The sequence below is a fragment of the Stigmatopora nigra genome, chromosome 2 (assembly GCF_051989575.1).
Source record: "Stigmatopora nigra isolate UIUO_SnigA chromosome 2, RoL_Snig_1.1, whole genome shotgun sequence".
Lineage (NCBI taxonomy): Eukaryota > Metazoa > Chordata > Actinopteri > Syngnathiformes > Syngnathidae > Stigmatopora > Stigmatopora nigra.
The window spans coordinates 3,885,478-3,957,566 of NC_135509.1; the positions used below are offsets into that span (position 1 = coordinate 3,885,478).

The following is a 72,089-nucleotide window of genomic DNA, read 5'->3' on the forward strand; positions in this document are numbered from 1 at the left end:
CATTGACTTTAAAAATTTGACAGATGGGCTGGGTAAGCACAAGATATGATACAAATAAAAAAGTGCATCCGTTAACAGTACATATGAAACATAAACAGAAAAAGGACTAAAGTATTAACATACTCATCACTCATCATTAAAGTAAAAAGGAATGTATTAAGTAATATTCAAATGTAATTAAAAAAACTGTAAAACACACAAAAAAACAAAATAAATAGATAAAAACATTATTTGGACAACGTTGGCGGGCTGGTTTAATAAGCCTTGCGGGCTGTAGTTTGCCCATAGCTGTTCTACACTAATTAATTTATATGTTTGGATCAGTAATTTAGAGAAATGAAGGTGTCTATTTACTTTGTGTATATCACTAATAAAATCAGAAGTTAGTTAAATGTAACTTTTGTTCATTTTTTTTTCAAAACAGACTTTTGTTACCGGACCAAAAATGCTTGCTGCATCAGAGATAGACAAGATTATTTGGAATTCTGCTACACATGTAAGTTTTTACTTAGCAAGAACTCAGATGCACCTAATTTGATTGCACTAGCCTGCAGATCTGTAGTCTTACAGCTGTGCTTGTACTGTGTAAACTTTTAATTCAGGTTTACAGGCCAACATTTCTCAGTATAAACGACAATCTGAAGTGTTAGCTAGGAATGTTTGCACAAAGGGTATGAACATCTGTTTTTACTTAAATCTCTACGTCAATGTCAACACCCTGACAAACTGCACAAGTTTCTGGACCAGGTTGAGCTGCATGCCAAATTTGGATCCCTTCTCAGCCGAGCACTAAGCTCAAAACATCTACTATACTTCAGTCCTGATTGGTTGTATGTACAAATCTGACTGGGGAACAATTACCGATATCAAATGTTGTATGTACTTTAGTTTTTTTAACATACTATATTGCTGCATACTCAAAAATATAATCGCAGTAGTGGGTCTGTGATTTTGGTGTGTGCAGGAAATGCGATACTTGCGATACTTTTAATAAAATTGGCAACTTTGACCTCTTATATGAGAACAGACACATCTATATCAACATTAATGCAGCCAGAGAATAAAAGTATTTTGATTTATCCCATAAATGCTAACCCAGTGTTTGCCAACCACTGTACCGAGGCACACTGGGAGTGCCGTGAGCAATGGTCTGTTTCTAGTTATTTGTTACTTTGTTAATAGATGGCAAATTAGAACAAATTTTTTAAAAAATCCAATCCAATAACCTGTTTTGAGTGTTTTTCCAGAAGGTTGGAACAAATTAATTAGTTTTTAGTTCATTTCTATGGGAAATGTTCATTTGAGTTACAAGTAAATCGACATATGAGGCCAGTCCCGGAACTAATTAACCTCCTATCTCGAGGTACCACTGTACATATTGCATAAAATCGGTGACACTCTTTGCTAATGGACACCAATACCAAGAAAAAGTGAGAGGGGGCTGATGGAAAAGACTATGAATCATTGTCAAGAAACAGTGTTTTTTCTCTACTCTTTATCAAACGTGGAAATGGAAAGTACACGAAAAGAGATGAAAGTTCCATGTTTGACACAAGTTTAGCGGTTTTGTGAGCTCAACCCAAGCTATCCAAATACAAAAGAACAAAAATGGAATACTTGAGTCACTTATTAAATCCACATGTGCTTTCCAAAAATTATGAGGAAACCTTATTAAATTAATACATTGAGAAATTATGAAGTTTATCCCAACAGAAAGCAGTTAACACGCGATGTTGTTAGAAACCAGCTGTTGTCAATTTAAATATGACTGAACATCTTTGTTGGAGCTCTGAAGGTAAAGACAGATTTATTTCATCATCATGTACGACACATGCTTTCATAAATCATACCAAAGAATAACACAGAATATATTGAGATGACGTTATAGAGAGGGTGTTTAAACGGAATTTAATTTAATAACAGCCGTTTCTCCATCCGATTCCGTTGAATTATTCTCGAAGCATGAATTTACATATCACACTTAAAACTGATACTTTTTTTATAGCATTCCTTTGCCAACAGACGTGCATATTGTAGTACGTAATTCCATTTTTTTTCTTCTCTGCTGTACTCTGATACTAAGACAGGTCGTGAACTACATAAAGATATGAAAGGTTAAATAATTCATCTATTATGGTGGCAATTTGAAAAATGTTTCCAAAAAATGACTTTTTGAAATTGTAGGATATTTAGATTGAAATGTCACAATGGCTCGGAGTTAAATTAAATTTGTATTTTGACAAATTCCATTTGACACATACTAAGTATATGGTTCTATATATATATATGTATATGGCTCTATTTAAAGGTTCAAAAAATGTTTTATACAGGAGTATACATTTCCTAATATAACCACTGACTACAAATGAATTCAATAGGATAACAGCAAATATGGCTGTTTAAATCAATAAGAGTGAAATGTTAAAGGGAGAAATAAAGTGAAAAAAACGTTTTGGTAACGATTTTAGACAAGCTAATTTCTCCCAGGGCCATGCCATCAATATAAAAAAAACTAGTCACAATATATATTTTTTTTACAGATTTGTGTTTTCTACCAGAGTGTTTTCATAACTCCTTGTTAATGTTGCAAATAACTCAATGCACTTTTTGCTGGCAGAAGTAGATCCCCTCGTGCTCCTCAGCAATGATAATTGAGTTACTACACTTATGTCATGTGATAGAGGCTCATGCAGAGAAGACCTTGCATAAAGCTGTTATGTAATTGTGCTTTCTGACCTCTTTGGTTGCCATTTAAAAAAAAACTTGGAAAAAATGAGGAGAATTCCACAACTTTGTTTTACTTAGTTAGGATTTCATGCAAAAATCTTTACCTGAGTCTCTAGTAAATGATAGTGTGAGAATTGGTGTCTTTGTTTGAAATGAGAATGAATATGACATTAGATTTACATAAACATAATGGTGTTAATATTGTGTTGCGATAATTATGGGAGATCATTCTTTTTGTTATTTGAATTTAACTTACTGATATACTGACTATTTTTTCTCAAATGTAGGGGAATCTGAATGTATTTGAGTGTTATATGTCTTTTATATGTAAAAATGTGAAAAAGGAAACCATGACATTATTAAATTCACAGTAGTCTATACATTCTCATGGCTTGTGGAGTTTAATTGCCCACGAGAACATTTTTTTGTTTAGACGAAACAAGGTCATCCTCAGTTGTTGTTTTTTAACTTCAACACACATCCAGTTGTTTTCCAATTGAGTCTATTTCTATGGAAATCAAGGAGTGTAATCATTCTGGGATTAAAGGAAGTATGTACTTCAGGGTGTTTACTTTCTTGTTCTTGTTGGCATAATTCCAAAAACAAGTTTGTTTAGAGCAGTTGTGGGAAGCTTTTGGCATGAAATTGGAAGAAATCCATGTTATAAACCTTTCTTGCAAAACTTAATTAAATTAAAAAAAAGATTATTTAATGAAACATTTGAGTAAAAATTTTGTGCTTCTATATAAGTATGTTATTCTTCATAAGGCTTCTTGTACATATTTACATAAATATGTTCATTGACATGAATATGAATATTTTCATTAGTATGTACTTAATAAATATATCAAACTAAAGTGATTTTTTTTCCCTGCTGCTCACCAGATATGTAGTTGATACATTGCACCTTACCCCCCCTCCTCCCCATTAATATGTCAGTTGTAAAACAGAAATACACACAAAACACACCGAATACACAGAAAAATATGTTTCTTGAAACAGACAACTTGGTTTTGTTGTAATAACAAATTCCAAAATGTGTTAAGAAATTCTATTCATTCATAAGCATCATTTTATTCATTCAGCCATTCATTTTCTGAACTGCTTTCCCTCGGGTACTGGTATGGGAGACGTGTACTAATAATCAATACAGCATTATATACAAATAAAGACAATTTACAGTGAACAACCTTCTTAAATGGGATTACAAAATTGATCATTGCTACCATCTAGCGGATAGAAATGAGCTCTTGTTAGAGTGACAGTTTCAAACACAGTTCAATTAAATCTTTGTATTTGAGCTTCGAAATGTATACCCAATTTTCATAGCTTATATTTTACATTTTATATTTATTATCAGGCACGTGCTTAAATTTTTTGGAAGGCAGGCACACAGGGCATGGAGAGAAATATTGAATAAATACGCAATAAATTCAAAATCCAGGTCGGTTCACCTGTGAGGAGTTTGCATATTTACCCCGGGCCTGCGTGGGATTTCTCCGGGTACTCTGGTTTCTTCCTACATTACAAAGACATGCACGCAGGTTGTTTCTCTCCTCATGCCCTGCGATTGGCTAGCCACCAATTCAGGGTTTCTTTCACCTCTGGCTCGGAGTCAGCTGGGATAGGCTCCAGCACCCCCCGCGAACCAAGTGAGGATAAAGCCGTTCAAATGAATGAATGAAGTGGTGTTATCAAAGCATTACTAGTATACTTCCGCACTTTTTCAAAGTATCAAAGCAAAAAATAAATAAAAAAGATAATATGCGGCAGTGACGCAACCAGCTCCATATACGAGCCCCATTTGCTCGTATAACAAACCTGAATTAACACGCGTCTAACTGCTGACGTGTACAACATGACTAAACGTCAGAGGCGTGAGTTTATATCATACTTCATCTGCCCTCCCTTTCAAAGGCTTTCAAGGAAAACAACGTTTGTGGCAATCTGCGCTGTGTTAAAAGGAACAGAAAGAGGACTTTCGGGAAGTTATTGAAACCAGAACACACGACGCGAGAGAAGAGGAATGTCCGGATAATGTGAGCTGCAGTTGGAAAGTCCAAAGGTTTGCTGTTCTAAACCTATTCAAAATGAGGTTTAGGTTGGCTAAAAAGAATCTGCTCGTGCTTTTGGGTGTTTCTTTCATCGTTTGGACTGTTTTGGTTTCAACCAGTGTGCTGTCAGTTTCAGAGAACCAAGTTGATAAAGGCATAATCTCAAGTGACTTATTCAAGTTTGACTTCTCTGGATCGCTGTCAAAACTGACAACATCTGTCTACAGATCTAATTTTAAGCAGCATGTTTTAAATGTTGAGTCCTTCCCAGGTGAGCCAGAGCTGGTGCTGGTTGTGCAAGTCCACAACAGACCAGAATACCTCCAACTTCTCATCAAGTCTCTGGAGAAAGTAACCGAAGTTCATCGCTTCTTTATCATCTTCAGCCACGACTATTTTTCAGAGGAAATCAACACCATTGTTCAAGGGATCACTTTCTGCAAGGTACTGCAAATTTATTTCCCATTCAGCACTCAGCTTTATCCTAAAGAGTTTCCTGGACAAAATCCACTAGACTGCCCAAGGGATATAACCAAAGACGATGCTGTTAAATTAGGATGTCTCAACGCAGAGTACTCGGATACTTATGGACACTATAGAGAAGCCACTGTTACTCAAAGTAAACACCACTGGTGGTGGAAGTTGCACTTTGTATGGGAGCGAGTGCAAGCCATGCAGGGCTACAGTGGATTTGCAATATTTCTGGACGAGGACAACTACCTTTTACCAGACTTTTTAAATTTCTATAAATCAATGGTTGCATTCAAGGAGAAAAGCTGCCTGGATTGTGACATACTATCTCTAGGAAACCAGAATGACTTTAAAGGATTCCCTACATTGTCTAACAAGTTATCGACCACTGGGTGGGTGTCCATAAAACACAGCATAGGTATGGCCATCTCAAGAGAGGTATACTACAAGATGATTGCCTGCAGTAATGACTTTTGCACTTATGATGATTACAACTGGGACTGGACTTTGCAGCATCTTTCTGGGAACTGCATTTCAAAGGCTTTAAAAGTGCTTGCAGCTCAGGGATCGAGGGTTCTTCGGACCGGGGACTGCGGGCTGGAGCACAAGCAAAACTGTAGACCAGAATGGGCTTCACAAAAGGTCGAGGAAGCACTTAAGTTAGCAAAAGATAGCCTTTTCCCTTCTTCTCTTGTCCTGACTTCTTCTGAAGCACCCACCCATAGGAAAGCCACAAATAATGGCGGTTGGGGAGATGTCAGAGACCATGTTCTTTGCAATAACTATGCCAAACGTTTGTAAGCAGTGTCATATATACTGTATTTTCTCGCATATAAGCCGTATTTGTAACAAAAAAAAATGACTGAGTACGGCTTGTAAACAGACAAGATGTACAGTGTTGCTATGCTCTTTTTCATCAGCAGATGTCGGCAAATTAACATTTACTGTGTGTTGGTTATTTTCTGTTTTGCAGTAAAAATAACATTACTGGATGAATTACTAACTTGCTTATGGTATTGAACCTAATAATGTGCTTTTGACTCATATAGTATCTCAGAAATACCATGTGTAAAGCTTTTTCTGAAGATTTTCCTTTCAAAGTAACATATTTGTACTCTCAAATTAAAACCATGAATATAGAGGTGAACATTTTGAATCAGGTAGCTGGTTATATGGGAGAAATTGTAAAATTCATTGATTTTTTAAGGCAATTTCAGGGATGCGGCTAATATATGCGAGAAATTAAGGTATGTTTGTATGTGTTGCACATTTTCCCAAGATATATATTTACCAGTCAGGGTTTAAGAATATTTAACATGTGATTTTCATGTTTGGAAGGATTTATCCACCCCAAATCAGAAGCAAATCGAGTATTCTCTTCGTGCATTCCTCTTTTGACAAACGTCACAAATGATGCGCTGTTGCCAAAGACTTAATAACATGTGGATGATTAACTTCATCTGTGTTTGTCTAGTGTCCAGTTCAGGGAAGTGTAGTAGAAGATGGGAGGGAGTATTACGTTTTAACAAGCCATGATTTTCTTGAAGATTTGTATTGTGTTTCTTTTCATGATTAACAACATGTTTCTTTCACAAGTGTGACATGTTTTGCACTGTTTCAATGAAATGTTAAGTTTTAGCTATGTGCTTTTGATGGTACCAATCCAAATGGAGGTAAAAAGGCACACATTGAAAGGTTTAACTGATGAATAGAAATGTAGTTACTAAGTACAGTTGATTCTGTGCCAGCAGACTGTAGTCCAGGTTATTTACTGGACCCAATGCCCTCCATGTGTCATCACTGATTGCAACAATGTGAGCTTATGTTATTGATTTTTATGTTCCTGGGTGTTTTCTTTTAAAACGGAAAATATATGTACTTTTGGAATCGTGTTTAAGGGCAATTGTCAATGTTCAACTGAGGGGTTAAGTAAGTTTATATCTAATAATCCAAAAGGTCCTTTAGTATTTTGGTGCCTTGGGCAGTGCAAATGAATGCAATTTTAAATTTATGGTGAAATATTGTTTATTATGCAGTAGATATCCAGGATGGTCATTAATAGAAAAATCTAAGGTTGTCAATTCAAATTGTCATTCCTGAACAAAGTATACCGTAAATGCAGTATACTTTAAATCCATTGTTTGACAAATGACGTGTTCATGTGATCGTGGTAATGTGACTTTTTTTTCATTAGGTGTTGGCGTTTTTGGGTCATTTTTCTCCAAATGCAAGATTGTTACTTCTTTTTTGTCTGATTAAATGGATTGAAAGAGGACTAGTGTTTAAAATTCTGTAGTTCATCAATGTAATTTTGAGTGTTTATCCTTCAAAGTTCTTACATTTTCAGCAAAAAGTAACATTTCATGAAAAATTTAACTTTTTATTCATTGTGTGCAAATTTTTGTTAATCGTCTCCTCGTGCCTGATGATTGCCTGGCCACAAATTCAGTGTTCCCTGCTTCCGGCCCAAAGGCAGCTGGGATAGATCCTAGTGAGGATAAAACGATTCAGAAAATGAGATGAGAGAATGTTCAATGAACTCTTGGCAGATTTGCAAAAAATGTTGTCAACTGTTATCTATATTCTTAACTATACGGAAAAATAACCGCCAATCAGACAATAATCCTCGCTGTTTGAAATAGAGTGAACTTTAAGAAATTTAGTGCAATTTCATATTATACATTCTCCCTAGACGCGTTTGTTTAGCGAATAACTCCGACGTAAAATGATAGAGGAGTGACGATTTCTGGTTATGTTGGTTCACTTAACGCATCGGACATCTAACCATATATAGGAGATCTCTCACTTAGCGCATCGGACATCTAACTATATTTAGCATATGTCTATGAGATACACTTCCGGGATTCTTTTCCCACGTGATATTTACTCTTGCGTTTTCATTGGTCACGTGAATTTACTGTTTATTTCCGGAAGTGATTTCTGCCAAAACGATCGCCACCTAAAATAACATTGTCCCAACTATATTGGTAAGCGTACAATGTATCATTTGTTTGTCAACCACTTGTCGACGTAAAGTATCGGCCAATATGTCGCTATAACGTTACTATTATCTGTTGGCAATTATGTTGGGAGCTTACGTAATAGAATTTCGTTTCTTTCGGAAAACATCGACTTTATGTAAAATGTTAAGTCCCTAAAACATCGATTTTGTGTATTTTCATAAAACCTCTGTATTTGGGTCAATCGTGTTTTTGAGCAACGATAAAGCAACTGAATTGACTGTTAGCGACAAGCATTTTTAGCTCGCACGTCATCATTCCCCAATCTAATATTGGTGCAGAAATCATGGATCAACCTGTTTTGTTGATGTTTAATTTTGCCATTCTAGACCTGCCCTCGCCCAAAATATGGCGCACTGGTTTCATCGAAACCCATTGAAGGCAACAGCGCCTGTGTCCTTCAATTTTTATGGCGTTGCTGGGAGTCCCACTTCCAATAAAATCTGCAAGTATGTAAAAAATCTGGTGCTCTATACCTTTTTACTTGATACCTTGTCTGTTTAATCTCATACCAATGTTCATTATATATCCCGACAGTGTCCTAAATACTCTTATTAACCACACATTTCTATTGTATTTTTATTTTTTTGATTGTTTTCTATTCACCAAACCTAGTGACCTAAGATCCATGAGGGCAAGGCTGCTGGAAATCTTCACCGATGTAACCTGCAATACAGAAATGATGAAAAACGCAACAGATGCGTACTTCTCCCATCTTCAATGTCAGTTGTTACGAACTATAACAGCACTTTCTACCCGTTTTTGAGCTTTGGCACAATTTACGGAATGCAAAGATCTCAAAGCACAACATCATCTGAAAATCTTCTAATTTAAAACTGTCACATATATGCTTACTAGTTTCAGCGTGTTTAAAAAGAATAATAAACAATGAATAGCAGAAATTGTGATAAGTTAAGACGCGATAATTGAGGCATTACTGTGGTGAGATACAAAGGTTTTAGTAAATTCTTACCCTTTAGTGTTCTGGATTATGTGTAAATTACATTGACCTTGAATTTATTTCTGTTCTTTTTTTATTGTAATTAAACAGGCTTTACTGTTTCCATGGATGGAACGACACAAGAGAACAAGATGAGGTATATCCAGAACTTCAAATGGACTGATACTTTACAAGGAAACACACCAAGGTACCAACCATACCCCTTTTACTGACTAATTTTGACCAATTTTTAATATATAAACCAGTTTAGAAGAGACAAGAATTCAATCTGAGCTCATCTTTTAGTAAAATTCAAGTCAGCCATAGGCATTGTAACATTTGTATTTGTAAAATCATCCTTAAAGTTGATATTATTTTAACATGCCCTTTTTTTTCTCATGCCTTCCAGTGCCCAACAAGATGCGGTATTCGAGCTAATCTCCATGGCATTTAATGTGGGACTCTGGTACACTAAGTTTGCCTCGAGACTTGCTGGAAAAGAAAAGTATGTATTTATATGTCTTAAAATGTTATATGGAGTTAAGATGTAGTTGTAAATGAGATATTTTTGTGTGTTTGGCAGTGTGTCAGAGGATGAGGCAAAAGATGTCCACCGTAGCCTGAAAGTTGCTGCTGGAATCTTCAAAGCTCTCAAGGTAACAGAAACGAATTTTTAATAATAATTTATTAATTATGTGATACTCGATCATCGTCAATGGCGCTGGTAATATTGTGGGTAAATAGGGACACTGTGTGATACACAAATACTACAAAAAAACATACTAATCATGTTTTTTGTATTATATGTGGATATGTAATATGTAGTAAAAAGTACTTAAGATGTGTTGTTAACTTGCCTTTTTAAAAAATATATTGTAATTAGTATTTTTTCAAATAAATAATCACAAAAAATCAAATTTTGGGCTGCCTGGTGGAGAGAGTGGTTAGTGGGTACTCTGGTTTCCTCCCACAAAATTTTAAGGGTTTATACGCAGAGGCGGTCAATATGCAAGAAAATACAGTAGGTTCAAAAACATATGATTGGGAGTTCCCTACAAAGAACTGGATAAAATGATGCTTATTTTCCTACAGGAGGTCCACATCCCTCGTCTCATCACTCCTGCAGAAAAAGGTAGAGATCTGGATCCCAGAGTGATTGACACATACATCATCCAGTCTCAGGCAGAAGCTCAGGAAGGTAGTTTCTTCCATCTCCATGTTGGATACTATTTTCTCCTTTTTTAAGTGCCTCATATCATTGAGAATATGAACATTCTTGTTGACCCACAGTGACAATTGCCAGAGCCATTGAACTGAAGCACAGCTCTTCAATTATTGCGGCTTTGGCGTCCGAGACAGCAGACTTTTATCAGAAAGCTGGTGAGCATTTTTAAATGAAGATGAGTTCAAATCAGAAAAAAATTGTGTGCATTATAAAGTAAATGATTAAAACCATGATCTTGATAAATGATAAATGTCTCAAAATGTTACTTGTATCTCAAGATAAATATTATCTCAAAATTGTACTCGTCTCAAGATAAATATTATCTCAAAATTGTACTCGTATCTCAAGATAAATATTATCTCAAAATTGTACTCGTGTCTCAAGATAAATATTATCTGAAAATTTTACTCGTATCTCAAGATAAATATTATTGCAAAATTGTACTCGTATCTCAAGATAAATATTAACGCAAAATTTTACTCGTATCTCAAGATATCTCAAAATGTTACTCGTATCTCAAGATAAATATTATCTCAAAATTTGTCTCGTATCTCAAAATAAATATCTCAATTTGTCTCGTAACTCAAGATAAATATTATCTCAAAATTGTACTCGTATCTCAAGACAAATGTCTCAAAATGTTACTCGTATCTCAAGTTAAATATGATCTCAAAATTTTACTCGTATTTCAAATTGCTCGTATGTCAGGGCACTTGTATGTCGAGGTATTACTGTAGTGCACTGTGTTAAAGAGCAAGCTGTTAAAACCTTCTGCTTCTGTCTCCAGACCACACTCTGCACACTTTGGAGCCTGAGTGCAGCAGCAAGTGGAGGAAGTATTTCCAGTTGAAAGCCTTTTTCTACATGGCTTATGTAAGTAATGTTTGCTTTTAAGGGGCAAATACATTGTTTGATCTCTTCAACAGCATTGTGGTCTTATCAAGTATTTTTTCTGATGTGTATTTATTTATAGGCTTACTGCTATCATGGACAAACGCTGCTGGGGAATGATAAGTGTGGTGAGGCGATACGATCTCTCCAAGAAGCAGAAAAAGGTATTTATTTGTCTTGACATGCTTTTGGAGTTGTTTTTTTTAACTATAGGTTTAGGCTGGAAAATATGACTTAAGATTCATAGTTCAGTATCATTTGAACTATAGACAGTAGACATTTCGATGTAGAGGGTGACTCAAAAAGATGCGTACCCATGAAAATTTCTATTTTGACTTTGATTAAAAAGCTATTTATTTCAAATTACAACCACACATTATTCAGTTTATGGAAGACCATTCACCAGATTTTCAGCTATTTCTGTCATTTTTTTAGTCAATTTATGGCTTTATGTGTTCCAAATGTCCACCATTCCGTTGCAATCAAACCTGTACTCGTCTGACAAAGTTGTCAATCACTTTTACACACTTTTCTTTCAGGATGGCTCTTATTTTTGGTCTACCATTATCTCCATAATTAAATGTTGAAGGGACTTAATGGGCGTGATATTTAAAACATTTTTCTGGCGGACCTGTGGTTGAGGACGACTTTTTTTTTTAGTACATGCAATGCAGCACTCTGGTGGTTCTCAAATTTGTCTGTACAAGTCCACCAAATAACTAACACTCACATTACTGGCTCAGGTTCCTTATTGAATTAACATGATTAAATTTTTTAAAGCTTATTCACGTGCCGAGGAACTGTGCAAGGAGTATCGTCACACCAAAGGCCCGGGCTCGACGGCAAAACCATCTGAACAGCTTTTCTTCATCAAATTGGGTGGCTTCATTAAGAATACACTGGAGAAGTGCCAAAGGGAAAATGGCTTCATGTGAGTTAAACACAAACTATGCAATATAAAACACAAGTAGAGCACATTAAAGCAAATGTGAACACAAACGAGTAGTCAACCCAATTCAAAAAGTAGCCTATAATAATAGATGGTAATATGTTAATAGTACTTTTCCAGAAATGTTGCGTGGGCAATATTATTTGGGGCAATAAACATTCGGAGTAAGCAACATTTCTCATCCCATATATTAAAGTTTAGGTCTTTTTCTATGTAGTGGATGCACATTTTTGAAATCTATTGCGTCAATTTTAAAGAAATCATGTTGAAACGAACATAAAAATATAAATTATTTAGAAAAAATACTTAAAATAGGTATGATTTTTTTTTAATTTGTAGTTTTATTGGTCATAAAGTTGATTGAGCTTCTTATTTTTCAGATACTTTCACAAGGTACCGACTGAACCACCCCAGTTGGAGTTAAAGGCAAGCTATGGCCTGGCTGAGCCAATAGCCTTTGAGTTACCACCCCCCAGTGAGTTGTGTACCCCTGAAGTTTATGCCTCCTTTGACCTGACCAGAGGCGCCAAAAATGACAAGGTATGATGACTTATTTCAAAGAATTTTCCGATCAATTTAATGACTATCTTTGTCAAATCTATTAAACAAAGTTTAGATTTATCGAGGAGCTTTAAAACGTATTTGCCTTTTTCCTATTTTGTGCCTGTTTTTTTAATTCATAATCGTATTGTTTAACCCGACATGTTTTAGTGTGATAACTAAATATTTTGGATCATGCGCTGAGTTTTAACAACCAAGATGCAATTATTTATTAACAAAATTCCGTTCCTTATAATAATAAAGCCATAACATTCTAGCCATAATTGCTCTAAATGTCAAATTGTAATGAAATGTGTATTGATTATACTTAGATAAGGCTACAGATCTGTCAAGGTTACCATATTTTCCTCGCAAATTAACCATATTTGTATCTAAAAATAATGATGACTATTTGTTGGTTATTTTCTGTTTTGCAGTAAGAAAACCAACATTACAGGATGAATTTCTAACTCTTTTTTTAGGATATTGAACCTAATAATGTACTTTTGATCCATAAAGTATCTCAGAAATACCACATGCGATGTTTTTCTTAAGATTTTCCCTTCAAAGTAACACATTTGTACTCCTTATTCAAACCATGAATATGGATGTGAAAATTATAAATTTTAAAATGCATCCATTTTAAGGCAACTTTTTAAGTGTGCGTCTTATACACAGGGGTGGATAAATAAATAAATATAATATATAGCAGGGTGCCAGCTTTATCAAATATTTTAACAATGGTAGTTGTTTTTTTCACAGGGGAAACCTAAAGAAGAAGAAGTGAAACCGATGAAGGAACCTGATTTGAAGCCTCAGAAGGACACAGGCTGTATTCTTTCCTAAATGTAATCTTCTCATGCATCACTAGTATCCGATAGCCACCTAAATAATCATCTCTTATTTTCCTTTTATGATAGAATGTAGCACTGTACAATATGGTGATATAAATTGCTAAAATGTCATTTTACGTCTCTTGACAAAATATTTTGGCTAGCAGTTGGCACACAATTGATGGGAGTTCTCATCTTCCGAACCATGATAATAATTTTTAAAAAAGGAGCAAAATATAATCCACACAAACAACAATTTATTCATTTATTACAATGAAATCATGATAATACTATGTACAGAAGCCTTACAAGTACATGTATACATCTTTAATTAGATATGTTTACATTCCAGCAAAAATATAGACAAGCATTGTAATATTGTGATAAAAAAAATGGACCATATGATATTTTTCTTTCCATATTGCACAGCACTACTAGAGTGTATTGTCTATTTTAATATAACATTACCATTCTTATTTTATTTCATCGTATAGCCCAAATTTGTAGTGTCTCTTTGACACTGTGTATTCATTATATTAACCTAAATGTCATGCTTAGTCTTTGTAATGCACCTCACTTTTATTTTGATCCTCTCAAATGATTTGAGTCACTTTTGTATTCATTTAAAGATGCACTCCAACAAAACTAACATGTCATTAATTTTACATTCATGTAAATCAATTCGTGGACAAACAGAATCAATAGTTTAATTTTAAAGGTTGTAGTATAACAGCCATTATGGGATTTTTTTGTAAAAACATCTTTTAGTCTACTAATCAAATAGGAAACCAATTAAAAAAAAAGCTTGGTTATTTTTTTAGATTCTGTTCCTATTAATAAAAAATCTTATTTATTCATTTGATATAGTTTCTATATATACGTTTTAAAAGCATAAAAAAGTTTCCTTATACTACTCTTGATGCATCACAATTGCCTTACATAAAATACTTAAATCATGCTTATCCTTGAATTGATTTAAAACTGTTGTTAATATTTAAAACTACATATAATGTCGGGTGTTATTACCCCAAAACTTGTGTATACAATTGCATATTAAGAATTACTAGAGAATGACCACGTTTACATGTTCAGGTCACGGTTAACATTCTAATACACCATTTTTTTGTTTTTTAAATATGTTTAAATGCTTCAATTGTGCAAGTCTGTACATCAATTAATATATTAATGTAATTTCAGTAATCGCACAAACCCCGATGTGATTTTTTTTGTTGAGTCCCACTGCTTTAACACTATATCGCCTATATTAACGTCATAGTTTTATTAACAGGAATCATCATCATATTGACCTCATTTAAATGTTGAATCTCAAACTGGGTACACACTGTAATATATATTCACTTGTGCTGTATGCCCATCACATTTTTGTCCCCATTTGCTAATGATGGACGGGAGCAGTGCAAAATGGAAATGCTGGAAAAATTCTAGTCAATGAATGCCGTGCAATTGTTCTCCTCGTACACCCAGAACAAAGTGATTAAAGACACTTTCCTTTTTTTTGTTTGTTATTTTTTTCTTACCTGTGCTTTTGCTGACAGGCGATGTGCTTTTCTTCTTCAGTTTCTTGTTCTTCTTGACATACCAACGTCTGCCTGAAAAGCAAAACAAGGTTATTTGTGATTGCAACACGTCAATGTGATCTTCTTACCTTGTTGTTGTTGTTGTTGTTGTTGTTGTTCACTACTCCTGTCTGGCGTTTTTCGCTTCAAGGTCTCTCGCTGTTGTTGGAAGCATCTCCCTGATAAAAAGACAAAATAAAATAGCATCCTTGCTATGAAGAAGATTTGATCCCTTTCAAGAAACATGGGAAAGTATCACTGACACACTTAGTGTGTTTTTAAATGATTTTAAACTGCGAGTATATGAATTATATACCCATCTCTAGGAAGAAGTGTCTTGTTTTCATCTGCTATCTTAACAAATTGGTGTACTTTCCATTTCCACTGCTTAACCTCCTTTTCCAACGGGCGCAATCTGAGGTCAAAGAGTAATCTCAAATAATTCTTAGGCGTTGCGTCTAATCTGTTGGTTTCACCAGATGGGATGGCCTTTCCTCTAGTCTAAGGATGGCTTGGATAGTGTTAACATGGTAGTCTGCCAACATGTATTATTTGGATTTTCATACCACTGGTTTGATGTGGCGTGTAGTACTTCTTTTTACTTTGTTACAGTCTGGCTGAATCATAGAATAACTGTAATTTTGAATAGCATATGACCTGAATACAGACTGAAGAATGGCCAAAAATAACAAAAAACTAGAGTAAATGTGAGATACTGTGCTGATTTCCCATGGTTGACCTTTCCTCTGACCTTCTTGCACTAATCTCAACGTGGAAAGCTACAACCTCAGTCACCTGAAAATCCCTCGTCCTGGCCTATGCATGACGTCCCTTGGCATCCCATTAAAATGCACCCCCGAAAATCATTTTATGCATCATTTTTACCTAAAAATATCTCGAACCGCGATCCTCAGATACGTTGGACCCCATTTTGTTCATCATAGGAATATATTTGCTCTATTTATGGGCGTATCTAGAAGAAAAGTCTCAGTTTTAATGATGGTGTTCAATAACCATTAATATCACAGACCCCTGGTGGCCCTCCCCCTTTCTTGGTGATCTGCCTGAGCTAATTACAATTGGCAGGCCTAGCTAGCACCCCCCCCCCCCCACCCCCCACCATCCAATATCTCAGCAGGCTGAGGTACCTGAATAGGACAGTGATATATGCACAAACTGTATTGGATGAAATGAGGTGAGGTTATTAAATTTGTACTGGTACATGACTGAATGGAATATAAAAAAAGAAAAATGGGGAGGAAAAAACGGGGATGCATCCTTTGAGCAAGAATTCACTCCAATGATATTTTGTGCTCAAATAAGTATTTTGTAATAGCAAAAATATATATCATGTGGTTTGGGATCTTTGTTTACCTTTTCTGGGGCTGCAAAATTCACGTATTTACAGCCGCTCCCCCGCCGCGCCCCCTGTCACGCCCCCGCCACACCCCCGCCACGCCCACTGACTAACGCATGTTATTATGAAAACAATGTATTTTTTTTTCAGTATTAAAATCCAACCAAGGAGCCACGCCCCCAGCCCCCCACATACACACACACTGACTAATGCACGTTATTATGAAAACAATTTCTATTTTGTGTTTTTCTATGTTTAATAGGCGCGGCCGAGTTTAGAGTTCAAATAGTCGATGTCATACAGCAAAATGGCGATTGCGACTGCACGGGCGTGTACTGCAGAGCTGCTCAGAGCTGACGATTTCCCGAAGAAACGCTGACAAACTTCGCAGAAGACGCTGCTGCACATGTTGTATGTCGTCGTTTGGGGATTTCGAAGCCCCGGTTCTCATCTTAAGAGCGATCTTTGACGGTAGCATGCATGCTCCGTTGGCGTGATGCAGCCATGACTGTAAAATGTTTGCAAACAAATTGGCTGCATTGCGTTACCGATCGCTCTTTGTTTTAAAACTAATCATTCCTTTGTGTGTTTCAGTCCCTCAACGAGCACCACCGACTACTGGGAAACATCAAGAATGTGGCCGAAAAGACCAGAAAGGATCAACTGGTTGACGCCTTAACACAGGGGGTAATTTTTAAATAGTTCCGATTTTCCCCGTTTAATATTTAAACGTCAGCTTTCAGTATTTAAGGATTTGCGCAATTGGCTCGTTTTTCGTCATGATGCATTCAAATTTTGAATGAAATCATTAAATGACTTTGCGTTTTTTAATTGCAAAAATCTGTGGATGAATCACCCACACAAATGCATTAGTGGATGCGAAAGGAATTAACAGTAATCCCTCGATTATCGCGGTTAATGTGGACCGTGATAAATGGAGAAACTGCAAAGTAGGGTCAACCCAATAGAATTTAATTAAAAAAAATACTATAGTGGCAAGTGGGGTAGCTTCCGCTTGAGTTTCAATGTGGCTTTTCATATTTTTTTCTGAATTTATAAAAGTAATCTGCCATGTAGTGGCACTAGGCACTTAAATAAATGATATAATTTTAGCCCCTTAACTTTCTTAAATACCTCAGGGTTAAACAGTAATCCCTCAATTATCGTGGTTAATGTAGAACAGACATGGCTGCTATAAAGGAAAAATTTAAAGTAGGGTCATCCCTATTGAATTTAATTTAAAAAAAATACTATAGTGGCAAGTGGGGTAGCTTTTCACATTTTTGTGAATTTAAAAAAGTAATCTGCCATGTAGTGGCACTGTGCACTTAAATAAATTATATACTTTTAGCCCCTTAACTTTCTTAAAGACCTCAAGGCTAAACAGTAATCCCTCAATTATCATGGTTAATGTAGACCAGTTATGTTGCGCTAAAGGAAAAATTTAAAGTAGGTTTATCCCTATTGAATTTAATTTTTAAAATAAATACTATAGTGGTAAGAAGAGAAGTAGCTTTCACTTGCCAGTTTCTGAATTTAAATAAATAATCTGCCATGTGGTGGAACTGCTAATATTTGATAGATTAAAACAATTATGTACTTTTACCCCTTTAACTTTCTTAAAGACTTCAGGGCTTGGATCTTTTAACTTTTAGTTTTGACAAAATATAAGTGAGGCATTTATTCAACCATAGTGCAGGGGTCATTTTTGACCCATTTAAACATATGGTAAAATAACTTTTTTTCTTGGTGTAAGAAGAAAAAATCAAGCATTTTAAGATAATTATTTTTTAAGAATGAATAGATTTTAAATGATTGACTGAAAAACTCCAGGCAAAAGTAGTTGGCTCCAAATGTTTTATTTTTTTTCAAAATAAAAGATTTCCCCAATTCTGGTAAAACCTTCCTTGCGAATGTATTTTTACTTGACCATTTGCAAGGTCTTACCTTCTATTTTTTTAAAAATGCATAGATTGATTCTGGTGTAACATCCAGCACTGATCTATGCATTTTTTCAAGATAAAAGTTGAGACCTTGCAAATGTTTTTTTTACTTAACTTTGTATATTGACCCTTTCTTTTTTGTTTCCAGAATTCCACCCAAGTCAAGATGGACTATACAACTCCCCCATTTCAGACATTCTTCCTGATTCTGGTAAAATCTCACTTGCAAATGGTTAAGTTAAAAAACATTTGCAAGGTCTTTCCTTTTATTTTGAAAAAAAAAATGTATAGATTAATTCTGGTGTGACATCCAGTGCTGATCTATGCATTTTTTTCAAGATAAAAGGTAAGACCTTGTGAATATATTTTTTACTCAACCATTTGCGAGTGAGGTTTTACCTGAATTGGGAAGATCTTTTATTTTGAAAAATGTCTGAATTGGGAGAATTCCACCCAAGTCAAGTTTGGCTACAGCACCCCCAAGTCAGGTAAAAATATTTGCAAGGTCTTGCCTTTTATTTTGAAAAAATGCATAGATTGGTGTTGGTGTAATAGCCAACACTGATCTATGTGTTTTTCAAAATAAAAGTTCATACTTTGTCCTAAACTTGATATATTGACCCTTTCTTGTTTTACAGAATTCCACCATTGAACAGATAGCCCCAGAAGCCTTAATTTCTTAATTTTTCCTCTGCTGGATGGTCAATGTGAACCAGTCTGACATTTTTCAAAATAAAAGGTAAGCCCTTCTCATTGTTTTTTTAACTAACTTTGTGCCTTAACCCCTTTTTCAATTTTCGAATCTTCTCCACCAGGTGGTGGAGAAGATTCGATTTTTTACGATGCTGGACCAACGACGGGAACCAAGCTACAAACTTTTTCAAAATAAAAGCTGGAGCTTTTATTTTCTGGATTTCCTGCTGGTGACAGGAGGAACTACTTCATCTTTTCAAAATAAAAGGTGAGCCCTTCTCATTGTTTTTTGAACTAACTGTGTACTAACCCCCCTTTTTCAATTTTCGAATCTTCTCCACCAGGGGGTGGAGAAGATTCGATTTTTTACGATGCTGGACCAACGACGGGAACCAATCTACAAACTTTTTCAAAATAAAAGCTGGAGCTTTTATTTCCTGTTTTGCCTGCTGGTGACTGGAGGAATTACTTCATTTTGCTCAAGTTTTTCAAAATAAAAGCTTTTAAATGTATGCATGTGTTTTGTCTTTATAAAAAAGTAAGTCATAATCAAAGTTAAAATATTTTATTTACAAGTAAACATTTTAAATTACACACTTAGAAAAATTAAATTAAAAAAACACTTAGAAAAAAAATGAACAAAAAAAAGGGAAACACTTAGAAAAAAAAATGAACAAAAAATAAGGAAAATAAACACTTAGAAAAAAAAATGAACAAAAAATAAGGAAAATAAACACTTAGAATATTTTTTTTGAAAAATGGGGGAATAAACACTTAGGCAAAAAAATTGAAAAAAAAAGCAGGGGGAATAAATGCAAAAAATTGAGGGCATCTATGTAGGAAAAAAAGCTGGGGGAATGAACAAAAAAGCTGGGAAAACAAACTGATTATCCAAAAATCAGGGGAATATATTTTTTTAAAAAGCTGGAGAAATAATATATTTATGATTTAATAGCTGAATAAATAAACCATATTTTAAAAGAAAGTTTGAGCAGTTAACACTTAGAATATTTTTTTAAAAAGTTGGAGAAATAATATATTTAGGATTTAATTTTTTTTAAAACCAAGGGGAATTTAACTTTTATTTTAATAGCTGAAGGAATAAACCATATTTTAAAAGAAAGTTGGAGCAGTTAACACTTAGAATATTTTTTTTTTTTTTTAAAAGCTGGAGAATATATTTAGGACTTTTTTTTTTTAAACCAAGGGGAGTAAACACTTGGAGAAAGAATAAACACTAGTCTTGTACTTGTGAAATTGACTTAAGAAAAATCTACTTAAATGAAGTTTCTAATCTTTAATAATATCCTTGTGGACTTTACCTATAGAAGAGGTCACAACACCAACTTATGTTCAGTGAAACCTCACCATAAAGATCAGATATCACATCATGGAGTTCCACAAGATTATAATATTTAAAGCTTTTATTTAGTTTGGATGAAGACTTGGATACTTTGCAATAAACAAATACGTTAACCTTTGAGAAGCCTGCCAGTCATCTCTGAAGTGCAGATAAGTCACAAGTGACATGGACCTGATTGACAAAGAAGAAGAAAACAAAACTTAATATAGATAATTAAAATTCACCAAAAAGGCTTAATGTTTTCTTTTGAATTAATTTTACCTTGATCTGGCCCAATCTCCTCTCCTTTAACCTCGAGGGCGTGTGTTCTGGACACTCTGGAAGAGCTGCATCCGGATGCTAAAAAGAGAGAACTTGATTTAACCAAACTAGTTGGGAGTTGCTAGACTTATTGCAAAATGGAGAAATCTTACAAACTTAATATACAATCAAGATAATGAATGAAAATAAGTTAGTGACTGCTACGTGCTATCCTTTTCCCTTTTTCAGAAAGGGCGATTAAATATACACAGTAGCAATAACAGTTAGAAGAAAGTTGACAACTATTTTTTTATCAATAATTTTTTAGTGTGAAATCAGAACAATTACAAATTGGAAATGGGTGTTTAGAACTTGTGCTGAAATCTATCTTTACATACAACATTAGTTGTACCACTGGATGTAATTTAGGAGAGAGCATCTACCCATCATACTAACTATACTAATGTTGATAAAGCTGACAAAAAAACTCAGTAATATACGATCAAGCTAATAAATGAAAATAATTTAGTGCGCAGTGTTGTGCTTTTCTTTTCCCTTTATCAGAGAAAGGTGATTAAATATACACAGTAGCAATAACAGCTAGAAGAAAGTTGACTAAACTATTTTGCATCAATAATGTTTAGTGTGAAATCAGAACAATTACAAATTGGGGCGTTCAGTACAGATAAGGCGATTAAATATACACAGTAGCGATAACAGTTATAAGAAAGTTGACATAACTATTTTGCATCAATAATGTTAAGTGTGGAATCTGTTTACATACAACACAAGTCGTGCCACTGGATGTCATCTACCCATCAAACTAACTATACTTACGTTGACATCTCGACTTTGTTTGATTAAATTAAAAGTATTTCTACACGACGGAATAATGGACAGAAAACGGACAATACGATTAAAGCCAAATGAAAAGTGTAGTCGTGTCACTAATGCTAAAATAGCTGTTCAGATGCGGCACACACCTGGAGAGGAAAAGGATCTCAAACTTCAATTGTCGACGGTGTATTGAAGCTGGCATTAAAGTAACAGATTAACCGGCGTTTTGGGCACAATCGAGTCCTAATAAATCTCACGATGGCGTGATAAAACGCAATTATGACCGTAAAACGCAAGAAAACTTACCTCGTTCGGGTGCAAGTGTCTCGACAGCCGGAAGAGAAATGGCTTCCGAAAAGAATGAGGTACCGCGCATGTGCCAAATTTAAACAGCTGGTTGGCCTACGCACAATAGCTGTTCTTTTTTGTTGCAGCCAACAAGTACTGCCCTCCTGTGGCGTGGCGTAATTTTGCAATTACCACGCCCATACAGTAAAGTGAGGATCTTGCTGCTCATCTATGGAATTCCCCTATACATCAATAAAAATACCAATGAAAATGAAAATGAAATGAAAATCAAAAATACTTACATCTAAAACTCCCTGATAACCAAAGCTTTATCAGGATGATCAAATCATTTTTTCCTATGCAGGAAAGAAAAACAAGTTATCTGGTGGTGGTTTAGATATAATTTATTAAAAAAGAAACCCAACAATAACTGTGTTCTTTTTTTTTTTACATAATGATCAAGGATTTTTATTATCGTAGACTCTTTCATCAGTTTCAGGTTCATTACAGAAAATGTTTATAGTACAGCGTTGTTCAATGTCTCCTCATTGCTTTAATAATAATAATAACTTCCTTAGGAGTGCTGGTCACATATCTGTACAATATGATTCTATTTCTTTTCTCTTTAATCTGTACAATTTTGTGAAGTCATTTAAAAAGGCCGTCAGCAATTAAAGGAGCTGCTTCTTCTCTTGCTATTTTTTTTCCTCTTAAATAGTTGCTCAAATAAAATATATTTCCCTCCTCACCCCAAGCTTTTCCCTAGGAAAAGGGATCAGGAACAGTAGGGTATTGGGCAAATACGAAACCTCTCAAAAGGGATCAGGAACAGTAGGGTATTGGGCAAATATTCTCTACCGAAACCTCTCAAAATGAATGAAGTCCAACACCCTAACGCCCTTTTTTTTAATTCTTATTCCATGGCATTTGTCAAAAGTTGTCGACGAGGATGGGATTCGAACCCACGCGTGCAGAGCACAATGGATTAGCAGTCCATCGCCTTAACCACTCGGCCACCTCGTCTTGTAGCGACGTCCTGCAATATTTCTTATTGAATAGGACAACCGTACGCGCGTTCTGTTACAAGGACGTATAGAAGTTCATTACCTTTTTAAAAACCTAATTTACATATATTTCACATAAAAAATGCTTACCTATATCTCCACAAAGCGAAATTACAGTACGTCCTCTCCTCATATTTAAGCATCTTGTGCACCATCTTGTGGTGTTCAAAGCACACTACACCCAAGTGTCAAAGTGCATATACCTACGCAAGGACTACTGGCATCGGTGCAACTTTAGTTTTTATAAAGTAGATTTTATCAAAACATTTTAACTTTAAAGTAAAGGCTTGTTAGGAAATAAGTAAAATAATTATGGAAAAGTTTGTTTTGTATTCAGTGTGAGCAAAAAAGCAAGTATCATCATTGACAGATGGCAACATGAGATGATTCAGAAGGGTTTGATGACAGGTCATGAATATCTGGAAGAAACAGACAAAAATACAGACTTTTTATTATTTGCAATTGGTATTTTACACAGTTTTAAGACCCCAGAGTTGTGAGACCAACGCACAAACCACTGTTCCACTGGCCCACCCATATTTAATCATTGTTAAAAAAAATGTTATCATCAGTTTAGGTGTTTGTTTTGATGTGTAAAATCTAATTAATGCATTATTTTCATGTTAATCCCATGGCAGATTTGCCACCACTCTTAAAGTTATTATTACCTTTCTTCCCAATGTTCTTCCAAAACTTCCACTGACATGAGTTTGAAGGAGTGATGGTCTAAAAGAATTGAAATATTATAATGTTAATACATTATAGGTGATAGTTTTTTTGAGCTCCTAAGAAAATATGCATTGATTTTGCTGACCTTTTTCTCACTTGTATAGGTTTGAGTCATGAAGTTCAACATTTCGGACCGAACCTGAAAATTCAAATGCACAAAAATGAGTAGTTTTGACAGATATATTTGAGGGGATTACTCTTATAGATAAACTTCTCCGCATTCAAGTGCATGACTCCTGCAAAATCAAATAATTTACTGGATGTTGCTTAATTATTACCTTTCTCAAACCAACCACGGATAAAAATAGCAATTGGCAAGAATGTTACAACAGTATGTGGAAGGTGAGTGAGATTGCTTAAATTAATTGTCATTCATACTTTAGCCACTAACCTTTTTGTCCAAGAGTGTTCCAAAAAATAATATGAACAACCCCTATGAGAAGACAGAGAATATTTATAATTAATATTTTTATAGGTTAATTTAAACATGATCTTTCCAGCCTCAAAACATATTTTTATAAATAACAAGTCACACCAGAGTATAATATTACGCCAATCAATACAATGTTCAATAAGAGGAAGAAATAAAAGATAAATACTCATGCTGTATAATCATTTTTTAAACATTAGCACACAACTATTACAAATCCTTAATTAACAGCAATTGAAACATTCGCGATAATCTGACTGGTTGAGACTAAAAAATAAAAAAAAGGACAATTACAATTCTAATTAACAACATAATATTATGTTTTATTATAACATCAGAAACTTACCTGTAGGGAATTAAAGAGGGCAAACATAACATGAAGTGTCCAATTCCCAGAATCACTTAAAGTTCCCACTCCAAGACTCCATGTTATTCCAAAAAATGGAGTAAGAATGGCCACGGTCCGAGCTAGGACACCAACAACATTCTTCTCATCTCCTTGTACATGACTTGGCTTTTTCCGTCTCTGGAGTACTTTAGCTATCACTAGAATTAGGATTAAAAAATTTATAAACACAATAAGCAATGCCGGGCTCACAAATGCCAGGAGAGCTTTGGACTTTTTCCAGTTGAGCCAGCAGCTTACATCTTGCTGAATATAAGACTTAACAGGAGCATTAACGACAATTGTAATGGTTGCAATAATCAGTGGAGCCCCATAGCCAAGACAAAATCCAATGGCTAACATAGTGCTCTTAGAAATAGCCTCAAAGAGACTGACTGTATAATAAAGCAACAACAAACCATAATTAAACATCCAAAAAAAGAGGGCTAGGTAAAAGAAATGGGTGAAAAAGGTAACTGCAAAGCACACCTGTAGATTGTTTGTCCTTCCAACACCAATAATGAAACAAAAGTTTGCAATCAAGAGACAAAACGCAATGTTAACAATGGAAATATGGCGTAAATGTGATGTGTTGCTCTTGCTAACTTTTCTCCATACAAGTGTTTCAATGCACAGGCATAGAACTAAACAAAATATGGAAATGGTGATTCCGATATTGGTGATATAATTCAACACAAGGTCGTTTGGAGTCGTTTGGAGCATGAGGTGACATTAATATGGAAAATGAGGTTAAATGGTCACACTGACATGTAACCGACTCATTTACTTCGATAACAAGCTTGCAGCCTTCATTGTCCCATCCTCCAAGACCATTGAAAAGGGTAAAGTTCCAAAATACACACTGAGGATTTTCCAGAGACTCATTTATGATGTCAAACTTAAATGAGATATTGTTGATGTTGTTGTCAGATTGAACAAGTACAACTCTCCCATTGATGACTCTGTCTGTTGCGTTGTTCTCATCTCTTGGAGGAAGTACATTGTCCAAGGATTCAAAAGTTATCAAGGTGAGATTTGCTGGTCCATTGGAGCCTTGTATGTTTATCTCTATTGTAGAATTAAAATCCTCATTAAAACTGGTTGTCATTGAAGTTTTGTTCAAGATAATCAATGGCGTTTCGATGTTAAAAGATGTATTATTCAGTCTACTTGTTATACGCTCAAGAGAAAACAGTAAAAGTGAGCTTAAACTCTCCTTTCTAGGACTGCGAATTCTTTGTCCAAAGGTTGCAATGACGGCTTGACGGTTAAGAGTATCCCATGATGCTCTTGCATTATCCATGATGAGAACACTTGTGGTGGAAAGAACACGCTGTATTCAAAGGAAAGAAAAAGGAAATATAAAGAATCCAACATTTTTGGTCTAAACAGTTAAACTTAAAAAGGGAATAGGGGATATGGGCTAAGGCAGGGGTGGCCCGGGGGTCTTTAAACTTTAAAAATTTGACAGATGGGCCGGGTCAGCACAAGATATGATACACATAAAAAAGTGCATCCGTTAACAGCACATATTAAACATAAACAGAAAAAAGGAGTAAAGTATTAACATACTCATCATTAAAGTAAAAAGTATAGAGTACTAAGTAAAGTAAAAAGGAATGTATTAAGAAATATTTAAATGTAATTTAAACAAAGATAGAGGGGCTGTAAAACACGAAAAATAAATAAGAGTGGACAGAGCTACTGCCATTGGCTTCCGGGTGACGGCGCCATCTTGGGAAAAAAATAAATAAATAAAAAAAGGGAAAAAAAACATTTGGACAACGTTGGCGGGCCGTATGTGGCCCGCGGGCCGTAGTTTGCCCAAGTGGGCTAATGGGGAAAAAACTCAATATACTTAGTTTAACATTTAAATGAGAAAAAAGAACTTACCGCAATATGATCCTGATTTATCAAGATTTCAGATGTTCCCATAAAAGTTGCTACATTGTCAAGAATTTCAACAATGGCTTTAATGTTGTTTGGAGATTCAGTTACTTGCTGACTCAAGGTGTTAGTTGTATTGCTTAGTTCACCCAGCAACTTCGGAAAAGTCGTTTCATTCAAAAACTGAAATTTAAAATGGAAAACAAATGTTACAACCATTGCATGCCTTAACCTCCTAATCTTTGCAGATTTTTAAATCCTATTCAGGATGCACTGCATTAACTTGTTGATTTAAAGGGTGTACAAAAAGAGAACATAGTTTTATTGTAGTTGGGCTTTTAACTTTGTGTGAGGATGGGGAAAAAAGTAGCCTCACCTCAGATTCTACAAGTAGATCGACAATTGTTTGCAGGGTGCAGTTGTCATCCCGATCTTCCCATTCTCCACTTTCTCTGCAAATGGCATATTTTTCTCCCACCTCATTTTGTCTACATGAAGCTCTGGCCATGTCATTTAAAAATCCATTTCCAAATTCTGGATCATTAATACAAGTGAATTCACCTAAAAAGACAAAAAAAAATAGGCAACCTTATGTAAAAGGTCTATTTATTGATATGTAATGACATAATGCAAACTTTGACCTTACCTGCAGCAATGCAGACTGATTTGAAAGTCAACACATTATGTTTGCATGAAGTTTCATTACAGCATTTTAAATTATGGCAAACTTCCTTGCTCCAAATGTATCCTTCAGAACAGTTGCAAGAATATTCCTCTCCAACATTTACACACTCTAAAAAACATACAAAAAAATCACAGTTTGCAATTGTGAAGACTTGACTGTGTAATAAATGAAACATATATTAATAATTGCTGTAATGGACTTTACCGGCCACCAGTTTAATATCTTGAAGGGTCACTTGGCAATCATTTGTTGTTTTGTTCAAGAAAGAAAGGATCATATCCACATTCTGAGTGGCATTACTTTCCATCAAAACTTCAGCGATGTAGTCTGTCCCTAAAGAAATATTAGTTACATCTTTGTACTTTGAAATTGATAAATTACAGTGGTACCTCGACATACGAGTGCCCTGACATATGAGCAATTTGAGATACGAGTAAAATTGTCTCTCTCCCTGCAACTAACTTGTGTAATGTCTCTCTACGAGCACTGGGCGGAGCGTTGCTTTTTTTCAGTGTTTTTTTCCCCTTGTTAGGCAATGCGAATGACGTATAAACTACTTCTCATTGCCAAGTGGTCATGCGTTATCCTATTGTGAGGACATTTGTGTGCATCATTTTCAGAATATTTTGAAGGGAATACCAAAACAAACAACATTTGATCGGTTGCTTATGAAAGTTAGGGTGGAGGCGGGGCAAATAGAGCCAAACCGGTAGAAGACAGGTGTCAAAATTTCAAACAAAATTAGAAGTAAATTTAGTGTAAGGTTAGATTAAATTTATTTTTGAGTGTGTATGCATCGTATTCCAAGTTCATTTTAATTTATTTGTTATGTTACAAGCACGTTGCCATGCAATAAAGCCCCCCTCTCTTTCTGTCCATCTCTCTCTCTCCCCTCTGCAAAATCTGTCCAATTTTAGTACTATTAAACACATTTTAGTACTATTAACCCACTAGTTATTGATTATTTTGTTAATAGATGGAGAATTAGAACAAGTAAAAATGTTTTTCCAATCCAACATCCTGTTTTGGGTGTTCTTTTCAGAGGTTTGGAACAAATTAATTAGTTTTTAGTTAATTTCTATGGGAAACGTTCATTTGAGTTATGAGTAAGTCGACATACGAGCTCAGCCCTAGGATGAATTAAGCTTGTATCTTGAGGTACCACTGTATATGCAAAATTTGATCAATAATGTTGTCAATAATAGAGCCATTATTCAACCCATCAATCAAACTGTCATGGAAGTGGATTAGGGGGAAAAAAGGTAAATTGAAATTTCAAATAATGTAACGTCATCATGCTGTTTTATACTCACAGAAAATGATCAGAAAATGAATAATTGCGATGCTACAAATATATACATATACGTACCAGCACCACAACCCTGCAAATCACAAGAACCGACAATTAGAGAGTGCACAATCAAGAGCATCACAAGAGAAATAACAATTACTAGATCAAATAATAATTTTCTGATCTTCAATAGTGGAGAAAAATGTAAATAAAAGCCAGTTTTTCTATCAATCCTGTTACTATTTTAGCCAGTCTAAGCATGTCCACCCTTTCTCATAATGTAATTAATACTCATTATCAAATGGTTATGCTTAAAAACTGTATATATTTATGTTTTTAAATGATATTTTATCCTCTATCAAATGTGATATCGTATACTTAAATGTGTTGAACATGAAGGTAATTTATAATAGTTGTTGCCTGTCCATTTAAATTTGAACTTTTACCTAAAACACATAATAAACCATCAAAGTTAAAGAAAGTGGTAATGCAAGGCAAAAATGTAATGTAATGTAAATAAATTAGAGCATTGGCAGAAAATATTTCTTTTTCACCTTTCAATGCTTGATTAATCTATTTTTTAATATGAATCCCAACATTGTTATGTGCAATATTTACAGAGAATTTTAGTTAGCTGCAAGTTAATGTTATAGTCAATAACAAGAACATTCATGAAATAAAATATGAGTATTATTACCTGATGGCAAATGCATGACATTCCAATCAGAAACGGAAAAACTGTGAGAAACATTCTGTTCCAAGCCTACAAAATAAATGTATTAAAAGTCAGAATATTTCAATAAACAGTGACCTCTGACTGTGGATTGCAGAAATGAATGTTGACTTTCTTCACAGTTCAAAGCTAATGCCAGCCACACAAAGCACAGTATTTAGTCCATCCTTATTTTTTTACTGAAGCATGTAAATCAAGCCCACATCAAGTTTAGTATTACAGTAATTTGGTTTACTTTCTATAACTGTATAACAGCACTTCATTCACTCCTATCCGCAAATGTGAAACCACAAAATTTGAATTGACCTCAGAGTTTGAGGACAGGGAACATGTTTGTATATTAACCCCATTACTAGGACTACTACAACTACTAGCATTATTATTATTATTGTAATTTAGAATAATATTACAACAGACAATTGCATTCAGGATGTACAAACAATCTTTTAATCACGGAGAAATTCCATCATACAAGAATACCCACATAAGGGTAAGCAAAGAATATGTAGTATATAAAATATACATATAGATGAGATAAGATTAACCTTTATTAATGCCATATTTGGCAAATTCAGTTTGTAGCATATATATATATATATATATATATATATATATATATATATATATATATATATATATATATATATATATATATATATATATATATATATATATATATATATATATATAGATATATATATATAGATATATATATATATATATATATATATATATATATATATATATATATATATATATATATATATATATATATATATATATATATATATATATATATATATATATATATATATATATATATATATATATATATATATATATATATATATATATATATATATATATATATATATATATATATATATATATATATATATATATATATATATATATATATATATATATATATATATATATATATATATATATATATATATATATATATATATATATATATATATATATATATATATATATATATATATATATATATATATATATATATATATATATATATATATATATATATATATATATATACATATATACATATATACATATATATATATATATATATATATATATATATATATATATATATATATATATATATATATATATATATATATATATATATATATATATATATATATATATATATATATATATATATATATACCCATTTCTACATACAACAAGGGGTTTTAGTTACACCTAAATTATGGTAATATGTACAACAATTTCAGTATAATACAATACCCACATCTTTTGGATTATGAGCAACAATAGCTTCTGTTATATTTGTTCAACAATGTGAATATGTCAGAGTAGCACAAGTAATAAAGTACTTCAGCATTCATGTGACTGCATATCTTAAAACTTAAGTAGTATTCAGATCAATTTTGTTGCTTGAAAAGCCAGAGCAGAACTGTCACACTGGTCATTCAAGCGCTGGGAGCACGAGATGAATTTGTGGCATTGGAAACGTTTTTCTGACCTACAAAAAATAAACACCAACAGACACATTGTTTCAAAGGCCATCTTATATAAAAGCACAACTGTATACAATATAATTCATCCCAGTTGCTGTGTTTACATTGTGGGTGGTTTTGTGCTTTTGTTGTTGAAATAATTTGGTTACAAGTCACTGATGGTGTAATAGTTTACTGGTCAGTGACGATATGAGCGCGATTGGTAGTGCTATCCGACTGACTAGCAGTCAATCTGTTGTTTAAGTTTTTTTTACGATGAATAAAAAGGACTGAGGAGAAATAGGTTTATTATGAATAAGAATATCAGACAGGCAAATCAAAGTGTTTCAAGAGAGTCTAAGAGCCTTTGGCCCTAATATTCAACTATTTTAAAGCATTTATTTTAGGGTACGGCTTATACGTGGAGGCGGTCAATATGTGAGAAAATAAGGTCATTCTTTTAAACTAGGTCAAAAACTAGAATTGTTAGGTTTGTAGAGTTGTCAGTTTAGGGGAACTGAGAAAAGGAATTAAGGACTCCATGAACTGATTCTAATCAATTCCCTCACCTAAATGATTGTTATGCATGAAAAATTCATTTATAAGGCTCACCTGCATGATACATGAAAAGGAACATTTATAAATCTATTTTCAGATAGCAAAGACAGTGAAGTTGTAATACCTTTTTTTCCAAATAAATTGAAAATCTTTGACTGGCTTAAACTTGCAAAAGTGGTACTCTGAAAGAATTGACATAACTACATGTTAGTATTTCATTCAAGAAAGGCTACATGAGCTGCTAACAAAAAAAAAAATAGATGGATTTTGTTATTGCTCGTCACACTTACATTGCTTTGAGAGAACATTTGCGATATTCCTGAGCGAACCTGAAAATAGCAATGCACACAAATTAGCAAAATTTTGTCCAATGTATTTTTAGAGGGACAAATATGACTGTCTTTTAGACAGTTCCAATGGACCTGTATTCAAAGACTTATTTTTTTTTCCACTCTATTATTTAATTTTGGTAGAGGCACTTACCGCATTGTCCAAGAGTGTTCCAAAAACCAGTATAAATAAACCCTGTGTAAACCCAGAGAAAAGATATCAAAACAGGTGTATCACAGGTTAGATGATGTTATCATGTACTTAAAAAGTTCAATCAGTTCCACGTGTTTACAGTATCTTGTCTCATTAGCCATGTTTATTCAGGAAATTCAGATATTTGAATCGAATCCTCATTGCAAAATTTAATTTTGTTTTTTGACCCGTTCAAGAAACATTTAAGCATGGAACCTTGCAAAGGGAGTATTAACCAGCATCGACTACAACCTAAAAGTTCAAACAAAGGTACTTTTATTCTGATTGTACTTTAAACTGACTTGTTTTAAGATTTTTATTCCTGTATTTTTACAAAAAAAAGTGTAATGAAATTCACTTTTATATGAGGAGATTTATTTGGTCATTCTTTCCAGTCCTTGTCTTTAAGTTGTCAAATTTAGTTTGCTTGTTTGTTGCAAAAAGCCAACAGCAAAAAAACGGAAGAGACATCACACTGCTAATGTGGACTTGATTGACTGATTATTAACAGTTTAAGTATTAGCTGGGTAAATATTCCCACTTAAAATGATCATACACCCTTTATTGGAGGAGGTGCTTGCCTTCAAATGAAAGACATAAATCCCCTGCAGAGAAAATCTTACCTGTAGAGAATTAAAGAGGGCAAACGTAGCATGCAGTCCAAGATTATCAGGGTCAGTTAGGGTTCCCACGCCGAGACTCCATGTTATTCCAAAAAATGGTGTAAGAATAGCCACGGTCCGAGCAAGGATCGCAACAAAGTTTTTTTCATCATGTTGAGTACTAACTGACAGTCCTCGACTCCGGATTAGTCTAACTATGACCACAACTAGAATTACAAGATTTATGAACACAATAGCCAATGCAGGGATAACAAATGCCAGGAGTGCCATGGACTTGGTCCAATTGAGCCAACAGACTGCAGTTTCCTGAATATAAGAATTGACCGGTGCAGTTACGGCTATAGTAACCGAGGCAATGAGCATTGGGGCTCCATAGCCAAGACTGAATCCAATAGCAAACATGGTGCCGTTAGAAACAGTCCCAAAGACATTGACTATGTAATAGAACAACAACAAGCCAAAATTTAACATCCAAAAAAAGAGGGCTAAGTAAAAGAGATGGATGAAAAAGGTAACAGCAGTGCATACTGGTGGATTGCTTCTCATTCCTGCAGAAACACCTGCACCAACAATGAACCAGATGTTTGCAATTAGGAGAGACACGGCAATATTAACAATGCAAATATGCCGCAAGTATGCTGTGTTGGTCGTGCGAACTTTTCTCCATAATACAGCTTCTATGCAGAGGCATATAATTAAAGACAAAATGGAAATTCCGACCCCGATATAGGTGATGTAATCCAATACAGGGTTGTTCGGAGCACGAGGTGACATTAAAATGGAAAATGAGGTCAGATGGTCACACTGACATGTGACTGCATCATTCTCTATTTCAATCAGCTCACAGCCTTCATCGTCCCATCCTCCAAGACCTTCGAAGAGGGAAAAGTTCCAAAAGACACACTGAGGACTTTCGAGAGTGTCATTAATGATGTCAAAATTAAATGAGATGTTGTTGATATTGTTGTCAGACTGAACAAGTACAACTCTCCCATTTATGACCCTGCCTGTAGCGTTGTTCTCATCTCTTGGAGGAAGTACATTGTCCAAGGATTCGAAAGTTATCACTGTGAGGTTTGTTGGCCCATTGGTCCCTTGAATTTCTATCTCCACTGTAGAATTAAAATCTGCGTTGAAATTGTTAATGAATGAAGTTTTGTTCAAGAGTATCAATGGTGTTTCGATGTTAAAAGAGGCATTGCTAAGTCTACTAGTTATACCCTCAAGAGCAAACAGCAATAGTGAGCTTGAACTCTCATTTCTAGGGGTAATGATTCTTTGTCCCAAGATTTCTATGATAGCTTCACTGTTAAGATTGTTCCATGCAGCTGTTGCGTTATCTAGTGTAAGGACGCTTGTGGTTAGAAGGACATCCTGAATAACAAGAAATGAAAAGACAAACAGTTAAAACATTTGGTCAAAAGGCTGCAGTGAAATGAAAAAAAGGACATACCTCCATTGACTCCTGGAATATCTCAACATCAGATATTGTTACAAAGGATGCAACATTGCTAAGAATTGTAACAATGGCGCCAATGTTGTTTGGAGATTCAGTCACTTCTTCACTCAGTGTGGTGGTGACATTACTCAGTTCTTCCAGGAACTCTGGTAAAGTGGTTTCATTCAAAAACTGAAATTTGGGAGGAAACCAATATTATAAACAATGAACGCCTTGTGTTATATTGTGTTATGTATAAAAACGGTTGAAACACTTGAACTCAATAAAGTCCATTTAATGTTTTCAGATTTTTTTCTTTACTGTATAAGCGCACTGTATTATCGGATGGGCTCGTTAATGCTTTGATCAGAGTGCAAACATACTACATATGGAAATATTGTTCCATTTTTTTCTCGTAGAAGTTCAATAATCTTCACATATTTTTAATGTGTGTGGGGTGGGGAGTGTAATTGATCTCACTTGAGACTGAAAAAGTAATTCCACTAAAATTTGAAGGGTGCAGTTGTCATCCCGATCTTCCCATTCTCCATTCTCTCTGCAAAAGGCAGTTACTTGTCCAACCTCATTTTCTTCACAAGAAGCTCTACCCGTGCTATTTAAAAATCCATTTCCAAATTCTGGATCATCAACACATGTGAATTCACCTGAAAAGACAATACTAAAATGTTTACCTCAGCAATTTGGTGTGTGCACATGTGATTACTGGATTTGGGGAGGGGGTTCACTATTTATTCGGTGTTATCATTTGAGACTCAGTACTTACGATTTGTGAACAACAAAAATGTTGCAATCCGTTGAAATTGAGTGAAATTATTGGTTAGACAAGGGATATTTAATTCCCCGTTATCACAGTCTGCCTGTGTTATTGTGGTCAGACTTTGAATTGTTTGACCTGGTTTAAAGAGTAAGAAAAACAGAACACAAAAATGTGAACATATCATTTGAAAATCAAATTCAACAGAATTAAGTTCTCTTTCAATTTGTGAAATTTATAAAATTTAATTCTTCTTGCTTCTTAGCACTCCAATAATATCCCCAAACGTTCACTATCAATCAATCCTCTTAAAGATAGATTATTAATAAGAATGGCCATTCAGATTTTTAAAGAAAAATTCATAGGATCTCCGAGGACTTGCAAGGTCAGGAAAAGATCTATTCAACCTTCACTGTGAGTACAAAGTTCATACATTTTTAAGCTTTTTTCCCCTCTGTGTGCAGTGTTAGATTCATGTGCTTTTGCTTTAGTCTTGACTTTTTTCCTGTGTAATTTTCTGTCACCCAACGGTTCTCTATGTCTCGTTAACTCATATCTGTGAATTTAAGACCCCCTCGTCAATGTCAAGTCAATGTTAGGTGTGCGTCCCAGGCATGTTTGAGTCTTTTGTTCCATTTTTGTAATTTGGGATTCCCTGCTTTTGTTTGGACTTTGCTTTTGGTTTCTTTAATTAAAACCCTTTGACACTAGTGAAATCCAAACAGTGCTAAGTTAACAACAATTGCCTTAACATTATAGATTTGTAAAACTATCATACCAAGACAAAATTTAAATTAAAAAAAAAAGTATTTCTCTTTCATTTTTACCTGGTTCTCCGTTTACATCAAACAACACCTCGTAGGGAGCTTGGACAGAACACTGGACCGACACTTGCTGCCCAACTTCACATAAGAGATTATCTTGAAGGGGATCCAGTCTAATTCTTGGTGTTTCAAAATGAACCAAACGGTTCCTGGAGTTACTCCGGAAACTTGAATCACCATCAAACAGGTTACATTCATAGAATCCTGAAAGAACATTGTTTTGTGAATAACAAAACTACCCCAGTATGGGGTACCCGAGTGGGCTGATACATGGGGTCCGGTCCCTGTATGACCGGTGTCAGAATCTGGTCCGTGTAGATGGCAGTAGTCCATATCTGTTTCTACCAAGGGTTGCATTCCACCAAAGCTTCCCTATGTCACTGATTCTGTTCATAACTTTTAAGGACCGAATATCTAGGCACAGTTGAGGGGTCCAGTTTGGTGACCTCAGTTTTGCATACCTGCTTTTTGCAGATGATGTGGTTCTGTTGGCTTTATCATTTGCAAACCAGTGTTAAGTGCTCAGATGAGAATCAGCACCTCTATATCTGAGACTATGGTCCTCAGTTGGAAAAAAGTGGCATGCCCTCTCTGGATCAGGGATGAGACCCTTCCTCAAGTGGATGATTTTAATTATCTTGGGGTCTTGTTTACAAGTAAAGCAAATTGGAACGGGCGATCAACAGGCAGATTGGTGCAGCATTTACAGTGTTTTCCATCTGGCCCGAGGAATGCCTTGAGATCTTCCCAGAAGAGCTGAATGAAGTGGCTAGGGAGAGGGAAGTCTAGCCTTCCCTGCTAAAGCTGCTGCCCCCGCGAACCAAACTCGAATAAGGGAAGAAGAAAGACAGAGGAAGAAAATTCTATCCCCAACTATTCCAGTAAGTGACAATAAAGCATTTTTTTTCAAATATTGTTGCTGTTCTCTAATTTATGAGCAAAGGAAAGTTTGCAAACATTTTTAAAATGGACCTTTAGATATTTAAAATGTTTCTTACCATCGTCAGTGAAAAAGAAATTGGTGATTGTAAGTGTTTCCATTCCATTTTCTTGTGAAAACGTGTGTTGACCATCTTCATTTATTACAACACCATCAAGAGTCCAAACTGTCGAAGTGACACTTAAGTCTAGGTCTCTTGGTGGTGGACCACATGTCACATTTAAAGTCTCTCCAAAAAATACAGGACTTGGTTCAAATGATAAGCTTGTTCGGCCTTTGGTTGAAAACAAACAGATAAAAAGTACATTAAGGTGATATGGCATTAAAATGTCTTAGTTTTTACGGGAAAACAGGTACTTACTTTCAAACACCACAGGAAACAAGTTCTTCAGGTCATTAAACATTCCCGCCAGAAGTGCTTCAACATCTTCATCTCGAATTGTAGTATTTGCAACAATTACAAAATCACCAATTGTACTACCATTCCTTTGTAAAAACATTTCAAAACAGATTACGTACCTTGTTAGTACCAACATAAAAAAATATTTAATGATGCTTCTCTTTTCGTTTTTGTCTTTTTAAGATTTGTCATTCCTGGCACAACAATTTGACCAGATGTGGTGTCATTTTCATTCAGTAATGAAATAAAAACTTAAAAATGTGTAAAACTTTTATGAAAATTTGGAAGAATTTGTATTTTAGAAAATTAAATATACCTGAAACCTGAAAGAGTTACAGATTGTAGTCCTTCAATGTGGATCTCAGCTTGTGTTGTCATCTGTTTGAGAAGGTGAGCGGATCAAAATGTGGGTTTCAACAGATGTATTAATATCAGCAATCATCAGCACTCCTTGAAGCAATCATTAAAATTTTAACTTACGGAACGTGAAAAGGCCATGTTAACTTCGTTATCTATGCTGTTGTATGATTCATCAAAATCAATATCCAATATAAACGATACCATCTCTAAAATGAAGTAAAAACTTGTCAGTATACATATACAAAGAATTTTTTCACTGAAAAAAAATGTTGTAACTTATTCACCTGTTACTCTCCGTGTAACTGGAACTGAGTAGAAAAGATGAAATGAAATATTATGCAATGTTTCAAAGATTTTTTTGGACAATTCTAGCTAAATTTCACAAAATAAGAAGTGGAAAATCCACAACAAAAAAGGACAATGCGGTCAAGTCTTTTGTTTTTGAGGTGCCGAACAATAAACCTGACAAAGACAATGTTCTATAATAAATTTAGCATTCTTTCTGAATAATGACTCGCAAGGGTAATCACTTACTTAAAAAACAGTACAATACCTTCTGGGGTTGTTTCTGGAATTCGACATGGTAAAACAGCTGTGAAGCAAAAATGAATACATTCAATTATTATTTGAACCAAAATAAAACCAGTGTCTTTCAAATTTTCAAATTCAACCGATGCTGAAAATATAATATCCAGCAAGAGGAAATATTGGCGGACGTTCAAAAGTTCACAATTTTTCAAGTGAGATTCCATGTTGATTGTAAGATTGTAGTTTTCTATCTTCTTGTTAAAAGGACCCACAGCTATGAAAATGTTTACCCCCTTTTAAGCCACAATTGTTATCTAGTTAAATTTAAAAAAAAAAAAAATCTTCTTGGTTTAAATTTCCATAATATTCAGACTATATTTTCTTTGACTTTCAGAAACGCCATGTTTTATGCCCACAATGCACGCTGGGGGTGATAATACAACATGGTTGCCCTTGGTAGAATAGCTCAGCTCTATACCAGTACAATGTACTACTGTAATCACTAATCATTAAGTTAATCCCCAGAGTGCGACGTCATCAAAAAGACGGCAACCTACTAATGAAACTGATTTTACGCATTTTATACAGACTAAAACATCAAGTTGTTTTGTATCAAAATATTAGTACATTAAATGCTATCATTCATTTTTCAACAACTACAAGTTCTTACAGTCATTGCAGTCCTTTTTTAGAAAGATCAACGGTATACTGAATGTGTCACAGATTTGTGCTTGGTGAAGAATTTATTTTCCCTGTGATCTTTTCTAAAGTTATGAGAGTTCTGAATCTGCAACTGGTGGTAACTTGCACTAATTTGATTGTAGTTAATCTTCATTTATGAATGAAACCAACCACAACTGCACTGTTGACACAGTAGTTATAGCGTCACAAGTTTTGAAATAAATCAAATGAATTTAATGAAAAATCCCTTCCTGACACATTTTTATTTGTGCATAATTGCAAATGCCTATTGAGAACATCACCCAGTGCACACGTAGTATATGCTGGAGGTGCTTGGCCTTAAAGTACCTAGTCATGAAACACCTTAGTGGCCAGAAAAAGGAAATCTAACCATAGAAAATTTGGGCATCCCTCCAGTTATTTACAAACTTTTAAATCGAATTCACTTACTTGAAATTGGTCCACATAACGGCTCAAATGGAGGAATTCCGCCAATGCAACCACAGCGTGTACTGGCATTGTTGCATGGACCATAAATGTCACAGAAGTCACATGGCCATTCAAACAAGTCCTCACACTGACACTGATGTCTTCCAATGGAGTTCTGATAGCAGGCTAACCATATTGGTGACAAATTGCTTGTTATTAATCTATTTAAAAGCAAAGGCTCAAATAAATAGTAGGCAGTAATTCTCACCTGTGGTCAAATTCCAACTTGTCATTGTTATTTTATTTGATAACTCCAATGGCAAGAAGACATTTTCTACAGCATCCCTCATTGTGTTAACTATCTCTAATGGCTGAGTTACTGTTGGAGATTCCACCATGATGACAAGTTCAACTAAAACAGAACAGGAGGAAGACATAACAACATAAAATATTTTACACTAACGCTCATCTGGGTTTAAGACTGTCAGTATAAAATCATCAATTGTGTTGGACGGTTTTATTTATTTGTGTTTTTTTTAGGTTTGCATATACAATTTGTAATGAAATTGTAATATAGAATTGTACTATTTTAACTGTAAAACAAAAAATAGAAAAAAAAATACTGGGTCCTTTTTGTCCATTTCATGAAGATTTCTTCTCACAAGATACAGCAATACCTTGAGATACGAGAATAATGCAGTCTGGGACCGAGCTTGTATGTCAATGTATTCGTATCTCAAATTAAATTTTCCCATAGAAATGAATTAAATACAAATTAATCAGTTCCCACCCTCAGATAAAACATCAAAAAGAGAATATTAAAGTGGAAAAACCTCTTTAGATTTGTTCTAATTTACTACCTGTTCTAATTCGGCATCATTAAAACAAAGAAGAAAAAGATTATTTTGAAAACGAAATCACGTAATCTTGCTCGAGTGATACAAAAGTGGTATTCAGAATTGTGATTTTAAGAAAGAGAAAAAGAACAACAGTACCTATTGTTTGAGGTATGGGGATATCTGCAAAGAACACACAAATAAAAAGTAATACATTAAGATGAGCAGAGGCACATTAATGTATATTTGTGACTAGCACTAGCTTGTCTGGTATATCTTGCTTTTTCAGAGCTCATTTCATGCACATAACTGCCACTAGTGAATGTTTTAAAATGCCATTCTGTTTCTATTAATTGAATAAACAATATATTTGATTCAATTCCTAGTCTGGGATGTGAGAAAATAGACAAAACAATTTTTTTAGGGGTTAAATTTGAATATAAGTAAATGTTGAGGGTTTAAAACAACCTCTGATTTGCCTTTGCATAAATTGCACCCTATTATTTGCATTTATTATAAGATGGCATAGCTAAAAGGGGAGGGGGCACTATTATAATTCTTTAGAAAATAGAACAGTGGAGAGACAAGTCTAAATGTTGAAGAAACCGATTTTCCCCCCCTTCAAAATAGAACATCTTATTGAGGGCCAACTGTCAGCAAAAATTCACCTTTGGCCATCTACAGTAACTAATAATGTAATCGCAAACATGAAACACAATTTGGAATAGGTTCTCCTGGCAATCTGTTCATGGGATTCAGCATAGTTTTAATGAATTGGTCTCAAACAATTTGCACTTACTTGGTACACAGTGTTCACCTCTTGGTATTCCATTTATGCAGCTGCAATTTTCTGAATTTAGATTGGTGCATCGACCATAAGTCTCACAAATGTCTTCTGCCCATATTAACTCGTCCTCACAATGACACTGATGTGCTCCATTTGGCAATGGATAGCAGACTGTAAAGAAATAGACACAATGGCATGAAAAAATGAATTAAATAAAAACATCACATCAAGTGTTTTGCTGCTATTGATATTTAATTGCTTTAAATCGATGTCCAATATATTAAACTGGTATAATTGGCAGTAATCAATGGCTCCCAGTTTCTCCCAATTAAAAAAAAGATTGACACTGAATTATCTCAGCTGTCCCTAGTAAACTGAGTCGGAAATCAAAGAATTAAAATGAACTACTTACTACTTTAAGAACAAAACTCTCACCTGTGGTCAAATTTAGCTGAAAAAAATTAAATCCATTAAAACTCCTCAATATTTCAGTAACCTCAAATGGGTCGATATCGGTGTCTATTAAGAGGAAAATGTCCACTGAAGTTGTGGAGCAATTTGGTGGGGAACAATTTTCCAAAACTGAAATCCAGAACAGAGACACATTGCAATTATCATGCTTTGCAGTCAACGTACCAATTAAAAAACAGAGTTCTTGTTTGAGACCAATAAAAAATGCATTACCTTCCCTTTTTATCATGCGATGACTGTTGGTTATTTTTTTATATGATAGCTCCTGGAAAGTATAAAAGCATGTTATCACACAAACATAATGTTTGTTTGGAGGTTGAAATCATGGCCATTGTTCCTTCTTTCAATAAAACATTTGTTACTTTTATTAACCTTAAATACATTTAAAAAAATATTTAGATGTCGGTCTCATTTTCTTTTTATGCTTACTTTGTATAAAAATAATTTGAAATATGTTTTTCTGCAATGTATTATATTGTAACCTTGAGAAAAAAAAATTGAAGACTGCGTTACCTGATTCTGAAAAAGGAGGTATGCTGCCAAAAAAAGAACAATAAATCTGATTGCCTTCAGTGATTTCATCTCCACTGTAAAGAGAAATTGACATCACAATTTTAACACCCAGAACTTTTTTTGCTACTTTTAAGTATGCTGTTTTCAACATTTTTTTGTGTGCATAATCCAATATATAATATCCAATATAATAGAAACGTCCGCTATATATACATATATACATATATACATATATACATATATACATATATATATATATATATATATATATATATATATATATATATATATATATATATATATATATATATATATATATATATATATATATATATATATATATATATATATATATATATATATATATATATATATATATATATATATATATATATATATAAATATATGCATATTTAACACAAAAAGGTAAGAAGAAAATACCTCTAGTGCTATTAACAGAGAAAAAGAAAAATAGATATAAAGTTAAGATTTTGAATTTTAAAACTCAATAAATCTCTTGCATTTCTTTTTTTGGGACAAAGCACACAACAATTCTAAATCTAAGATGGAAGCCGACTTTCCTGAAAAGGTCACATGAAATATCAAATAACAACAAAAATATAAAAGAGGAAAGAAATAAGATGTTTTACCTCTTGCATTGATGAAGCCGTTCTTTCATAGTCTAAGTGCATCAAATCAGGAACTCTCACATTTTAAGTAATTTGTTACGTATGAGTCTGACAGGTTTGGTTGCTTCACAAAATTACTTTAATGAAGTCTTCTTGTAATGCAGCTTTATTATGGCAAAATTGTATGACCAGTGTTAGGGTTATAAGTCTGACATTATTATTTATTTATTCGCTAGTCTGACAATATTATATATATAAACGCTTTGCTTTACTTATCTTATTATTATTAGAAAAGTCATTTTAGAACATTTGCTTGCAACCATGTAAATGCTTGCTCCTTAGTTAGACCAAACAACAGGAAGGTCAGCTTAGACTGCTGGAATGCGGAGAAGAACCTTTGGCTCAACATGACCTACATTTGTTTTGAGAGCTAAAACTTCTATACTTGAGAGCTGAGACGTCCATTATAACTAGGGTCCTTGAAGCTAATAAACAGAGAAAAGATGCGTGTAACGCCAGAAAGAACCTGGACGAAGGCGAGTCTGTTGCATTCTATCTTGCAAGAAAATCACAGAGGATTGTCTCCTGTCTCTTTTATTTGTGCATGCATTTGGGAATGCCTATTGGTGTACCTAACAAACAGTCACTAGCCCAAATAAATGCTGACACCATAGCAAGGGCATCCACCATAAAACTGTGCCGACCAATTATGAGTGTTCATACCAGAAATTTCATACTGGCTCTGCTTAACAATGTCCACCATCAGCATAGTTGACTGACAGGGCATTGATGGAAATTAAGACACAGAAGCTTGAAAATAAATAATTTAAAATTTTAAATGATTATGAATATTAGTCAGGAAAAGCTTGGGATTTGGTTGAATGATAGAGAAGAGAATATAAAAGGCCATAAGAGTACTCGTGACATCTTCTGCTAGGAAAATTGATATTATTTAATTATTTAATTATATATATATATATATATATATATATATATATATATATATATATATATATATATATATATATATATATATATATATATATATATATATATATATATATATATATATATATATATATATATATATATATATATATATATATATATATATATATATATATATATATATATATATATATATATATATATATATATATATATATATATATATATATATATATATATATATATATATATATATATATATATATATATATATATATATATATATATATATATATATATATATATATATATATATATATATATATATATATATATATATATATATATATATATATATATATATATATATATATATATATATATATATATATATATATATATATATATATATATATATATATATATATATATCTATATCTATATCTATATCTATATCTATATCTATATCTATATATATATATATATATATATATATATATATATATATATTGTTTTTGTTTTTTGTTGTTGTTATAGTATACATATATATAAGTAAACAATGAAACAGCGTAGTGAAGAAGTAGTATACTTGGTGATGAAAGGAAATAAAGCAATACAATTCTGGTTATCATAGAAATGTAAAGTCCCGCTATCATTGATTTTTACACACCAATTAAATAATAGAATCTAGTCAAAGAGTCTTCAAAAGTAAAAGATCAGGACAAAAAAATCATTAATGTAACATTGCCACCAGTTTTCTAAAAGAACATTGATGCTACAAGAACATAGGAGCCGGTAAACAAGAGGGTAGGATCCCTCTGCTTATGGGCCTGATTTGATTGTTGTTTGTGCTTACTCACCAAACAGCAGCTCAGTGTACCCACTGTCCCTCCTTTTTTGGATTCCTTGGAAGGGGTGCTGGAGAGTACCCCTTCTGAGGACCTTTGTGTCTGGTCACCATTTCAGGGTGTAGTCCACCTTTGGTTTTATGTCAGCTGCGGTAGGCTCCAGCACCCCCATCATACTTGTGAGTCTATCATTAAACAAACATGACTTTATGAAGACTGCATTGATTACACAGGCTTTGTGACAGAAGTGCACATGTTACGTAAAAGAAAAGCCCAACTGAATAATTGTTGAAAATAACATAAAATAGTTAATAATCCAAACAAATTTAGAAATTGATTTCACCAGTATCCCAGTTTTGTTGCACAAATCAAATCCCTGAAAAAATTGCAATACAACCAAGAGAGACCAACCACATCCAATAGTTGCTTGGCAAGATTTTCAGGGCTGTTGGGATGTCAGCAATAAAATTTACTTTCAATTTCACTTTCCCTTCAGCAGTTCTTTTCCACGAAATACATGGTGGCCTTTACATTATTGAATGCTATTTTTGGTAAGGATTTAGTACTATTGCTATTGAATTGGATAACTTTATTCATCCCGTATATATATATAAACATATATACGTATATTCTCATTCTAATATTATACTATATCTAATATTACATTACTATTCATATAAGATTCATGAGCCCTATTTTTGCAGACGGTGCCAAAACAAAACATCATTCTCATGCCATGCCACACCTAACATATTTTTAGTCGACAAATTAAATAATACCAGTGCAGGGTTGATCAGAGCATGCGGATACACCCGGTCAAAGTAATCTTGGGAACAAATAGTATTATTTGACCATGATGCCAAAGAGAGGGCATGTAATGTGTAAACTGTAAAGTGTTGGGGAGAGATTTATTGAGCAAAGCTTTATATTCATGGTTTTCAACGACTAATAGGATTATTACATGAGAGAAAGTTAGTGTGTTGCTTTCTGCAGTTTTCTCAGTAGTAACAGTATAGCTGCATTGTATTTTTTTACTCGAGAATTATGATAGCGGTGCTTTTTTGAAAAAGAAAAAAGTGTTGGGAAGAACAATGAACATAAGCTGAAAATGTGGTGTTGGAATTTGACTTCATTAACCAGGCTAATGGCCCAAGTTAATGAAAAATGGCAAAATTCAGGGGACTGCTTCATCTCGCAGTGCCGAAGAAAGAATATAAAATAGAGGGAGAATGAACGCGCCAAATATCATATATGAAGTGCCTAGATGTGTTACGTCCTAAATGAATATACAAAATATAATGTGCCTGTGCTTACTATTTGCAACTGTGATGTTTATTGATGTTGATGCTGGCAGAAAGAAAACAACCATCACTAGATGAAATAATTTCGTATAATATTGACCCTAATAAGGAGTATCTCAGAAATACCATGTGCCATGATTTTTCTTAAGATTTTCCATTCAAAGTAACACCATTAAAACCGGTAATACACAGACAAATGTTTTTCCCTACACCAGGCAGAGGATGAAGTACACGGACAAAAATTTGACTGTTCTTCCGGTTCTATTCAGTAGGTGAGAAACAAAGTCTTTGGGAGTATCCATTACTTTATCCAGTTCATCCAGTCATCATTTTAAAGCACAAGGGTTTCCAGATATTAAAAAACCAGGGGTAAATCCCCCATTCACTCTCACAGACTCACACTTTTTAAAATTTTGACAATGGACAAAAATAGAACCCCTGATATTTAAAAAGCTCCACACCCAGATAGTAAAAAGCAAATATTTCCCAACCTGACAGTAACCACTCCCAGTTTGTTTTCAATTTACTAAAGTGAAACTATTCTAATGTATTATTCTAGCTACGTTTGAGTATCGCTTGAAATATATTAATTAAGGTGCCAAAATAAATACATGAGCTGTTCAATTAAGTGTTTTTCAGTGTTTATGTAATCCTAACTGTTAGTTTTAGTTTTTTTAAAATGGTAAACCCTACAAAAAGTGTTTTCAAGGAACCAGGAACAAGGAACAAGAAATGAGTGTACGTGTAAATTGGCACTCAAGAATTACTGCAGACACATTAATCATTCATTCATCTTCCATACCGCCCATCCTCAAAAAGGTTGCATGGGTTGCTGGAGCCTAACCCAGCTGTCTTCTGGCAAAAGACAGACTACACCCTAGACTGATCACCAGTTAGTAGTAGGGCACACAGAGAGACAAACAACCATCCACACTCCCAATCATACCGCCACCAGCAGGAATTGAGCCCGCTCCTGCCTGCACTGAAGTCAGTCAAGTGAACCTCTACACAATATTATGTCACCAACCAAAATGACAAAACTATATACTCAGGGTTAAAACTTTGGTTTATATTATGAAAGAACTGACATCATTACATGCGTCGCAAACATGCTTTTTAGTAGCAGTCAGCAGAATATCAAAGTTAATTTACCAAATTCTAAGTGATAAAGATCCTATATATAATCACCTATACAATGTTTTTGCCACTCAATCCCTTCTTTGTTCATAGCTTTGCCTGCAATCATGTATATACAGTATGATAAGGCAATATTCCTTTTGTTAAATGTGCTTAAATGATGGGACGTGTATTTAGTAGACAAAAGGATAGTAGTATTAAAGTTACATATTAAATGTTAGCGTGAAACAAGCCTGTAGTATTTACACCTTCATGTTTTATGTGATTTAATCTTTTGGAGGAGGGTGGGCATTTTTTTTGGCATGGTCAACCTGAGCAGAGATGTCTACAGTGGTTCTCAAGTGTTGATCGCTTGATATGATGATGCTGAGAAATCAGATGATTGATTGTTACCACCTAAAAATCAATCATTGAAAAAAAGGCAGGTTAGAGAAATATAAAATTGGGCCGAATACATATATCCTTTATTCTATATAATCTTTAGATTTACCTGGCCTTGTGTCATGTTTTGAGGATATAGCCTACTCTAATCAGTGGGTTGTCTTTTTTGTTTTTTTTTGCCATGACAGTACAGTATCAGCTATTTATGATAAGTAACAACCAGATGGATAAATAAATACATAAAAATATGGTAAAATGTAAGAGCCTCCTTAATTTACCTCGTCTTCCAAAGTTCCTAAAAATTTGCCATCCACTCGATGAGGAGTTTCCAGTACTCGTGGTCTGAAATAATTTATGAAAACCATAAATTAAAACAAATTTTGGAGAAAAAAAAGAATGTCATCTCCCAAAGTATGAATGTTGTTCTTACCCTTGTCCCGCTTCCAGAAGTTGTAGATGATTTGAAGACCGAAATTTCTGAACGAACCTGAAAAAAAATGAGTGCACACAAATTAGCACAAAACTCTACAAGACTAAATGTAGATCAGGTCCTAAAGAGCCCCTATCCTGTCTGTTTTTCATATTCTCCCTCTACCTCACCTGAATCAAATGATCAACTCATCAGCAAAATGTACAGAAGCTTGATACCAATTCAGGTGTGTTGGTGGAGGGATATATGGAAAACAGAACGGAGTTGGCCATCTCTGATGTAGATGAATCTTTTATGTCATTTGACATGATTTGGATCTGCTACGTATACACTTGTGTCAAAAAATGTTGCCAAAGCATAACGAAGGCTATCTAAGGAAAATTAAACAACAACACTGACAATTTTGTGAGTTTAAGGATCCAATCATGGTCATTTCTATGCTTCATATTCTTTAAATACTCATATTGATCTACATTATTTAAAAAACAAAGTACAAATTGAGCTATCTATCAGTTTTACATATCCCCCCAAAAAATCCTCTTTGTTCTTCTGTTCGTTCTTCAATTCCTTCTGTTCCCCCCAAAACCCTTTTCTGTTTTCTGAGAATAGGACATAAAAAAAGCATTTTTCTGTGTGGAGGTGGGGTAGGAGGTATAACATACCTTTTTGTCTAACAGTGTTCCGAAAACCAAAATGAAAAAACCCTATGTGAAGAGAGAACAAAACAGAAAATATATGTTTAAAAAGGAACAATGTAGCTAACCAGACCTACTAACTTTGGAATAAAACAATTTTGGGCAGATTTTGGAGGTGGCGGGCTGTCAGGGCCTTCAAAACCTTCTCTGCGGGCCTAAGAAATATCTTAATCATATAATAGATAAGTAAGGGAGATTGGTTAACTTAATGAAATGAAAACCCATGATTGTAAAATATGTTAAACAAACAATACATGACGATGATACACAAAGGTAAACATGTTCAAATATACACTGTAAATAGAAGACACTCTCACTCACCTGAAGAGAATTGAAGAGGGAGAAGGTAATGTGGATTCCTAGATTAGTTGGGTCAATTAGGATTCCCACTCCAAGACTCCAAGTTATTCCAAAAAAGGGTGTGAGGATAGCCAAGCTCCGAATGATGACCACCAGAACATACTTTTCATCTTGTTGTGCAGCGCTTGTCATCCCCCGGCTAAGCAGTATTTTAACTATTACCACAATTAGGATTATAATGTTTATAAACACAATAACCAGTGCCGGGATCACAAATGCCAGTAGAGCTCTTGACTGGTCCCAATTGAGCCAGCAGATGACATTTTCTCGAATGTATGTATTGTTTGGGGCAGTTACAGCTATAGTAATGACTGCAATAAGCAGTGGGGCCCCATAGCCCAGACAGAATCCAATAGCTAACATAGTGTTTTTAGAAAGTCCTCCACCAAAGACGCTAACTGAGCGGTAGAATAGTAACAAAGCAGATGCCAGCATCCAGAAAAACAGGGCCAAGTAAAAGAAGTGGATGAAAAAGGTAGCAGCAGTGCATGCCTGTGGATTCCTTTTTTCGCCCTCGGAGATAGTTGCACCAATAATGAACCAAATGTTTGCAATCAAGAGAGAAACTGCAATGTTAACAATGGAAACATGACGCAAGTGTGAAGTGGTGCTCCTTCTAACTTTTTTCCATATAACCGCTTCAATAATGAGGCATACAACTAAGGACGCCATGGAAATACTAACGCCGATGTATGTTATGAAATCCAATACACGGCTGTTTGGGACATTAGGTGACATCAGAATTGAAAATGAGGTCAGATGGTCACACCGACATGTGACCATTTCATTCTCTCTTAGAACAAGAAAACAGCCTTCACCATCCCATCCTCCAAGGCCTTCAAAGAGGGAAAAGTTCCAAAACACACACTGAGGGTTCCCGAGATTGTCATTTACAATGTCGAATGTAAACGAGATGTTGTCGATGGGGTTGTCAGACTGGACAAGTGCTACTCTCCCATTGATGACCCGGCCTGTAGAGTTGTTCTCATCTCTTGGAGGAAGTACATTGTCCATGGATTCAAAGGTTATCACAGTGAGGATGGTTGCTCCATTAGATCCCTCTATATCTATCTCCACTGAAGAATTAAAATCTCCGTTGAAGTTGTTGTTGAATGTTGTTTTGTTCAAGAGAATCAAAGGTGTTTCAATTGTAATAGAGTCATTGATAAGACGACTTGTAAAACCCTCAAGGGCAAACAATAATAATGAGCTGGTACTCTCATTTTTGGGAATTACAGTTCTTATTCCAAAAACCTCGATGACAGCTTGGAGATTCAGAATCTCCCATGAATCCCTTGCCTCATTTCTGGTCAGGACATCAGTGGTGAATAGGAAGTTCTAAAATTTACGCAAAAATGAAAAATGGGAAAAAGAAAAGATTTGTCATCATTTATCTTTACAGATATTGTTTGGTGAATTATTGACATATGCTCATACCTCCATAGAGTCCCCATTTATGTCGATGGAGGAATCTGTTACTAAGTTTGCCACATTATTGAGTATTCTTACAATGGTCTCAATGTTGTTAGGGGATTCAGCAACTACCTGAGCTAGATCAACAGTGGTGTTGCGGACTTCTTGCAGGAATGCTGGTAAACTCCTATTATTCTGAACCTGAATGTTCAGTAAAAAAAAAAAGGTTACAACCTACAGTTGTGGTCAAAAGTTTACATACACTTGTGAAGAACGTAATGTCATGGCTCTCTTGAGTTTCTAGTTATTTCTACACCTCTGATTTTTCTCTGATAGAGTAATTTTATCTAGTTGTTTTTGGTCATCCAAAGGACAAACTATTTTCTGTAAATATAAAAAATAATTTCTGTACCATTCATCCTCACAAGGGTCGCCATTCTTTTGGAAAAGCTGATTCCGATGATGTTAAATCTAACGTATCATGGCCTACTGTTAGGATTTTTATTTCAAATTATTATACATTTGTTTGCAACAAAGAATATGGTTGGCCTCACTAGAAAACTTGCTTCGCTCATGATTTTAGCTTCATACTCGCTTGCAACAAAGATAAAGCTTTGCTCCTGAAAACCTTGTTTGGACTAAACAAAGAGGAGTCAACACGCCTTGGATTGGATGGAGTAAGGCAAAATTCTTAATGTTGACGTGTCATCTAGGAATAAATGGAATGGGCAAAACCCAAACTAGATATGTTGGATTGACCACAACTACATTTTGAAAGCTGAACCATTACCGCCTCATTACTATGCACAAGCAGCTAAGCAGAAGTATAACAGAGGTATACAACTTAATGCAAAATTAGGAGGTGAAAATTCAAACAAACGGTTTATATGATTGTGTGTGTATGTGTTTCTAGGTCGATGGAGGTTGGCAGCTCCGTTTTTGTGAAAGAGGGACTCCTTAAGGACTTATTTGTAGATTTGGTCTCAAAATGAGTGACTTTATTCAGAAAGTGTCAACCAAATATGGAATTCATTCGTTTTCCATTTCACTTATCCTCACAAAATTTGCGTGAGTGAGCTGCCATTCAATTATGGAATGACCCATTAAATACCACAAATTTAGATTTTTTTTCTTGCCTTGATTTTATGAAAGTGCAGACAACCTATGATTAGAAAAGACCTGTCCAATCACTTCAACGTTTCTTGCATTTTTAGTTTCCTTGACAAAATATGTCATTCAGCTCACCTCAGACAGGACAAGTAGTTCAAAAATTCTCCGATCGATGCAGGTGTCTTCTCGATCTTCCCATTCTCCATTCTCTCTGCAAGTAGCAGTCTTCTCTCCTACCTCATTTAATTCACATGAAGCTCTGCCTATGTCATTCAAGAATCCATTTCCAAAGTCTGGATCAGCCGCACATATAAAATCATCTGTCAACACAGCATATATGCATGAGGAATGGCAGAAGGAGGAAAAACACTGATAAACATGTACATCCATCATACATTTTTTTTTGAGAAGCATCATGGTTGCACTAGCGTTTGAGGCCACCATGAAACTCCTTATGATGCCATTCCCATGATGATACCCCCAGCAGAGAAGGCATCCTTTTTAGTTGCCCGAGCCACCTAAACTTGCTCCTCTCAAAGCAGAGCAGGAGCAACGACTTTGAGTCCCCTCCAGATGCCCCAACCCTAACCCTAACCCAATCTAATGACTGCACTTGTGATACACCAGATTAGTGAAAAGGTGTCTGCTTGATAGGTTGGAATGAAAACAGGTACTCAGTGCGGCTCTATGTGGAATAGGTTGCCTACCCGACCTAGGACCTAATTGCCATTGGGACCATGCCATGGGTACATAGCCTAGAAAAATTAGCTAGCTGCTACCTGGGCTCAGGGAGAAGCAATAAAATATACTACCAAATGTTTGTAAATTCTGGCTCAATACTTACCAACTTGGACTATTATTAATGTTGCATTCCGTGTGAACTGAGGAGAGTCAACCACTTGACAAGAAACTGTTATCTCTCCATTATCACAGCTTTCCTGTGTGAGGATTATCTCTTGTTCAATTTCACTGCTACTTTCTAAATATGGACAAAAAAAACAGAAGCACAGACTGGAATAATTCACATGCGATTATGTAGAAAATTAAAAAGTGTTTTCTGGAATTGAATAAAATCACGTATTTGATTATATAAATAACATGGACAAAAAAATCAGGGCAACGCTGACTGGAATAATTCACATACGGTTATGTAGAAAATTAAACATTGTTTTCTGGAATTGAATAACATCCCGTATTTGATTATATGATAACATTAACTCCACAAAGAACCTGGTGCTGTAATAGGCAAAATGTTCTCATTTTCTGCTCTCTGTATGTCCTACGACTGACTGGCGACTAGTCTAGGGTGTAGTCTGCCTTTCTCCCGAAGGGATACGTTCTAGCAACCCCACATTCCTTGCGAGTATGGATGATGAATGAATGGTCAAATTTCTCTAGAATCATGTTCTTCAGGAATTGCTTCCTCCTCTGACCCACTTTTGTATTCCAACTCGTTGCACAATGAAGATAAGTCACAACTGCTGTTTTCCAATGAGTCACCTCCCAATTCTTATCTTACTTTATGTCATTGGTTACAACTATGCAGTGGAAAAATGTTACATAAATTATTTTTATTATAGTTTCAATAGTTGTTGACCTGTGTGAGTATGGATAATTTATTTGTTAATGCTCTTTGAACTCTTAACAGTAAGGCTTTTGATTATACTTATTTTTACCTGAATTATTTGTGTTTGTAAACTCCACTTGGTAGGGGTCCTGGACAGCACACCGTAGAGGAACTCGCTGCCCAACTTCACAAAAAACAGTGCTTTGGAGCGGAATTATCTGAATTGAGGGCGTTTCCGAAGGACTGAGTCTTTCAGTGAAGTCTTGCTGAAAACTTGAATTCCCATCAATCATTTTACATTCATAGCGCCCTAAAAATAAATGTAAAATGAAAAAGTAAGTTTTCTAAATGTAAGTTGTCACTACTAACTACCAAGTGTTCCGATGAGGAACACTTGGTAGATGATAATAAAGGGAAATTAATTTCAAACTGTAAAAATTCTTAAGTTCTTAAGGATTAAAAGTGTATTTTTGAAACAACAAACCTTCATAATGCACAATTCTTACCACTGTCAGAAAAAAAGAAGTTATTGATTGTTAGTGTTTCTGCTTCTTCATCTCCATCAGTTGAAAAAACATGTTGACTGTCTTCAACTATTAAAACATCATCCAGGGTCCAAACTGATGACATTTTAACAAACACTAGATCCGCAGGTGGTGGTCCACATGTTATAGATAAGCTCTTTCCCAAAAAAAAAGTAGGTGGTTGAATTGTTAAGGTTCTTCGACCTTGAATGAGGAAAAAGAGATGGTGAACAAATAATATAATTTGTCAGCAAAGGCCGAAGGGTAAAATGATATTAAAATACATTCAGTGGTACCAGTACTTAAGAAATTAAAGGGTTCCAGAACTTGTTTTCCAGAACATGGAATTTACAAGAATGTATTGACGTTTTGGGAGATGAGATAACTTGGATCTTGTTTCGTATATCAGAACAGTAAATTGTAACCTGAGGATATTGTATTTAGAATAATTCGTAAGTAGAGGTACCACTGTAATAAGATTGTTTCTTTGTGAACATTATAAAAGATACTTACTCTCAAACACCATTGGAAATGTGGTCCTCAGGTCATTAAATATTGCCACTAAAAGTGCTTCAACTTGTGAGTCATTAATTGAGGGAGCGATGATTTCAAAATCAGCAATGGTGCTACCAGACCTTGATGAAAATCATTTAAAAGGTTATAAAACATTTGGAAACATTCTGACTTTAAATGTTGTTGTTAGGCAGCTTGGCGGCGGAGTGGTTAACGCGTCGGCCTCACAGTGGGAGACCTGGGTTCTATTCCGGGTCAGTCCACCTGTGTGGTGTTTGCATGTTCTCCTGCGTGGGTTTTCCCCCGGTACTTTGGTGCCCTCCCACATTCCAAAGACTTGCAACATGCATGGTAGGCTGATTGGACGTTCTAAATTGCCCCTAGGTATGAGTGTGATCGTGAATGGTTGTTCGTCTCCTTTTGCCCAGTGATTGGTTGGCCATCAAATCAGGGTGTCCCCCGTCTCTGACCCGAAATCAGCTGGGATGGGCTCCAAATAGAGACGAGAAGATTTTTATATTTTTAAATAAAAATGAAAATAGTACATAAGTAGAATAGAAATTTACCTGAACGTCACAAGATCCACTGGTAGTACACCTGGGATAAGTGTTTGAGAATTTCTTTGGATCTTTTTGAGACATAAGAAAGAAACGTGTTCAATAGTTGATACATTATTATGACAAATATTACAAGTATTCTCTTAAATAATTATTTAAAAATTATAACTTACAGAACCCAAACATCTCCTGAAAACAGCATTGTTTTCATTGTTGAATGATTCAGCAAAGTCTATGTCGATTGTGAATGACAGCTCCCTCCCTGAAATAAAAGTAACTCGGGTTATTGAGAAATGTATTTACTGTTTATTGTCAATCTATCAATGTATCTGAAAACAAAAAGCATACATTTGAATATTTGCCCGCTAATTTAACCTTAAGTAGACCATCATTGTCCATGTAAAAATAAAGGAAAATGTGTTAAATGTGAAATTGCAATATATTTGTTTTAAATTCCACTACAGATGTATAATAAATAAACTTTGACATTTTAGGTGTGCAAGACCACTAATAATGCCAGTATTTTTTCCTATCAATTTTAATGGTTAATTTTTGCTTGGCCCTAAAAAGAAATGGATTCTCATTATGTGGCTAACTGATTCGATTTTAAATATTAAATTTTTTACATTTAATCTCTTTTGCCAATTGGCCAGTGGGTGTTAACAAGTGTTAACAGGAGTGACAGATCCAGTGGCGGAAATGTAGAATAATGGGCTAAATAACCATTTGGTAACTTAAGAGTTTTTTTAGATCACTATAGCCTATATAAATAGCAAGCTTCCCAAGAGGAAAAAAAATATTTGTAAGCTGATGAACTGAAATATAATGTTGCTTCCTCTTGAAGGGGTACACGTGAATAAGACATGAACGCTGAAGTAAAAAGAAAGAAGAGGGTGGTAAACAAGGAGCTGTGGGAAACGGTGCAAGAAAAGGTTATAAAATGTAATTATTGTCATAAGGGGGAATTTTGAAAGAATGCAAGTGTTATATATAGCTCAGATACTTTACTTTGTAGTTGTGGTGTTATTGTTGTTGGAGACGTTGTTGGAGACGTTGTTGGAGACGTTGTTGGAGAAGTTGTTGGAGGCGTTGTTAGAGGCGTTGTTAGAGGCGTTGTTGGAGACGTTGTTGGAGACGTTGTTGGAGACGTTGTTGGAGACGTTGTTGGAGACGTTGTTGGAGACGTTGTTGGAGGCGTTGTTGGAGACGTTGTTGGAGACGTTGTTGGAGGCGTTGTTAGAGGGGTTGTTAGAGGGGTTGTTGGAGACGTTGTTGGAGACGTTGTTGGAGACGTTGTTAGAGACGTTGTTGGAGGGGTTGTTGGAGACGTTGTTGAAGGCGTTGTTGGTGGACAAGGGTCGGGAACATCTGTTAAGCAAATTGTAAATCAGTAAATCACAATATTAATTGGAAAATCAATAACAAAACCTAGCTGTACATGATTGTTGTTTCAACATCTATATAAGAACTACTTACTTGGTTTACAGAAATTCAAAATTGGAGGGATTCCACGAATGCAGTCACAGTTGGAATAAGTGTTTGTGCAGCATGCTCCAAATGTATCACAGGTGTCACAAGACAAACCGAAGGAATTCTCACACTGACATTGATGTCCTTCAGGAGAGTTTAAATAACAGGCTACGAAAGCATTGGTGACACAAAGTTGAATGGAAAGATTAGAAAACATATATGATTGTAATTCCCATACAATTTTAGCAGCAAACGCATGGTATAAACTGACCTGTTGTCAAATCCAGGCGACTCATCTTTAAATCATCTGCAATTTCCAATGGGACGGAGATATTTTTCACTGCTTGCCTAATTAGATGAACAATTTCTGATGGTTCCATATCAGTAGGAGTGTCCAGCGAAAAGAAAATCTCGACTATTTCAGAGGACAAACAAAAGAGACAAAAGAATACATTAAGCTTAACTGACTTTTCTTGACTTTTTTCAAAATGAGTTCAAAAAAAATACCTTCTGTTGGTGGTGGTGGGCACGGTTCCACTTCTGTGGAGAATATGGAAAAGCAAAGATGAATTCAAGACAAATATTTTCGGAACATTGGTAAACCAAGGTTTTCAATGACTATATTGCTCAAAAATAAGTATTGCCGCAAGGTGGCTTGGCTCAGCCCAATGTACGTATTGATGAATATTCTTTATGGGCTAGTTTGCGCTTCCCTATTAGGATCTGTTCCAACAAAATCCATGAAGTGCAGCAAAAAAATTCATGGATGAACCAACGCTGTACATGATTGTTGTTGTTTCAACATCTATATAAGGGAACTACTTACCATGAATTGGTTGACAGAAATTCAAAATTGGAGGGATTCCATGGATGCAGTCACATTTGTAATAATTGTCGGTGCTGCATGCTCCGTACGTATCACAGGTGTCACAAGACAAACCGAAGGAATTCTCACACTGACATTGATGTCCTTCAGGAGAGTTTAAATAACAGGCTACGAAAGCATTGGTGACACAAAGTTGAATGGAAAGATTAGAAAACATATATGATTGTAATTCCCATACAATTTTAGCAGCAAACGCATGGTATAAACTGACCTGTTGTCAAATCCAGGCGACTCATCTTTAAATCATCTGCAATTTCCAATGGGACGGAGATATTTTTCACTGCTTGCCTAATTAGATGAACAATTTCTGATGGTTCCATATCAGTAGGAGTGTCCAGCGAAAAGAAAATCTCGACTATTTCAGAGGACAAACAAAAGAGACAAAAGAATACATTAAGCTTAACTGACTTTTCTTGACTTTTTTCAAAATGAGTTCAAAAAAAATACCTTCTGTTGGTGGTGGTGGGCACGGTTCCACTTCTGTGGAGAATATGGAAAAGCAAAGATGAATTCAAGACAAATATTTTCGGAACATTGGTAAACCAAGGTTTTCAATGACTATATTGCTCAAAAATAAGTATTGCCGCAAGGTGGCTTGGCTCAGCCCAATGTACGTATTGATGAATATTCTTTATGGGCTAGTTTGCGCTTCCCTATTAGGATCTGTTCCAACAAAATCCATGAAGTGCAGCAAAAAAATTCATGGATGAACCAACGCTGTACATGATTGTTGTTGTTTCAACATCTATATAAGGGAACTACTTACCATGAATTGGTTGACAGAAATTCAAAATTGGAGGGATTCCATGGATGCAGTCACATTTGTAATAATTGTCGGTGCTGCATGCTCCGTACGTATCACAGGTGTCACAAGACAAACCGAAGGAATTCTCACACTGACATTGATGTCCTTCAGGAGAGTTTAAATAACAGGCTACGAAAGCATTGGTGACACAAAGTTGAATGGAAAGATTAGAAAACATATATGATTGTAATTCCCATACAATTTTAGCAGCAAACGCATGGTATAAACTGACCTGTTGTCAAATCCAGGCGACTCATCTTTAAATCATCTGCAATTTCCAATGGGACGGAGATATTTTTCACTGCTTGCCTAATTAGATGAACAATTTCTGATGGTTCCATATCAGTAGGAGTGTCCAGCGAAAAGAAAATCTCGACTATTTCAGAGGACAAACAAAAGAGACAAAAGAATACATTAAGCTTAACTGACTTTTCTTGACTTTTTTCAAAATGAGTTCAAAAAAAATACCTTCTGTTGGTGGTGGTGGGCACGGTTCCACTTCTGTGGAGAATATGGAAAAGCAAAGATGAATTCAAGACAAATATTTTCGGAACATTGGTAAACCAAGGTTTTCAATGACTATATTGCTCAAAAATAAGTATTGCCGCAAGGTGGCTTGGCTCAGCCCAATGTACGTATTGATGAATATTCTTTATGGGCTAGTTTGCGCTTCCCTATTAGGATCTGTTCCAACAAAATCCATGAAGTGCAGCAAAAAAATTCATGGATGAACCAACGCTGTACATGATTGTTGTTGTTTCAACATCTATATAAGGGAACTACTTACCATGAATTGGTTGACAGAAATTCAAAATTGGAGGGATTCCATGGATGCAGTCACATTTGTAATAATTGTCGGTGCTGCATGCTCCGTACGTATCACAGGTGTCACAAGACAAACCGAAGGAATTCTCACACTGACATTGATGTCCTTCAGGAGAGTTTAAATAACAGGCTACGAAAGCATTGGTGACACAAAGTTGAATGGAAAGATTAGAAAACATATATGATTGTAATTCCCATACAATTTTAGCAGCAAACGCATGGTATAAACTGACCTGTTGTCAAATCCAGGCGACTCATCTTTAAATCATCTGCAATTTCCAATGGGACGGAGATATTTTTCACTGCTTGCCTAATTAGATGAACAATTTCTGATGGTTCCATATCAGTAGGAGTGTCCAGCGAAAAGAAAATCTCGACTATTTCAGAGGACAAACAAAAGAGACAAAAGAATACATTAAGCTTAACTGACTTTTCTTGACTTTTTTCAAAATGAGTTCAAAAAAAATACCTTCTGTTGGTGGTGGTGGGCACGGTTCCACTTCTGTGGAGAATATGGAAAAGCAAAGATGAATTCAAGACAAATATTTTCGGAACATTGGTAAACCAAGGTTTTCAATGACTATATTGCTCAAAAATAAGTATTGCCGCAAGGTGGCTTGGCTCAGCCCAATGTACGTATTGATGAATATTCTTTATGGGCTAGTTTGCGCTTCCCTATTAGGATCTGTTCCAACAAAATCCATGAAGTGCAGCAAAAAAATTCATGGATGAACCAACGCTGTACATGATTGTTGCTGTTTCAACATCTATATAAGGGAACTACTTACCATGAATTGGTTGACAGAAATTCAAAATTGGAGGGATTCCATGGATGCAGTCACATTTGTAATAATTGTCGGTGCTGCATGCTCCGTACGTATCACAGGTGTCACAAGACAAACCGAAGGAATTCTCACACTGACATTGATGTCCTTCAGGAGAGTTTAAATAACAGGCTACGAAAGCATTGGTGACACAAAGTTGAATGGAAAGATTAGAAAACATATATGATTGTAATTCCCATACAATTTTAGCAGCAAACGCATGGTATAAACTGACCTGTTGTCAAATCCAGGCGACTCATCTTTAAATCATCTGCAATTTCCAATGGGACGGAGATATTTTTCACTGCTTGCCTAATTAGATGAACAATTTCTGATGGTTCCATATCAGTAGGAGTGTCCAGCGAAAAGAAAATCTCGACTATTTCAGAGGACAAACAAAAGAGACAAAAGAATACATTAAGCTTAACTGACTTTTCTTGACTTTTTTCAAAATGAGTTCAAAAAAAATACCTTCTGTTGGTGGTGGTGGGCACGGTTCCACTTCTGTGGAGAATATGGAAAAGCAAAGATGAATTCAAGACAAATATTTTCGGAACATTGGTAAACCAAGGTTTTCAATGACTATATTGCTCAAAAATAAGTATTGCCGCAAGGTGGCTTGGCTCAGCCCAATGTACGTATTGATGAATATTCTTTATGGGCTAGTTTGCGCTTCCCTATTAGGATCTGTTCCAACAAAATCCATGAAGTGCAGCAAAAAAATTCATGGATGAACCAACGCTGTACATGATTGTTGTTGTTTCAACATCTATATAAGGGAACTACTTACCATGAATTGGTTGACAGAAATTCAAAATTGGAGGGATTCCATGGATGCAGTCACATTTGTAATAATTGTCGGTGCTGCATGCTCCGTACGTATCACAGGTGTCACAAGACAAACCGAAGGAATTCTCACACTGACATTGATGTCCTTCAGGAGAGTTTAAATAACAGGCTACGAAAGCATTGGTGACACAAAGTTGAATGGAAAGATTAGAAAACATATATGATTGTAATTCCCATACAATTTTAGCAGCAAACGCATGGTATAAACTGACCTGTTGTCAAATCCAGGCGACTCATCTTTAAATCATCTGCAATTTCCAATGGGACGGAGATATTTTTCACTGCTTGCCTAATTAGATGAACAATTTCTGATGGTTCCATATCAGTAGGAGTGTCCAGCGAAAAGAAAATCTCGACTATTTCAGAGGACAAACAAAAGAGACAAAAGAATACATTAAGCTTAACTGACTTTTCTTGACTTTTTTCAAAATGAGTTCAAAAAAAATACCTTCTGTTGGTGGTGGTGGGCACGGTTCCACTTCTGTGGAGAATATGGAAAAGCAAAGATGAATTCAAGACAAATATTTTCGGAACATTGGTAAACCAAGGTTTTCAATGACTATATTGCTCAAAAATAAGTATTGCCGCAAGGTGGCTTGGCTCAGCCCAATGTACGTATTGATGAATATTCTTTATGGGCTAGTTTGCGCTTCCCTATTAGGATCTGTTCCAACAAAATCCATGAAGTGCAGCAAAAAAATTCATGGATGAACCAACGCTGTACATGATTGTTGTTGTTTCAACATCTATATAAGGGAACTACTTACCATGAATTGGTTGACAGAAATTCAAAATTGGAGGGATTCCATGGATGCAGTCACATTTGTAATAATTGTCGGTGCTGCATGCTCCGTACGTATCACAGGTGTCACAAGACAAACCGAAGGAATTCTCACACTGACATTGATGTCCTTCAGGAGAGTTTAAATAACAGGCTACGAAAGCATTGGTGACACAAAGTTGAATGGAAAGATTAGAAAACATATATGATTGTAATTCCCATACAATTTTAGCAGCAAACGCATGGTATAAACTGACCTGTTGTCAAATCCAGGCGACTCATCTTTAAATCATCTGCAATTTCCAATGGGACGGAGATATTTTTCACTGCTTGCCTAATTAGATGAACAATTTCTGATGGTTCCATATCAGTAGGAGTGTCCAGCGAAAAGAAAATCTCGACTATTTCAGAGGACAAACAAAAGAGACAAAAGAATACATTAAGCTTAACTGACTTTTCTTGACTTTTTTCAAAATGAGTTCAAAAAAAATACCTTCTGTTGGTGGTGGTGGGCACGGTTCCACTTCTGTGGAGAATATGGAAAAGCAAAGATGAATTCAAGACAAATATTTTCGGAACATTGGTAAACCAAGGTTTTCAATGACTATATTGCTCAAAAATAAGTATTGCCGCAAGGTGGCTTGGCTCAGCCCAATGTACGTATTGATGAATATTCTTTATGGGCTAGTTTGCGCTTCCCTATTAGGATCTGTTCCAACAAAATCCATGAAGTGCAGCAAAAAAATTCATGGATGAACCAACGCTGTACATGATTGTTGTTGTTTCAACATCTATATAAGGGAACTACTTACCATGAATTGGTTGACAGAAATTCAAAATTGGAGGGATTCCATGGATGCAGTCACATTTGTAATAATTGTCGGTGCTGCATGCTCCGTACGTATCACAGGTGTCACAAGACAAACCGAAGGAATTCTCACACTGACATTGATGTCCTTCAGGAGAGTTTAAATAACAGGCTACGAAAGCATTGGTGACACAAAGTTGAATGGAAAGATTAGAAAACATATATGATTGTAATTCCCATACAATTTTAGCAGCAAACGCATGGTATAAACTGACCTGTTGTCAAATCCAGGCCACTCATCTTTAAATCATCTGCAATTTCCAATGGGACGGAGATATTTTTCACTGCTTGCCTAATTAGATGAACAATTTCTGATGGTTCCATATCAGTAGGAGTGTCCAGCGAAAAGAAAATCTCGACTATTTCAGAGGACAAACAAAAGAGACAAAAGAATACATTAAGCTTAACTGACTTTTCTTGACTTTTTTCAAAATGAGTTCAAAAAAAATACCTTCTGTTGGTGGTGGTGGGCACGGTTCCACTTCTGTGGAGAATATGGAAAAGCAAAGATGAATTCAAGACAAATATTTTCGGAACATTGGTAAACCAAGGTTTTCAATGACTATATTGCTCAAAAATAAGTATTGCCGCAAGGTGGCTTGGCTCAGCCCAATGTACGTATTGATGAATATTCTTTATGGGCTAGTTTGCGCTTCCCTATTAGGATCTGTTCCAACAAAATCCATGAAGTGCAGCAAAAAAATTCATGGATGAACCAACGCTGTACATGATTGTTGTTGTTTCAACATCTATATAAGGGAACTACTTACCATGAATTGGTTGACAGAAATTCAAAATTGGAGGGATTCCATGGATGCAGTCACATTTGTAATAATTGTCGGTGCTGCATGCTCCGTACGTATCACAGGTGTCACAAGACAAACCGAAGGAATTCTCACACTGACATTGATGTCCTTCAGGAGAGTTTAAATAACAGGCTACGAAAGCATTGGTGACACAAAGTTGAATGGAAAGATTAGAAAACATATATGATTGTAATTCCCATACAATTTTAGCAGCAAACGCATGGTATAAACTGACCTGTTGTCAAATCCAGGCGACTCATCTTTAAATCATCTGCAATTTCCAATGGGACGGAGATATTTTTCACTGCTTGCCTAATTAGATGAACAATTTCTGATGGTTCCATATCAGTAGGAGTGTCCAGCGAAAAGAAAATCTCGACTATTTCAGAGGACAAACAAAAGAGACAAAAGAATACATTAAGCTTAACTGACTTTTCTTGACTTTTTTCAAAATGAGTTCAAAAAAAATACCTTCTGTTGGTGGTGGTGGGCACGGTTCCACTTCTGTGGAGAATATGGAAAAGCAAAGATGAATTCAAGACAAATATTTTCGGAACATTGGTAAACCAAGGTTTTCAATGACTATATTGCTCAAAAATAAGTATTGCCGCAAGGTGGCTTGGCTCAGCCCAATGTACGTATTGATGAATATTCTTTATGGGCTAGTTTGCGCTTCCCTATTAGGATCTGTTCCAACAAAATCCATGAAGTGCAGCAAAAAAATTCATGGATGAACCAACGCTGTACATGATTGTTGTTGTTTCAACATCTATATAAGGGAACTACTTACCATGAATTGGTTGACAGAAATTCAAAATTGGAGGGATTCCATGGATGCAGTCACATTTGTAATAATTGTCGGTGCTGCATGCTCCGTACGTATCACAGGTGTCACAAGACAAACCGAAGGAATTCTCACACTGACATTGATGTCCTTCAGGAGAGTTTAAATAACAGGCTACGAAAGCATTGGTGACACAAAGTTGAATGGAAAGATTAGAAAACATATATGATTGTAATTCCCATACAATTTTAGCAGCAAACGCATGGTATAAACTGACCTGTTGTCAAATCCAGGCGACTCATCTTTAAATCATCTGCAATTTCCAATGGGACGGAGATATTTTTCACTGCTTGCCTAATTAGATGAACAATTTCTGATGGTTCCATATCAGTAGGAGTGTCCAGCGAAAAGAAAATCTCGACTATTTCAGAGGACAAACAAAAGAGACAAAAGAATACATTAAGCTTAACTGACTTTTCTTGACTTTTTTCAAAATGAGTTCAAAAAAAATACCTTCTGTTGGTGGTGGTGGGCACGGTTCCACTTCTGTGGAGAATATGGAAAAGCAAAGATGAATTCAAGACAAATATTTTCGGAACATTGGTAAACCAAGGTTTTCAATGACTATATTGCTCAAAAATAAGTATTGCCGCAAGGTGGCTTGGCTCAGCCCAATGTACGTATTGATGAATATTCTTTATGGGCTAGTTTGCGCTTCCCTATTAGGATCTGTTCCAACAAAATCCATGAAGTGCAGCAAAAAAATTCATGGATGAACCAACGCTGTACATGATTGTTGTTGTTTCAACATCTATATAAGGGAACTACTTACCATGAATTGGTTGACAGAAATTCAAAATTGGAGGGATTCCATGGATGCAGTCACATTTGTAATAATTGTCGGTGCTGCATGCTCCGTACGTATCACAGGTGTCACAAGACAAACCGAAGGAATTCTCACACTGACATTGATGTCCTTCAGGAGAGTTTAAATAACAGGCTACGAAAGCATTGGTGACACAAAGTTGAATGGAAAGATTAGAAAACATATATGATTGTAATTCCCATACAATTTTAGCAGCAAACGCATGGTATAAACTGACCTGTTGTCAAATCCAGGCGACTCATCTTTAAATCATCTGCAATTTCCAATGGGACGGAGATATTTTTCACTGCTTGCCTAATTAGATGAACAATTTCTGATGGTTCCATATCAGTAGGAGTGTCCAGCGAAAAGAAAATCTCGACTATTTCAGAGGACAAACAAAAGAGACAAAAGAATACATTAAGCTTAACTGACTTTTCTTGACTTTTTTCAAAATGAGTTCAAAAAAAATACCTTCTGTTGGTGGTGGTGGGCACGGTTCCACTTCTGTGGAGAATATGGAAAAGCAAAGATGAATTCAAGACAAATATTTTCGGAACATTGGTAAACCAAGGTTTTCAATGACTATATTGCTCAAAAATAAGTATTGCCGCAAGGTGGCTTGGCTCAGCCCAATGTACGTATTGATGAATATTCTTTATGGGCTAGTTTGCGCTTCCCTATTAGGATCTGTTCCAACAAAATCCATGAAGTGCAGCAAAAAAATTCATGGATGAACCAACGCTGTACATGATTGTTGTTGTTTCAACATCTATATAAGGGAACTACTTACCATGAATTGGTTGACAGAAATTCAAAATTGGAGGGATTCCATGGATGCAGTCACATTTGTAATAATTGTCGGTGCTGCATGCTCCGTACGTATCACAGGTGTCACAAGACAAACCGAAGGAATTCTCACACTGACATTGATGTCCTTCAGGAGAGTTTAAATAACAGGCTACGAAAGCATTGGTGACACAAAGTTGAATGGAAAGATTAGAAAACATATATGATTGTAATTCCCATACAATTTTAGCAGCAAACGCATGGTATAAACTGACCTGTTGTCAAATCCAGGCCACTCATCTTTAAATCATCTGCAATTTCCAATGGGACGGAGATATTTTTCACTGCTTGCCTAATTAGATGAACAATTTCTGATGGTTCCATATCAGTAGGAGTGTCCAGCGAAAAGAAAATCTCGACTATTTCAGAGGACAAACAAAAGAGACAAAAGAATACATTAAGCTTAACTGACTTTTCTTGACTTTTTTCAAAATGAGTTCAAAAAAAATACCTTCTGTTGGTGGTGGTGGGCACGGTTCCACTTCTGTGGAGAATATGGAAAAGCAAAGATGAATTCAAGACAAATATTTTCGGAACATTGGTAAACCAAGGTTTTCAATGACTATATTGCTCAAAAATAAGTATTGCCGCAAGGTGGCTTGGCTCAGCCCAATGTACGTATTGATGAATATTCTTTATGGGCTAGTTTGCGCTTCCCTATTAGGATCTGTTCCAACAAAATCCATGAAGTGCAGCAAAAAAATTCATGGATGAACCAACGCTGTACATGATTGTTGTTGTTTCAACATCTATATAAGGGAACTACTTACCATGAATTGGTTGACAGAAATTCAAAATTGGAGGGATTCCATGGATGCAGTCACATTTGTAATAATTGTCGGTGCTGCATGCTCCGTACGTATCACAGGTGTCACAAGACAAACCGAAGGAATTCTCACACTGACATTGATGTCCTTCAGGAGAGTTTAAATAACAGGCTACGAAAGTTGAATGGAAAGATTTGAAAACATATATGATTGTAATTCCCATACAATTTTAGCAGCAAACGCATGGTATAAACTGACCTGTTGTCAAATCCAGGCGACTCATCTTTAAATCATCTGCAATTTCCAATGGGACGGAGATATTTTTCACTGCTTGCCTAATTAGATGAACAATTTCTGATGGTTCCATATCAGTAGGAGTGTCCAGCGAAAAGAAAATCTCGACTATTTCAGAGGACAAACAAAAGAGACAAAAGAATACATTAAGCTTAACTGACTTTTCTTGACTTTTTTCAAAATGAGTTCAAAAAAAATACCTTCTGTTGGTGGTGGTGGGCACGGTTCCACTTCTGTGGAGAATATGGAAAAGCAAAGATGAATTCAAGACAAATATTTTCGGAACATTGGTAAACCAAGGTTTTCAATGACTATATTGCTCAAAAATAAGTATTGCCGCAAGGTGGCTTGGCTCAGCCCAATGTACGTATTGATGAATATTCTTTATGGGCTAGTTTGCGCTTCCCTATTAGGATCTGTTCCAACAAAATCCATGAAGTGCAGCAAAAAAATTCATGGATGAACCAACGCTGTACATGATTGTTGTTGTTTCAACATCTATATAAGGGAACTACTTACCATGAATTGGTTGACAGAAATTCAAAATTGGAGGGATTCCATGGATGCAGTCACATTTGTAATAATTGTCGGTGCTGCATGCTCCGTACGTATCACAGGTGTCACAAGACAAACCGAAGGAATTCTCACACTGACATTGATGTCCTTCAGGAGAGTTTAAATAACAGGCTACGAAAGCATTGGTGACACAAAGTTGAATGGAAAGATTAGAAAACATATATGATTGTAATTCCCATACAATTTTAGCAGCAAACGCATGGTATAAACTGACCTGTTGTCAAATCCAGGCGACTCATCTTTAAATCATCTGCAATTTCCAATGGGACGGAGATATTTTTCACTGCTTGCCTAATTAGATGAACAATTTCTGATGGTTCCATATCAGTAGGAGTGTCCAGCGAAAAGAAAATCTCGACTATTTCAGAGGACAAACAAAAGAGACAAAAGAATACATTAAGCTTAACTGACTTTTCTTGACTTTTTTCAAAATGAGTTCAAAAAAAATACCTTCTGTTGGTGGTGGTGGGCACGGTTCCACTTCTGTGGAGAATATGGAAAAGCAAAGATGAATTCAAGACAAATATTTTCGGAACATTGGTAAACCAAGGTTTTCAATGACTATATTGCTCAAAAATAAGTATTGCCGCAAGGTGGCTTGGCTCAGCCCAATGTACGTATTGATGAATATTCTTTATGGGCTAGTTTGCGCTTCCCTATTAGGATCTGTTCCAACAAAATCCATGAAGTGCAGCAAAAAAATTCATGGATGAACCAACGCTGTACATGATTGTTGTTGTTTCAACATCTATATAAGGGAACTACTTACCATGAATTGGTTGACAGAAATTCAAAATTGGAGGGATTCCATGGATGCAGTCACATTTGTAATAATTGTCGGTGCTGCATGCTCCGTACGTATCACAGGTGTCACAAGACAAACCGAAGGAATTCTCACACTGACATTGATGTCCTTCAGGAGAGTTTAAATAACAGGCTACGAAAGCATTGGTGACACAAAGTTGAATGGAAAGATTAGAAAACATATATGATTGTAATTCCCATACAATTTTAGCAGCAAACGCATGGTATAAACTGACCTGTTGTCAAATCCAGGCGACTCATCTTTAAATCATCTGCAATTTCCAATGGGACGGAGATATTTTTCACTGCTTGCCTAATTAGATGAACAATTTCTGATGGTTCCATATCAGTAGGAGTGTCCAGCGAAAAGAAAATCTCGACTATTTCAGAGGACAAACAAAAGAGACAAAAGAATACATTAAGCTTAACTGACTTTTCTTGACTTTTTTCAAAATGAGTTCAAAAAAAATACCTTCTGTTGGTGGTGGTGGGCACGGTTCCACTTCTGTGGAGAATATGGAAAAGCAAAGATGAATTCAAGACAAATATTTTCGGAACATTGGTAAACCAAGGTTTTCAATGACTATATTGCTCAAAAATAAGTATTGCCGCAAGGTGGCTTGGCTCAGCCCAATGTACGTATTGATGAATATTCTTTATGGGCTAGTTTGCGCTTCCCTATTAGGATCTGTTCCAACAAAATCCATGAAGTGCAGCAAAAAAATTCATGGATGAACCAACGCTGTACATGATTGTTGTTGTTTCAACATCTATATAAGGGAACTACTTACCATGAATTGGTTGACAGAAATTCAAAATTGGAGGGATTCCATGGATGCAGTCACATTTGTAATAATTGTCGGTGCTGCATGCTCCGTACGTATCACAGGTGTCACAAGACAAACCGAAGGAATTCTCACACTGACATTGATGTCCTTCAGGAGAGTTTAAATAACAGGCTACGAAAGCATTGGTGACACAAAGTTGAATGGAAAGATTAGAAAACATATATGATTGTAATTCCCATACAATTTTAGCAGCAAACGCATGGTATAAACTGACCTGTTGTCAAATCCAGGCGACTCATCTTTAAATCATCTGCAATTTCCAATGGGACGGAGATATTTTTCACTGCTTGCCTAATTAGATGAACAATTTCTGATGGTTCCATATCAGTAGGAGTGTCCAGCGAAAAGAAAATCTCGACTATTTCAGAGGACAAACAAAAGAGACAAAAGAATACATTAAGCTTAACTGACTTTTCTTGACTTTTTTCAAAATGAGTTCAAAAAAAATACCTTCTGTTGGTGGTGGTGGGCACGGTTCCACTTCTGTGGAGAATATGGAAAAGCAAAGATGAATTCAAGACAAATATTTTCGGAACATTGGTAAACCAAGGTTTTCAATGACTATATTGCTCAAAAATAAGTATTGCCGCAAGGTGGCTTGGCTCAGCCCAATGTACGTATTGATGAATATTCTTTATGGGCTAGTTTGCGCTTCCCTATTAGGATCTGTTCCAACAAAATCCATGAAGTGCAGCAAAAAAATTCATGGATGAACCAACGCTGTACATGATTGTTGTTGTTTCAACATCTATATAAGGGAACTACTTACCATGAATTGGTTGACAGAAATTCAAAATTGGAGGGATTCCATGGATGCAGTCACATTTGTAATAATTGTCGGTGCTGCATGCTCCGTACGTATCACAGGTGTCACAAGACAAACCGAAGGAATTCTCACACTGACATTGATGTCCTTCAGGAGAGTTTAAATAACAGGCTACGAAAGCATTGGTGACACAAAGTTGAATGGAAAGATTAGAAAACATATATGATTGTAATTCCCATACAATTTTAGCAGCAAACGCATGGTATAAACTGACCTGTTGTCAAATCCAGGCGACTCATCTTTAAATCATCTGCAATTTCCAATGGGACGGAGATATTTTTCACTGCTTGCCTAATTAGATGAACAATTTCTGATGGTTCCATATCAGTAGGAGTGTCCAGCGAAAAGAAAATCTCGACTATTTCAGAGGACAAACAAAAGAGACAAAAGAATACATTAAGCTTAACTGACTTTTCTTGACTTTTTTCAAAATGAGTTCAAAAAAAATACCTTCTGTTGGTGGTGGTGGGCACGGTTCCACTTCTGTGGAGAATATGGAAAAGCAAAGATGAATTCAAGACAAATATTTTCGGAACATTGGTAAACCAAGGTTTTCAATGACTATATTGCTCAAAAATAAGTATTGCCGCAAGGTGGCTTGGCTCAGCCCAATGTACGTATTGATGAATATTCTTTATGGGCTAGTTTGCGCTTCCCTATTAGGATCTGTTCCAACAAAATCCATGAAGTGCAGCAAAAAAATTCATGGATGAACCAACGCTGTACATGATTGTTGTTGTTTCAACATCTATATAAGGGAACTACTTACCATGAATTGGTTGACAGAAATTCAAAATTGGAGGGATTCCATGGATGCAGTCACATTTGTAATAATTGTCGGTGCTGCATGCTCCGTACGTATCACAGGTGTCACAAGACAAACCGAAGGAATTCTCACACTGACATTGATGTCCTTCAGGAGAGTTTAAATAACAGGCTACGAAAGTTGAATGGAAAGATTTGAAAACATATATGATTGTAATTCCCATACAATTTTAGCAGCAAACGCATGGTATAAACTGACCTGTTGTCAAATCCAGGCGACTCATCTTTAAATCATCTGCAATTTCCAATGGGACGGAGATATTTTTCACTGCTTGCCTAATTAGATGAACAATTTCTGATGGTTCCATATCAGTAGGAGTGTCCAGCGAAAAGAAAATCTCGACTATTTCAGAGGACAAACAAAAGAGACAAAAGAATACATTAAGCTTAACTGACTTTTCTTGACTTTTTTCAAAATGAGTTCAAAAAAAATACCTTCTGTTGGTGGTGGTGGGCACGGTTCCACTTCTGTGGAGAATATGGAAAAGCAAAGATGAATTCAAGACAAATATTTTCGGAACATTGGTAAACCAAGGTTTTCAATGACTATATTGCTCAAAAATAAGTATTGCCGCAAGGTGGCTTGGCTCAGCCCAATGTACGTATTGATGAATATTCTTTATGGGCTAGTTTGCGCTTCCCTATTAGGATCTGTTCCAACAAAATCCATGAAGTGCAGCAAAAAAATTCATGGATGAACCAACGCTGTACATGATTGTTGTTGTTTCAACATCTATATAAGGGAACTACTTACCATGAATTGGTTGACAGAAATTCAAAATTGGAGGGATTCCATGGATGCAGTCACATTTGTAATAATTGTCGGTGCTGCATGCTCCGTACGTATCACAGGTGTCACAAGACAAACCGAAGGAATTCTCACACTGACATTGATGTCCTTCAGGAGAGTTTAAATAACAGGCTACGAAAGCATTGGTGACACAAAGTTGAATGGAAAGATTTGAAAACATATATGATTGTAATTCCCATACAATTTTAGCAGCAAACGCATGGTATAAACTGACCTGTTGTCAAATCCAGGCGACTCATCTTTAAATCATCTGCAATTTCCAATGGGACGGAGATATTTTTCACTGCTTGCCTAATTAGATGAACAATTTCTGATGGTTCCATATCAGTAGGAGTGTCCAGCGAAAAGAAAATCTCGACTATTTCAGAGGACAAACAAAAGAGACAAAAGAATACATTAAGCTTAACTGACTTTTCTTGACTTTTTTCAAAATGAGTTCAAAAAAAATACCTTCTGTTGGTGGTGGTGGGCACGGTTCCACTTCTGTGGAGAATATGGAAAAGCAAAGATGAATTCAAGACAAATATTTTCGGAACATTGGTAAACCAAGGTTTTCAATGACTATATTGCTCAAAAATAAGTATTGCCGCAAGGTGGCTTGGCTCAGCCCAATGTACGTATTGATGAATATTCTTTATGGGCTAGTTTGCGCTTCCCTATTAGGATCTGTTCCAACAAAATCCATGAAGTGCAGCAAAAAAATTCATGGATGAACCAACGCTGTACATGATTGTTGTTGTTTCAACATCTATATAAGGGAACTACTTACCATGAATTGGTTGACAGAAATTCAAAATTGGAGGGATTCCATGGATGCAGTCACATTTGTAATAATTGTCGGTGCTGCATGCTCCGTACGTATCACAGGTGTCACAAGACAAACCGAAGGAATTCTCACACTGACATTGATGTCCTTCAGGAGAGTTTAAATAACAGGCTACGAAAGCATTGGTGACACAAAGTTGAATGGAAAGATTAGAAAACATATATGATTGTAATTCCCATACAATTTTAGCAGCAAACGCATGGTATAAACTGACCTGTTGTCAAATCCAGGCGACTCATCTTTAAATCATCTGCAATTTCCAATGGGACGGAGATATTTTTCACTGCTTGCCTAATTAGATGAACAATTTCTGATGGTTCCATATCAGTAGGAGTGTCCAGCGAAAAGAAAATCTCGACTATTTCAGAGGACAAACAAAAGAGACAAAAGAATACATTAAGCTTAACTGACTTTTCTTGACTTTTTTCAAAATGAGTTCAAAAAAAATACCTTCTGTTGGTGGTGGTGGGCACGGTTCCACTTCTGTGGAGAATATGGAAAAGCAAAGATGAATTCAAGACAAATATTTTCGGAACATTGGTAAACCAAGGTTTTCAATGACTATATTGCTCAAAAATAAGTATTGCCGCAAGGTGGCTTGGCTCAGCCCAATGTACGTATTGATGAATATTCTTTATGGGCTAGTTTGCGCTTCCCTATTAGGATCTGTTCCAACAAAATCCATGAAGTGCAGCAAAAAAATTCATGGATGAACCAACGCTGTACATGATTGTTGTTGTTTCAACATCTATATAAGGGAACTACTTACCATGAATTGGTTGACAGAAATTCAAAATTGGAGGGATTCCATGGATGCAGTCACATTTGTAATAATTGTCGGTGCTGCATGCTCCGTACGTATCACAGGTGTCACAAGACAAACCGAAGGAATTCTCACACTGACATTGATGTCCTTCAGGAGAGTTTAAATAACAGGCTACGAAAGCATTGGTGACACAAAGTTGAATGGAAAGATTAGAAAACATATATGATTGTAATTCCCATACAATTTTAGCAGCAAACGCATGGTATAAACTGACCTGTTGTCAAATCCAGGCGACTCATCTTTAAATCATCTGCAATTTCCAATGGGACGGAGATATTTTTCACTGCTTGCCTAATTAGATGAACAATTTCTGATGGTTCCATATCAGTAG

General features: G+C 35.3%; 4 protein-coding genes, 2 long non-coding RNA genes and 1 other non-coding gene across 12 annotated transcripts; 3 read left to right on the plus strand and 4 right to left on the minus strand.

Annotated features, from left to right (window-relative positions):
- The first annotated feature begins 4,531 nt into the window (after positions 1–4,531).
- On the plus strand, positions 4,532–7,527 carry LOC144185847 (alpha-1,6-mannosyl-glycoprotein 2-beta-N-acetylglucosaminyltransferase). Its single transcript, XM_077710505.1, has one exon. It carries the CDS (start codon positions 4,818–4,820, stop codon positions 6,051–6,053), a length of 1,236 nt encoding a protein of 411 aa, XP_077566631.1. The 5' UTR covers positions 4,532–4,817; the 3' UTR covers positions 6,054–7,527.
- On the plus strand, positions 5,203–14,680 carry brox (BRO1 domain and CAAX motif containing). 3 transcript variants are annotated; one of them, XM_077710508.1, is made up of 13 exons: positions 5,203–5,225; positions 8,602–8,721; positions 8,888–8,994; positions 9,324–9,420; positions 9,622–9,717; positions 9,796–9,868; positions 10,305–10,410; positions 10,503–10,592; positions 11,225–11,310; positions 11,411–11,492; positions 12,109–12,259; positions 12,658–12,817; positions 13,580–14,680. In XM_077710508.1, the coding sequence occupies exons 2-13, from the start codon at positions 8,621–8,623 to the stop codon at positions 13,661–13,663; spliced, it is 1,233 nt and encodes a 410-aa protein (XP_077566634.1). In that variant the 5' UTR covers positions 5,203–5,225; positions 8,602–8,620; the 3' UTR covers positions 13,664–14,680. The 3 variants fall into 3 exon arrangements, with proteins under 3 accessions (XP_077566634.1, XP_077566632.1, XP_077566633.1); XM_077710506.1 differs by lacking the exon at positions 5,203–5,225 and adding an exon at positions 8,107–8,239; XM_077710507.1 differs by lacking the exon at positions 5,203–5,225 and adding an exon at positions 8,118–8,239 and having other exon boundaries at positions 8,597–8,721.
- Positions 14,681–16,666: 1,986 nt separating this feature from the next.
- LOC144182277 (uncharacterized) lies at positions 16,667–19,732 on the plus strand. Of its 3 annotated transcripts, none has more exons than XR_013324733.1 (5): positions 16,667–16,995; positions 17,179–17,271; positions 18,676–18,989; positions 19,166–19,266; positions 19,565–19,732. It is a non-coding gene; the product is annotated as an uncharacterized LOC144182277 (long non-coding RNA). The 3 variants fall into 3 exon arrangements; XR_013324732.1 differs by having other exon boundaries at positions 16,668–16,995; positions 18,676–19,015; XR_013324734.1 differs by having other exon boundaries at positions 16,674–16,995; positions 18,676–18,738.
- Positions 19,733–20,626: 894 nt separating this feature from the next.
- Positions 20,627–22,011, minus strand: LOC144186999 (uncharacterized). Of its 2 annotated transcripts, none has more exons than XR_013324833.1 (3): positions 21,967–22,011; positions 20,845–20,922; positions 20,627–20,754 (listed from the first exon to the last, which is right to left on the minus strand). It is a non-coding gene; the product is annotated as an uncharacterized LOC144186999 (long non-coding RNA). The 2 variants fall into 2 exon arrangements; XR_013324834.1 differs by lacking the exon at positions 21,967–22,011 and adding an exon at positions 21,807–21,854.
- Positions 22,012–22,889: 878 nt separating this feature from the next.
- trnas-gcu (transfer RNA serine (anticodon GCU)) lies at positions 22,890–22,971 on the minus strand. The gene has a single exon. It is a non-coding gene; the product is annotated as a tRNA-Ser (tRNA).
- Positions 22,972–23,372: 401 nt separating this feature from the next.
- LOC144193405 (adhesion G-protein coupled receptor F1-like) lies at positions 23,373–29,137 on the minus strand. Its single transcript, XM_077712283.1, is given in 12 exon segments — positions 23,373–23,431; positions 23,681–23,738; positions 23,827–23,880; positions 24,133–24,174; positions 24,518–25,270; positions 25,272–25,889; positions 26,450–26,626; positions 26,820–27,004; positions 27,090–27,236; positions 27,333–27,461; positions 28,498–28,510; positions 29,117–29,137. Coding segments are annotated over 12 exon segments (2,256 nt in total).
- A 2,295-nt stretch (positions 29,138–31,432) lies between these two features.
- Positions 31,433–37,236, minus strand: LOC144193406 (adhesion G-protein coupled receptor F1-like). Its single transcript, XM_077712284.1, has 12 exons — positions 37,206–37,236; positions 37,042–37,103; positions 36,687–36,811; positions 36,384–36,599; positions 35,389–35,589; positions 34,582–34,699; positions 34,267–34,465; positions 33,802–33,978; positions 32,349–33,722; positions 31,687–31,728; positions 31,494–31,532; positions 31,433–31,444 (listed from the first exon to the last, which is right to left on the minus strand). The coding sequence occupies exons 1-12, from the start codon at positions 37,221–37,223 to the stop codon at positions 31,433–31,435; spliced, it is 2,583 nt and encodes an 860-aa protein (XP_077568410.1). The 5' UTR covers positions 37,224–37,236.
- Positions 37,237–72,089: the final 34,853 nt, after the last annotated feature.

Bases quoted from the DNA above. Each gene is read 5' to 3' on its own strand.
- LOC144185847 (XM_077710505.1), top strand. From the start codon at position 4,818: ATGAGGTTTAGGTTGGCTAAAAAGAATCTGCTCGTGCTTTTGGGTGTT.
- brox (XM_077710508.1), top strand. From the start codon at position 8,621: ATGGCGCACTGGTTTCATCGAAACCCATTGAAGGCAACAGCGCCTGTG. The intron at 9,421-9,621 runs GTACCAACCATA...CATGCCTTCCAG, and splicing joins TTACAAGGAAACACACCAAG to TGCCCAACAAGATGCGGTAT. The intron at 10,411-10,502 runs GTAGTTTCTTCC...GTTGACCCACAG, and splicing joins TCAGGCAGAAGCTCAGGAAG to TGACAATTGCCAGAGCCATT.
- LOC144193406 (XM_077712284.1), bottom strand. The intron at 31,729-32,348 runs GTAAGATTTTCT...GGGTTTACACAG, and splicing joins CCCTCTTTAATTCTCTACAG to GGTTTATTTATACTGGTTTT. The intron at 31,533-31,686 runs GTAAGTGCCTCT...TGCTATTTTCAG, and splicing joins GAACACTCTTGGACAATGCG to GTTCGCTCAGGAATATCGCA.